Source organism: Bos indicus, chromosome 26 (assembly GCF_029378745.1).
Source record: "Bos indicus isolate NIAB-ARS_2022 breed Sahiwal x Tharparkar chromosome 26, NIAB-ARS_B.indTharparkar_mat_pri_1.0, whole genome shotgun sequence".
Taxonomy (NCBI): Eukaryota; Metazoa; Chordata; class Mammalia; order Artiodactyla; family Bovidae; genus Bos; species Bos indicus.
Genome location: NC_091785.1, coordinates 39,412,984 through 39,464,551, shown reverse-complemented (window position 1 = coordinate 39,464,551; position 51,568 = coordinate 39,412,984). Strand labels below are relative to the sequence as shown.

General features: G+C 42.0%; 1 protein-coding gene across 3 annotated transcripts; it reads left to right on the top strand.

Annotated features, from left to right (window-relative positions):
• Nucleotides 1-11,900: 11,900 nt before the first annotated feature.
• On the top strand, nucleotides 11,901-51,342 carry MCMBP (minichromosome maintenance complex binding protein). 3 transcript variants are annotated; one of them, XM_019988695.2, is made up of 16 exons: nucleotides 11,901-12,237; nucleotides 27,799-27,884; nucleotides 28,487-28,627; nucleotides 28,747-28,788; nucleotides 31,627-31,728; nucleotides 32,172-32,316; nucleotides 34,890-35,041; nucleotides 36,447-36,547; nucleotides 37,621-37,793; nucleotides 38,140-38,263; nucleotides 39,460-39,577; nucleotides 43,622-43,787; nucleotides 44,725-44,858; nucleotides 45,732-45,896; nucleotides 48,764-48,852; nucleotides 49,479-51,342. In XM_019988695.2, the coding sequence occupies exons 1-16, from the start codon at nucleotides 12,180-12,182 to the stop codon at nucleotides 49,603-49,605; spliced, it is 1,923 nt and encodes a 640-aa protein (XP_019844254.1). In that variant the 5' UTR covers nucleotides 11,901-12,179; the 3' UTR covers nucleotides 49,606-51,342. The 3 variants fall into 3 exon arrangements, with proteins under 3 accessions (XP_019844254.1, XP_070637041.1, XP_019844253.1); XM_070780940.1 differs by having other exon boundaries at nucleotides 37,621-37,799; nucleotides 49,494-51,342; XM_019988694.2 differs by having other exon boundaries at nucleotides 11,902-12,237; nucleotides 37,621-37,799.
• Nucleotides 51,343-51,568: the final 226 nt, after the last annotated feature.

Genomic DNA, 51,568 nt, shown 5'->3' with positions numbered 1-51,568 from the left:
TTATTTGCACCATAGGATCACCAAAAAGTTTAGGACCTGATAACCTCAGACACCTCTGGAAGTGGCGGTCCAGTGGAAAACAGAGGTCCTGGAATTAGGATTGGAGAAAACTTTTTAAACAGATCCCCTCCCCCTGCTCTGACCCCCCCACTCTAGACTACTGACCATCCCCCTTAAAGGAAAAAGACTGAGTTTTCCTTCTGAACAGGGTAAAACAGAAGGAAGATTAAGCAACTGTGTACATAGTAAGTAATAAAACACTTCCACAGCCTTAGACTGTAGTCTGCCAGGCTTCTCTGTCCATGGATTTCCCAGGCAAGAATATTGGAGTTGGCTGCCATTCCCTTCTCCAAGGGATCTTCCCCACCCAGGGATCAAACCTGGGTCTCCTGCATTGCAGGCAGATTCTTTACTGTCTGAGTCACCAGGGAAGCCCAAAACAGGAGGAAGATTGAGCAAATATGTACATACTGAATAATAAAACACTCTCTTCCACAATCCCAGCCCAATTTTCCACTTAGCTCCGAAAACACTAGATGCCAGGTCTTCAACCTCTTGGCAGGAGATTAGCAGACTCTTCTTGGGGTCATGTGAACAAACATCTGCTTACTGCTAACTCACTTCAGTCGTGTCTGACTCTGTGTGACCCCATAGATGGCAGCCCACCAGGCTCCGCAGTCCCTGGGATTCTCCAGGCAAGAACACTGGAGTGGGTTGCCATTTCCTTCTCCAATGCAGGAAAGTGAAAAGTGAAAGTGAAGTCGCTCAGTCGTGTCCCACCCTCAGCAACCCCATGGACTTCAGCCCACCAGGCTCCTCCATCTATGGGATTTTCCAGGCAAGAGTACTGGAGTGGGGTGCCAAACATCTAGAGATAATTAAATCAGGGTTCCCCAGTAAGACAGCCCAGGCAGCATGTGATGTGCTCAGTTGTTCAGTCGTATCTGGCTCTTTGCAATGCCATGGACTGTAGCCTGCCAGGCTCTTCTGTCCATGGAATTTTCCAGGCAAGAATACTGGAGTGGGTTGTCATTTCCTCCTCCAGAGGATCTTCCAGACACAGGGATCAAACCTGCATCTCTGGCATTGGCAGGTAGGTTCTTTACCACTGAGCTAACTGGGAAGACCAGGCAGATCACCCCATAATTTACCTCACAATCAGCTAGCCCAGAATTCCCCTGCCACTAGCCCAAATGTCTTCTTAGCCACTGATTTGGACATCTAGCCTCAACTCAGCTCAAAATGAACCCTAAGTGCTCGTGAGCCTCTGGTGGTTCCTGCACCTGCCCCCACTCTTAGTATTTGCTCCTGCAAATGCACCTCCTGCAAATCAGAGCTACTGCTCCTGCTGCCCTGTGGGCAACGCCAAGTGTGCCCAGGGGTGCATCTGCATATGGGCAGCAGAAATGGGCCGATGCTGAGCCCAGTGTTGGGAAAGCCTGATCCCAGATGTAAATAGAGAAACACCTACGAATCTCCACTTACAATTTTTTATTCTACTACCCAGACCCTCTTGCTACATTCCCATTTCCATGAAATATTCGTATAAATATTTTTATACAAATTAATGCTTTTGAACTGTGGTATTGGAGAAGACTCTTGAGAGTCCCTTGGACTGCAAGGAGATCAAACCAGTCAATCCTAAAGGAAATCAGTTCTGAATATTCGTTGGAAGGATGGATGCTGAAGCCGAAGCTCCAATACTTTGGCCACCTAAGGTGAAGAACTGACTCATTAGAAAAGACCCTGATGCTGGGAAAGAATGAAGGCAGGAGGAGAAGGGGATGACAGAGGATGAGATGATTGGGTGGCATCACCGACTCAATGGACATGAGTTTGAGCAAGCTCTGGGAGTTGGTAATGGACAGTGAAGCCTGGTATGCTGCAGTCCATGGGGTCACAAAGAGTCAGACACGATTGAGCGACTGAACTGATTCATATAAAAATAAACTCATCTAGACAAAAAATAACCACCAGACCCATTTACCTGCTCTGAGCTCCCAAACACCTTTTTAGTCCCCACACTTTTTTGTTCAGGCATTCCTTCAGCAAATTCTATTACGTGAACTTGCCCTTGTGCCAGACACGGGGGATACAAGAATGGCCAGACCAGCAGAGTCCTGACAGTTCATACCCTGGGGAGCAGCAGCCCTCTCTTCCACACTCACGTCCACCTGGCAAGGCAGGTAAACGGAGACGAGGCACAGGAGACTGGATGGAAAGTGTGCTAATTTCTGATTCAGGGAACACAGAGCAACAGGCGGACAAAGTGGAACATAAAAATGGAGATACCCAGCAATTAGATGGCTCTAAAACTGAAGAAAGAAGTCCGGGCTTAAAACGAGATGTAGGAGGCATCAGCTCACATGTGACTGATTTGGAAGTTGGGGGTAGTGGGCAGAGAGCCTCATGCTCTGTCGATATCAGAAATGGCCATTCTTTTGGAGGAGGGTTTGTGTTGCTTTCTATACAAGGTGACGTGCTGGGTGTTAATTCAGGCTGACAGGTGTGATCAGAAGAAGCACAGGTGGGAGGCCGTCCCCACACTTTAAGTTTATTTACCACATGATTGAGAAAAGTCATGAACCTGAAAGACAGTGATCCAAACATAACCCACAAAAGGAACAGGAAATGGCAATTTAGAAGAAATAACCCACACAGGAAGGCAGGGACTTTTAAAAAATCTATCAGTAATATCTTCAGAGGGATCTGCAACCAAGAAACAGGATCAGGGTGCTGTTCGAGAAAGAAAAGAAATATTTAGGGAACAAACAAGAAAGTAAGTATAAGGAAAATAAATACGAGAAATTTTCTCAAAAAGGAAAACAAAAAGACAAACAGATGGAAGCTAGGCGAGAAACCTAAGAAAATTAAGAGTACCAGGCAAGAAAAACCAGTATTTGCATTTTAAGAGCTCTGCTAAAAAAGACAGAACATGCAGGGGAGGGAATCATCAAGAAAAAAATTTATATCCAGAAATGAAGGATACCGGTTTCCAAATTAAAAGAGTTTAGTGGGACTTCCCTGGCAGTCCAGTGGTTCAGATTTCACATTTCAATGCAGGGGGTGCCGGTTTGATCTCTGGTCAGGAAGCCGAGATCCCACATGGCTCATGGCCAAAAAATCAAAACATAAAACAGAAGCCATATTGTAATAAATCTGGGAAAGACTTTAAAAATGATCCATTAAAAAATAAATCTTCGGACTTCCCTGGTGACACTGCTGTGCTCTGTTACTCAGTAGTCTCCAACTCATTGCAACCCCATGGACTGTAGCCAGCCAGGCTCCTCTGTCCAAGGGATTCTCCAGGCAAGAATAGTGGAGTGGGTTGCCATTTCCTCCTCCAGGGGATCATCTCAACCCAGGGATTGAACTCGTGTCTCTTTCGTCTCCTGCATTGGCAAGCAGATTCTTTACCACTAACACCACCTGGGACAGAGTTCAATCTCTGGTCCAGGAAGCTTCCACAAGCCGAGAAACAACTAAGTCATCACACTGCAACCGCTGAGCCCTTGTGCTGCAACGACTGAAGGCCACGCCCCTAAAGCCCCTGCGCTGCAAAGAAAAGTAGCCCCCACTCACCACAACTACAGAAAGCCTGAGCAAAGCAAGGAAGACCCAGCACAGCCAAAAAAAAAAAAAAATTTTAATCTTAAAAAAAAAGGGGGTAGGGGGTAGGGGGGTGCTTCAGTATTCAGCACAATAGCTGAAAAAACACAGCACAGGAGACAAAGATCCATACAGATTCCAGAAGTATAAAAACAGGTCAGATGCACAGAAATTCAGCTCCCAAAATATTTACCTCTCAAGCAGACTTTCTAAGAATACGATGGAGGGGCACCACCAAAAAAAAAGGAATAAGGCTAAGTCTTCCTATATGGGCTGCAAGTAACAGGATATCCAACACAGGTGTACAGGGGAATTCAAGCACATTCCCTAACAAAAAGACCCAAAACTGCAATGGTTCAAACAGATGTTCCTTTCTCACTCAAACAAGAGTACGTGTTGGTGACCAGCTTTTGTCTTCAACATAGCGCTTCTGAGGCTGCCCCCCAAGGCAATAAGAAGAGGTGAGCTCAGTTCAGAGACAAATGTCCCATGTTGTTTTTCTGGCCAAACTGTGAGGTGTGTGGGATCTTAGTTCCCCAACCAGGATACAACCCATGGCCCCTGCAGTGAAAGCACGGAGTCTTAGCCACTGGACCGCCACAGAGTCCAAATGTCCCTTAAGAGAAATGAGACAGAAGTTAACACACATCACTTTGGGTCACATTCCACTAGTGTGAACTTCGACAAAAGGCACTCCCTTTGGGTACAAGTAGAGCTGGGAAATAACACTCCACACTGGGGTAACCACAATTCTGGTGACTACAGTCCTATAACAATGGAGGAAGAAGGTTTTGGTGGGCAAATGATAATTGCCATGGCAGTCTATCCCTCTGGCCACCATTTACCAAGCCTTCTTCCCAAATGGAACATACTCGTGCCCCAAGGGTGGTAACCAGCTGCCTTCAGCTTAAAAGTCCAGGATCCTGGGCAGCTCAGCTTTTCCCAGTGATTCTGGATGTGGTTCCTCAGGAGCTATGACTACGAGACACTCAATAGATGGTTGTGGAGAAACAACAGGGTAACTGCAATGGAGACTTCCGCTAGGAATCAAAGAGGAATGGAAAGCACAGAACTCTCTGTTTTGTAGAAATGATTGAGTCCTTCTAGACAAAAACTGAAAATACCCCTGCCCTGACAGTGGAGAGTATTTGTGGTTAGTCCCGGCTGTCTTTGGTTTGGTTCTCTGTAAATAACCCCCACCCCCATCCACAGTCCTTACTGGCCCTGGCTTTGCCCTCTGGGGGGCTTCTCCTTGATGGTGGTCATCTAAGGCCGTAAGTGAAGTGGCATTGGGAAGTACATCCTCGTTAGGGGCAGTACAGCTTTGGCAGTTTACTTCCTGTTGGTATGAGTTTGCAGCCTGAAACTTGCTTTCAGGCTTGAACAGTTACAGACTCTTTCAGGCCAGCCCCTGGTTTGCTGTTTCCAGTAAAGTAACTTCCGTGTCTGACCTGAGCTCTTTTTTCTCTGAGCGTAACAGTGGTTACTGTGGCTTCCCTGATAGCTCAGTTGGTAAAGAATCTGCCTGCAATGCAGGAGACCCCAGTTCAATTCCTGGCTGGGGAAGATCCACTGGAGAAGGCATAGGCTTACCCACTCCAGAATTCTTGGGCTTCCCTTGTGGCTCAGCTAGTGAAGAATCCGCCTGCAGTGCAGGAGACCTGGGTTCGATCCCTGGGTTGGGAAGATTCTTTGGCGAAGGGAAAGGCTACCCACTCCAGTATTCTGGCCTAGAGAATTCTACAGACTGTATAGTCCATGGGTGTCAAAAAGAGTAGCTCACGACTGAGTGACTTTCAATGGTGGTTAACTTGAGGTCATTTAAAACCAAGCTACAATCCTGATCTGACCTTTGCTACAAAGCTAGATTCTTTAGTTTACCTGAGAAGCCTTAAAGGACCTATCCTTGAAAACACCTTTGAATAAATTCTCCTTGAGTTTGAATACCACGTTGTTGTTGTTGTTTTTTTTTTTTTCAATCCAGGAAAGCCCCAATTTCTCCTGTGCTTACAGATCTCCTGATTTTGTAGCTGTGCCCAGCTGTGGTTACTAAATATTAGAAATGTGGCTATTTGAATTGAGATGTGCTATCAGTATATAATACACTCCGGATTTTGATGAATTAGATTAAAAAAAGATAATAGTCTTCACATGGATTATTTGTACAGATTACAATATTTTTATATGTTGGGTTAAAGTGAAAGTAAAAGTCACTCAGTCGTGTCTGACTCTTTGTGACTCCATGGACTATACAGTCCATGGAATTCTCCAGGCCAGAATAATAGAGTGGGTTCAGTTCAGTTCAGTCAATCAGTCATGTCCAACTCTGCAACCCCATGAATCGCAGCACACCAGGCCTCCCTGTCCATCACCAACTCCTGGAGTTCACTCAAAATCATGTCCATCGAGTCAGTGATGCCATCCAGCCATCTCATCCTCTGTTGTCCCCTTCTCCTCCTGCCCCCAATCCCTCCCAGCATCAGGGTCTTTTCCAATGAGTCAACTCTTCGCATGAGGTGGCCAACGTATTGGAGTTTCAGCCTCAGCATCAGTCCTTCCAATGAACACCCAGGACTGGTCTCCTTTAGGTTGGACTGGTTAGATCTCTTTGCAGTCCAAGGGACTCTCAAGAGTCTTCTCCAACTCCACAGTTCAAAAGCATCAATTCTTCGGCACTCAGCTTTCTTCACAGTCCAACTCTCACACCCATACATGACCACTGGAAAAACTATAGCCTTGACTAGACGGACTTTGTTGACAAAGTAATATCTCTGCTTTTTAATATGCTATCTAGGTTGGTCATAACTTTCCTTCCAAGGAGTGAGCGTCTTTTAATTTCATGGCTGCAATCACCATCTGCAGTGATTCTGGAGCCCAAAAAATAAAGTCTGACACTGTTTCCACTGTTTCCCCATCTATTTCCCATGAAGTGATGGGACCAGATGCCATGATCTTAGTTTTCTGAATGTTGAGCTTTAAGCCAACTTTTCACTCATCTCTTTCACTTTCATCAAGAGGCCTTTTAGTTCCTCTTCACTTTCTGCCATAAGGGTGGTGTCATCTGCATATCTGAGGTTATTGATATTTCTCCTGGCAATCTTGATTCCATCTTGTGCTTCTTCCAGCCCAGCGTTTCTCATGATGTACTCTGCATAGAAATTAAATAAGCAGGGTGACAATATACAGCCTTGATGTACTCCTTTTCCTATTTGGAACCAGTCTGTTGTTCCATGTCCAGTTCTAGCTGTTGCTTCCTGACCTGCATATGGGTTTCTCAAGAGGCAGGTCAGGTGGTCTGGGATTCCCATCTCTTTCAGAATTTTCCACAGTTTATTGTGATCCACACAGTCAAAGGCTTTGGCATAGTTAATAAAGCAGAAATAGATGTTTTTCTGAAACTCTCTTGCTTTTTCAATGATCCAGCGGGTGTTGTCAATTTGATCTCCGGTTCCTCTGCCTTTTCTGAAACCAGCTTGAACGATGGAGTGGGTAGCCTTTCCCTTCTCCAGGGGATCTTCCCAACCTGGGGATCGAACCCAGGTCTCCCACATTGCAGGCAGATTCTTTACCAGCTGAGACACAAGGGAAATCCATATTGGGTTAAATATATTATTAAAATTAATGTTACCACTCTGTGCCAGAGCAATGTCTATTCTTTTTCTCTCCATTGAAAGGACCGCTGCTGCTGCTGCTGCTAAGTCGCTTCAGTCATGTCTGACTCTGTGCGACCCCACAGATGGCAGCCCACCAGGCTCCCCCGTCCCTGGGATTTTCCAGGCAAGAATAGTGGAGTGGGTTGCCATTTCCTTCTCCAATGCATGAAAGTGAAAAGTGAAAGTGAAGTTGCTCAGTCGTGTCCAACTCCTAGCAACCCCATGGACTGCAGCCTAACAGGCTCCTCCATCCATGGGATTTTCCAGGCAAGAGTACTGGAGTGAGGTGCCATTGCCTTCTCTGATTGAAAGGACTATTTATCCTTTTAAATGTATCCAGAAAGTCAGCTCATTTAAAAAAAAAAAAAAAAAAAGTGTTACTTGTTTCTTTTTACTTTTTAAAATTTAACTTTTAAATTACATATGTGGTTTGCACAATACATCTGGGAGACTGAACACACAAACAATGGCCAGACTGCATTTAACAATAGAACTCTGACCCATATCCTCTGACAGTAGAGCAATGGATTGGTACGTGCCAACTTTCCCATTTGTTTCCCTCACTCCCCAGAAAATAGGGATGGTTAGAAATTCCTCCTTGGAAATTCCCTGGCGGTCCAGTGGTTAGCATTTGGCGCTTTCACTGCAGGGGCCTAGGTTCAATCCCTGGTCAGGAAACTAAGATCCTGCAAGCCATACAGCATGGTCAAAAAATAAAGAAAATTACTCCTCCCTTTTGTTTTCTAAGAAAGGGCTAACTGTAAAGGAGGCTCTTGCACTTACCAAAATAAGACTGACCCCATCCTCAGTGACTCTTTTATAAAATCTCCAATTTTAACTCTTTAAAATGTTCCTGAGGGAGGTCACGGGTGGTCCAGAGGTTAAAAATCTCCCTGCCATTGCAGGGGATGTGGGTTCATCCCCGGGCCTAGAAGATTCCACATGCCTTGGGGCAAGTAAGCCTGAGCGCCACAACTATTGAGCTCACGAACCCTAGAGCCTGTGCTCTGTAACAAAAGAAGTCACCACCACAGTGAGAAGCCTGCTCAGCACAACTACAGAGTAGTCCCCACTCCCTGCAACTAGAGAAACTTCATGTACAGCAACACAGACCCAGTGCAAAAAAAAACACCTCTCCTGAATGTGTGTTCTCTCTATTGCCAACAGCCCAAATAAATGATCTTCTGCATTCCCGGGGGCATTTTGTCTTTCATCTATTGTCATCCACTATCCAAGCACTAAACTAGAGCCACGTTATGCATTTTGTCTTTGTTACGGTAGCACATCACTTCTGAAAATAATTTCTGTATTATTTACAGTAATGCTAGCAGCTGTAAAAAAAAAAAAAAAGCTATCTCAGAATGCAATGTTCATATGAAAATCTAGGCTGGCTTTAGCACAAGGTCATTCTAGACATCACCACCCCATCCATCAGGAAAGAACAAAGAACATATCCAAGGCCAAATTCTTAAGAAATTGAAGTGGAAGTTCCAGATACACTTTCCCTTGGCTGCTTTGGTAAACCTAGTCATATATCCCTGCCTAGCATCAAAGAAGCCTGGGAAATGTAGTTCCTAGCCAGGCAACAAACTTCCCCTACACTTCGTAGCTAGGAAATGCAGTTCTTCGCAGGACAAACTTTCCACAACCCTGAAAGGAGAAAACATATTTTTTTGAAGTCTCAATGAAAAGATGAACCTAAAGAAGAGAATCTTTAAGATAATGGTGGTGGGAGACCCTAAGAAGACAGTTTTGCACCAGAAGTAGAGGGCAACAAACCAGATCAGAATACGACAAAGGACTTTAGGAAAATAATGTATATAAAATACCTGATGTGACTTCCCTGGGGAAGTGGTTAAGAAGCTGCTTGCCAATGCAGGGGCACAGGTTTGAAACCTGTTCCAGGAAGATTCCATGTGCCACTGGGCAGCCACAGTCACTGACCCTGCACACGCTAGGGCCTGTGCTCTACCACAAGAGAAGCCACCACACACCTCAACTAGAGAAGGGCCCCGCCCGCCACAATGAAGACCCAGAGCAGCCAAAATTATAATTTATTAATTAATTAAAAAATGCTCAATGCGTCTATTTAGAAAGGAGATTTAGGCAATTAATGGAAAGTATGCATTATCCATTCAGCAACTATTTATTGCACATCTATGACATCAGACACTGTTCTAGGTACTTGGGAACAATACAGCATAAAAATACCAAAATCACTGCTTCAAAGATCTCATAATCCAGTGGAAATTCCAGTGCAGCTGAGGCTGAATTCATGCTAAGTACATAGAAAATAAGCAAATGTTTACAAGAAACTTTTACCCCATCCTGGAGGCAACAACATTCAATTCTTTCTGCTGATTGTTTCAGTATTTCTGTATTTTCAAATTAACATTATATTGTCACTTCTGAGTTTTCCTTTTTTCCTCCTTTGAATTATGTGTTGACTTCCCAGGTTTAAGATGAGGTTTAAATCTTATTTATCCTATCACATATATGAATCCTATACATCCTCATCCCCTTAGCTTCCTAAAGTTGAATTATAATGTTGCTTAGATAAATATTCTAATTTAACATTATTATGCTGTTAAATACTCTTGAGAGCTTTGTCATGACATAAATTGTGACTCTTAATTTTCTATTCAAGTTTTTGTTTTCCTTGCCTTAAGACTTGGAATAATTTTCCCTCACGCTTTTCACCTAGCTAACTCTTATTTATCTTTCAAGTCCTAGTGGAAAATGTCACATTTTCAGGAAATCCCTGAAGGATCCTTCCCCCAAAACCCTCCCTCTCTAGACTAGATGGTGCTATTCATTCCTTTTACAGAACTTCACTTTTTCTTTCCTGGTATCTATCATGGTTGTAAATGGATAATTATTCAGTCATAAGTCTCTCACTGAACTGTACATAACATGAAGGCAGTGGGTCTTTTTTGCAGTCCATGGGGGCTTCTCTCGTTGTGGAACACAGGCTCTAGAGTACATGGGCTCAGTAGTTGTAGCCCACCAGCTTAGCTGCCCCTCAGCGTGTGGAGTTTTAGTTTCCCCATGAAGGATCAACCTGGGTCCCCTGCACTGGGAGACAAATTCTTAACCATTGGACCATCACAGAAGTCCCTTAATGCCCTTCTTAAAAATACAGACTTGAGAGTGGGGGAAGTGTGATTGACAGCAGTGGGAAAATAAATCTTGCCATAGAGAAGTACTCTTAAGGACCTTCCCTTGGCCTTTTAAGTTTTCATAACCACTCATTAGTAGTGTCAAAACAGGAAAATTAGAGGGTGAAATTATTCACATTATAAAGTAATTACATTTCAGTAGGATCACAGTGTCTCTTAAAGTTAAATCTGAACAATTGTCTACAAATCACTGACTACAGAGGGAGAAACCAAAAGCTGAAGTGTTCTTAGCCACTGCTGAATTGGTGTCCAGCTGCAATTTCATATACAGCAAATTGAAATTATAATTTAAAAGCAGATGTCCATGACATACATTTAATTTGCATTTTACTGGCCACAAAGCTAAATAGGAGATTTCTCTATTCAATACCAGGAATCTCGAGCCCTTCTCTGCTAAATGAATGAATGAAAGAAGTAGTAATGCCAAAGATTTGAAACCATTTTCTCAGCTCACCCAAACTCACAAGAGCCAGATGTATAGTATAATATACCAATCACAGTCATTCCCTGGTATCAATTGCAGGGAATTGGTTCCAGGAACAGATATCTGTGGATGCCAGTACAGAAGGCCCTGCGTGATCAGGTCTCCATAGCTTCAGTTTCCATATCTGGGGATTCAACCAGCCTTGACCACCAGATTCAGAGGAATGTAATTAGTTCACAGTGACAGATACAAAATAAACCCTTTTGCCCTAAGGAGGGCTTGAGATCTGAGTTCAGTTCTCCAGCTCCCCACTTTTTAGGGAGTGAAGATGATCGCATTCAGATCATCCTTCTGTTAATACGCTGTATTTCAGGTTATGAGAGGGAGGTTTTTCTCCGATATATTCCAGATCTAGGGGCTGTTTCATTACAGAACTGGGATATTTTCCAAATTTCCTCATCAAAGGTTACTATTAACCAGATCTTTTCTGTGTACAGATACCACTGTTTTGATCCAGTCGAGGCAAGACTTGATCCACGGGAGGAAAATTACTACAGAGGGTTTCTAGCACGGAACCAAACAAAAGAGTTGCCATTGGCCAAACAAAACAAAACAAAAAAAACACCAAGAGGCGGGACGAGGTGGGCAGACACCAGAGGCAACGTTACCTTCTAATTTTGCCCAGAGATAACTTTGAGGTCTCTTTGCGCTTGTGCTTTTGGACTGTTGAGGTCTCCAACCTGCGCAAGGCCTCGCCACTATAAACAGACAAACCAGACTTCGGGAATTTCTCCTTCCGAGTCTGCAGAGGGACACCTAGCAAAATGCAGCCCTCAAGTAACCACGCGGCAGACTCGCGAGGCCAACCCTGCCCTTCCCCTCGCCCGTCTCCAAGATGGCGACCGCCCTGCCGCCGCGTCGCCGCCGCGGCCCCGCCCCGCCGAGCCCCGCCCCCCTCCCCGGAGCAAGGCCGCCCCGCCTCCCCGCCGCGGGGCCGCGCCGCGCGCTCCCGCTGCCCCTCCCCGCACGAGCTCCACCCAGGTCGCCGGCAGCGCGGTAGGCGGCGGCGGCGCCTATTTCCCGCCATTGTGCGAAGTGGAGGCTGGGGGCCCGCACGCGCCGCCTGCCAGTCGCCGGCAGCGCCTCACAGCCGCCGCCGCCGCCGCCGTTCCCTGAGGCGCGGGGAGGCCGGGCGGCCCGTGCCGCGAGGCTTCCCCTGCGTGGGAGGGCGCGGGCGAGGAGCGGCCGAGCCCCCGACGAGGAGCAGAGGCGCGCGGGACGCCCGGGCCGCGCCGGCTCCGGCCCGTCGGCGAGATGCCCTGTGGGGAGGATTGGCTCAGCCACCCGCTGGGCATCGTGCAGGGCTTCTTCGGTGAGTGGCGGCGCCGGGGGGCGGGCGGGGGCCGGGCGGGCCGCCGAGTTCACCGAGCCCCCGGGGCCCGGACCCTGCCGCGCGGCGCCCAGGCGGGGCCGCCTCGAGGGCTCGAGCGGCCGAGACGGTCAGCCGGGCCTGCGCCGCCGGCTCTTGGCAACCCCCTCCCGCCCGGAGACTCCGGGCCGCGGCTGCCCGGGCCCGGGCCGCAGGTGCCTCCCACCTGCCCGATTCGCGACTCGCGAGCGGCCAAGGTTACGCCGCCAGGAGCCGGCGGCCGGCCGTGATTGACGGCCTCGCTTCCCCTTTCGTGGCCCCGCGGGCGGCCCCCGAGCCCCGCGTGCGGCCGGACTCTGAGGTTGGGGGTCCTCGAAGCTTTCGGGAGGACCCGCAGAGATGGGCTGTAGCGAAAAGCACTTTGCCTATGGGAAGCCCGCAGGACATTTCAAAACTTCCGGTGTGTGGGGGGAGTGCTCTCTTGCTTGCTCGCTCGCTGCAGAAGTTGGCTGTAACTCCCGTATTACACACATCTTCTATTTTCGAGATAAGATTTAGTGTGATAACTTAGATTTTTTCCGTTAGGACACCTTTAAAACCTGTCTCGTCTCCCCATCTCCTCTTGGGCCAGAGCTTGCAAGAAATGGTGAACGAACTCAGATGCGTTCCTGCATAGAAAGAGCTTAGCATGTGGCAGGCAAGCTCAGGAAATTGCACTTGCAGTCATGGTTAATGACACTTTTCGGGTAGGGTACAGTAAGGAAAATTTAGGTCTGGTTGCCGTTCACTAGGCATTTTGGCCCCACCCCGCATGTCTTTTGCACTTAGGAGTGGTGGAGGCAAACCCAACCAGGAATCAGTGTGTAAGATCAGAACACCTGACTTGTCAGGAGGTAACTTGAACTTGTAAAGTGGCCTTCCTCACTTAAGACCTTGTGGAATATTAGTGTGAACTCTTATTAAGAAGCTAAGTAGTCCCCAGCAGCCAAAACGGATGCCAGAAAATGCATTTCTTGCAGGAAAGGCTCACTCAGCAACTCTTGATTCGTTTTCCTTGTGATTTGAACTTGTTCAGTTTTCTGGTTTCCCAGGCTGAAACTAAAGGCAGCAAATTAGGAAAAGCCCTGGGTAGTCATCCAGATTGTAGTTAGTGAACACTGACAACTTATTAAAGGAGAAATTTCAAACTACGTATATAGTGTTTAAAAAAAATTTTTTTTAATCCCTGTATATCCATCCAGGGCCCTTTTCAAAAAGGGGCGTATGTCTCTCTACTAAATCCTAGTAATTGATGCTCATAATGAATACTAGAACCCATAATTGTTTTCCAAAATAATGGCCTTAAAATGTGGAGTGAAGATTAAATTGCACAGTAGGTTTAAGAGGGTGCAGACACAGAGACGTTTTTTAGGGAAAATCATTCAAAAGTAAGTAAGTTTCGGTGCTTAATTGATGTTTAGAAAATTTATGAGAAATATCCGTGTCCTAGTCTGGCTGGATAAATGAGATGGTTTTATATTTGGTATATATTTGAATCTGTTTGTGTCAGATTTTGTCTCCTGCTTCTAGGACCCTAAGAGGCAAACAACTCATTATAGTATAATAGGTGTAATTTGGATATAAAACTCTGGCTGTACAGTATTTTGTGAAGTTTGTGTATTGTTGGTGACCTGGACCTTGTTGATGTGTTTTTCCTCTAGAATGTCTTATTCTCATACAGGTTGTGTCTTGCAGAGAAGAAACTAATCCTGTCTTATAGGCATGATATTTTTGTAGAAGCTGCTTTGATGTATAATGCATATTTTTGCTATATTTTCCTATCACTGTGAATATATGGCATTGGATAGCTTTATAATAACAACATTACAGGTGTGTTTGTGTGAGAAGTGAGGTGTTAAACTTGTAGACTCTTTGGTCTAATAGGAAATTGTTTTAAATCCATTTTTCCCCCAGAGAGAAAAATAATACTCATCTTTTGTGGTTTATGAGGCGTTTTGGCCCCGCCCCTGCCAAGCTCTGGTGTCTCAGTGGTAAAGAATTCACCTGTGATGCAGGCGACCCTGGAGACGAAGGTTCGATCCTGGGATCAGGAAGATCCCTTGGAGAAGGAAATGGCAACCCCACTCCGGTATTCTTCCTGGCAAAATCCCGTGGACCAAGAAGGCTGGCGGTCTGCAGTCCATAGGGTCGCAAAAAGTCAGACACAACTGGGCAGGCACATTGCCCAGCTCTCAGACCTCATCACTGTATTCCCCCTCACACTGAACCTTCTTCCAGTTCTCTGATCCTAAACCATGCCACTCGGCTTTCTGCATAGGCTGTTCCGTTTGTCTGGTCACGACTTCCTCTCCCACTTCTGTTTTCCTAGCTAAATCTTACTCTTCTTTGGGAACCTGAGTTAGGTAACTTCTGCTGCATGTAATTATAGGATCCTATGAAGCCTGAAAATTAACTTGTAAAGCATGTTGTTGAAATCACTTGTTTCCTGGGTTCCTTGGCTATGTTTTAATCCTGGGGGTTTTAGGATGTGTATCTGTTTTATTTGCCTAGAATATACCTGTACATCGAAAATGCTCCATCAGGGATTTTCTGGTGGTCCAGTGGTTAAAGCTCCGCAGTTGCAATGTCCAGGGCACAGGTTCGATCCCTGGTTAGGGGACCAAGATCCCACATGCTCCTCAGCCAAAAACTAAAATAAGATTTTTTTAAAAAGAGTGCTCTGTGAATGTTTGTTGAGCAGAGGCAGTGAAAAGACTGATTAATCAATCAGAAATGGTGTAAACTGGGGTGGTTACTGTCACCACAAACTTAACTAAAGACAGTCTTGGTGGACATTATATTGGTACAGAGAATATGATCATACCAGGTATGAGTTACTTGCACATGCAAATCCTAATTCTTTTTTCTTGGTTCAAATAAGAAACTTGGAAATTGTGTTAGTGACCACAATCACAACTATATGAATCATAATTCATCTTTGTGAACCAGTGCGTATTTTGAATTTATATCTGCCATATTACGATTGTTCGTATGTAAATTTTTCCCTGTAAGCTTTCATAAAATGCTTTTTCTGTTTCTATTCCAGTTTCTAAAAGATTTTATATGCAGAACATTGAGGTCCATAGACTTAAGATTTAGAAATACTTTATTGAGCTGTGTGTGTGTGTGTGTTAATTGCTCAGTCGTGTCCAACTCTGCGACTTCATGGACTGTAGCCCACCAGGCTCTTCTGTTCATGGGATTCTGGAGTGGGTTGCTGTTTCCTTCTCCAGGGCAACTTCCCAACCCAGGGATCAAACCCCAGTCTCCTGCATTGCAGGCGCATTCTTTACCGTCTGAGCCACCGGGGAAGCTCATATTGAGCTTGAGTATGTGCATAATGCTGATGGCTTGGTCCCCGCAGTGATTGTTCATTAGTAACCTGTAACAACTTGCTTCCCTTAAACAGAAGCAGGCGTTGTAAATGAGAGAGAGAAAAAAAAAAGTTTTGTATACTTTTTTCTTTCAATCTGTTTTTTATTTAAAAAAAATTTTTTTTCACTTGAATTAATAACTGCTTTAATTTCAGAATAAGTAGGAATGCTTATCAACAGATTTCTTTATGTTCAGATTGTTGGTTGGGTCAAGATCGTTAGTTTCAGTTATATTCAAGGCACTTTGGTCATATCTAACAGAACGAGAATTAGACTAGCTCTTAGAAGAAAAAGGTCACGGACGTGTGGAGGAGAGAAGGGAGTAGTACCTTATCACTAGCATTTTAGAGAATTTAAAGCAATAGTAAAATCACCTAAAAGTCTGTCTGATGTTTTGCTGTCACCGGGATTCATTCCTCTTTGTCTGTGCCCACCTTGGGCCTCCCTGCCACCTGGCCCTTGTTCAGTCGCTCAGTCGTGTCCAACTCTGCAGCCCCATGGACGGCAGCACGCCAGGCTTCCCTGTCCATCACCAACTCCCCAACCTTACTCAAACTCATGTCCATTAGTCAGTGATGCCATCCAGCCATCTCATCCTCTGTCATCCCCTTCTCCTCCCACCTTCAGTCTTTCCCAGCATCAGGGTCTTTTCAAATGAGTCAGTTCTTCACATCAGGTGGGCAAAGTATTGGAGTTTCAGCTTCAGCATCAGTCCTTCCAATGAATATTCAGGCCCCTGTTAGGCCATTGAAAAAAAAAGTAATTTATTTTAAGGCTGTAGAACCCAAAGGCAGGGCAAGTGGTTTGATAACCCAGGAGACTACTGAGTGAAATTGGAAAGCTAGCAGAAATCCAACCAAGCAGCACATCTCAGTTTTCTCCCCTAGGCTATGTTCATTTCTGCGCACAAACTTTACCTTTCTCTAGTCCAGGGCTCCCAGTTTCACTTGTCAGTTCCAACCTGCTTGACCTAGCATCTTTATTTTTTCAAAAAATATTTTTTTGGCTATGCCTGCTCTCAGTTGCAGCATGTAGGACCTTCAGTATTTGTTTCGGCATGCAAGTCTTCAGCTGAGGCATGTGGGATCTAGTTCCCTGACCAGCGTTCAAACCTGGGCACCCTGTATGGGGAGGGCAGAGTCTTAGCAGATGAACCACCAGAGAAGTTCCAGCATCTTTATCTTAATCCCAGATTTTAGGGTTAGAGGATCTGATTGGCCCAGCATGGAGTCAGTGGTTCACTCAGGGGCCAGTCAGCCACTGCCAGGGCAGTGTTATGTAATGGATGGTCATAACTATTGAGGCTCACACCTCCCCACTGGGGGAAGTTCTCAGGGAGGAATGGATTGGCGAGCCATGGCAAAAGGCATGTATATATACACACATGGAAGGAAATGGCAGCCCACTCCAGTGTTCTTGGCTGGAGAATCCCAGGGATGGCGGAGCCTGGTGGGCTGCCGTCTGTGGGGTCGCATAGAGTCGGACACCACTGAAGTGACTTAGCAGCAGCAGCAGCAGACACACACACACACATGCATATGTATAGATACATACATGTGTATGTATATGAATTTTTAAATTATTGAATAATAACTTGCATATGGTTAAAAAAACAGTGTTACAGTATAAAATGAGTAAGCGTGTGCTGCTTTTCTCCCACTGAGGGTCCCACTTCTTTAACTGTTTCTGATTATAGTTCTTTTTTTTTTTGCATTGAGATATAACATAAAATTCACCGTTTAAAAATGTACAGTTCAGTGGTTTTCAGTTTATTCATTGTGAACGTGCAGCCATCAGCACGTTACTGTTACCCCAGAAAGAAGCCCGTATGTGTTAGCAGTCGCTCCCGATTGCCCCATCCACCATCCTCTTAAAACCACTCGAGGACTTCTGTCCATGGTTTACCCAGTCTGGACATTTCATATAAATGGGATCATGCAACTTCTGGCCTCTTGTGTCTGGTTTCTTTAACTTGGCATAATGTCGTCAAGGTTCATCCGTGTTGTAGCGTGTGTCAGTACTACCTTCCTTTCCGCGACTGCGAACAGTGCTCCATAGCGTGAATGTGCCATGTGTGGTTTATCCGTTTCTCCATAGGTGGACACTTGGCTGTTGTGAGTAGTGCCGCTGTGAATACACATGGTTTTGTGTGAATACATGTTTTCAGTTCTCTTGGGCATATGCCTCTGCGTGCGATTGCTGGGCCATGTGGTAATTTCATGTTAGAACTTTCCCCAAAGTATTGGCACCATTTTATGCTGCCACCAGCAAAGTATGAGGGTTCCAGTTTCTCCAGTCCACTTCAGCGTCTTAATAATAGCCATCCTAATGGGGGTGAAGTGATATCTCATTATGATTGCAGTTTGCATTACTGTAATGTAATAGTATATTGTATCTGTTCACATGCATATAGACCTTTTGTATATCTCATTTGGAGAAACAACTTTTCAAATTCTTTGCAGATTTTTATTTTTTGACCACACCATGCAGCTTTTCCCAAATCTTAGTTCCCTGACCAGGGATTGAACCCATGCCCTTGGCAGTGAAAGCCCAGAATCCTAACCACTGCACCTCCAGGAATTCCCTTTTGCAAATTTTTAAATTGGGGTTTTGCTTGTATTGTTGCATTATAAGGGTTCTTTATATATTCTGTATATTAGACCCTTATCAGATATATGTTTTAGAAATATTTTCACCTGTTGTATCAATTGCCTTTTCGCTTTCTTGATAACATCTTCTGATGTAGATTTTTCATTTTGATGATGTCCAATTTCTTTTTCCTTTAGTTGCTTATGCTTTTGGTACCATATTTAAGAAACCATTGTCTGATGCAAGGTCACAAAGATATATATCTGTGTTCTTTCTTAGAATTTTGTAGGTTTAGCTCCTTACATTTAGGTCTTGGATCCATTTTGAAGTAATTTTTGTGGATGATGGTATGAGGTCGGGATTCAAATTCCTTCTTTTGCATGTGCGCATCTAGTTGTCACAGCACCTTGTGTATGTGTGTTTGAACACCTGCCCGTTTATTTTGAAGCATCTCATAAAGTACGCAGATGAAAGGGCAAGGTCTGGTAGGGTCGCTTGTGGGCAGCTTCTGTCTGCAGGGAACTTCGCTGTGCTGCCTTCTGAGCACGTGCTTGCCTCCACCATCCTGGAAGCTCCCCCAGCACTTTTTGTTAAAAAAGACTATTCTTTCCCCACTGATTCAGTTTGGCAGCTTTTTTTTTTTTAAACTGTGTGTGTGTCTGTGTGTGTATCAGTTGACCATTGATGTATAGCGTTATTTCTGAACTCTCAGTTCCATTCTGTTGCTCTGTATGCTTACCCTTCTGCCAGTACTGTGTTGTCCTGATTACTGCAACTTTGTAGCAAGTTTTAAAATGATGAAGCATGAGTCCTCCAACTTTGTCCTCATTCTTTTTTTTAAAGATTGTTTTGACTCTTCAGAATCCCTTGTATTTCCATATGAATTTAGAATCTGTCATTGCTGCAAAAAAGGCAGTTGGCATTATGGTGGGGATTGCATTGAATCTGTAGTGCATTTAGTTCTTTGGGTAATAGAGAATAGTAAAGATTTCAGATTCTAAAGCCAAACTGCTTCTTAGCTACAGGGCCATACCCAGGGCATTTAGCTCTAATCATTTTCTAATACTTTGTTTCTTTATACTATAGAATTATTTTCAGTAATAATCATGAAATGAAGCTATGTGCAGTGTTTAAGGTAATTACATATTTCAATCTAGACATTGCTTCTATCAACTTCTTCCTCAACCCTGCTTATTTTAGAATTTTTTTGTGGTGGTTGAGTTCTGTTATGATGACATTGTTTCATGTTGGTACAGGTACCACACTTTAGATTTGAATAATCTTGTATTAATTGTATAATTAATGAATTTTTCGTATTAAGAGTAACACGTTTCTATAGACAAAAAGCTAAACTATTTACTGAATAGTGTTTATACCTACTAAATCGTTTGAATTTTGGTCTTTTAGTTATAATTCAATATAATATTTTATATAAACAGTTTAATTATAAATGAATTTTGATAAAACTGAAACATCTACAAAAGACACAAACTAGAAATCTTTCCACTGATGTTACTGATATTTTATTGATTCATTCTTTACTATAAAACAAATAGCTGTTTAAGAAAATGTGCTATGCTTAATTGCCCAGTGATGTCTGACTCTTTGCGACCCCATGGACTGTAGCCCACTAGGCTCCTCTGTCCGTGGGGATTGTCCAAGCAAGAATACTGGAGTGGGTTGCCATGCCCTCCTCCAGGGGATCTTCCTGACCCAGGGATCGAACCCGGGTTTCCCACATTGCAGGCAGATTCTTTACGGTCTGGGCCACCAGGGTGGAGTGGGTATCCCTTCTGCAGGGTATCTTTGCAACCCAGGAATCAACCGGGGTCTCCTGCATTGCAGGTGGATTCTTTACCAGGTGAGCTACCAGGGAAGCAAGCCCTTAAGAAGGATATATTTCTATATTAAGATACGATTCAAATTCAGTAAAATGTTCACTTACGAGCAAAATTTGCACCAACTGCACCTCTCACTTCATACTGTTTCACTGCTTAAAATGTTAAACACAAAAAGTTGTTCAAGTTGTCCCATGGAAGATAGAATTGAAGTAATTCAAGTTCTCCTTCATCTTTACAGTCACTGGGTTATTGTTTGTTTATTTAAAATCTTTCGTATACCTGTAGGACTCTAGAGTACCATAGGGCTTGGGGGATGCTCACTGCTCTAACCAAGTTTGGACTATTCTGTATCACTTAGAGGGCTTCCCAGGTGGCTCAGTGGTACAGAATCCGTCTGCCAATGCAGGAGATGCAGGTTTAAGCCCTCAGTTGGGAAGGTCCCCTGGAGAAGGAAATGGCTACCCACTCCAGTATTCTTGTCTGGAAAATTTACACAGGCAGAGGAGCCTGGCAGGCTACAGTCCCTGGGGTTGCAAAGGGTCAGCCATGACTGGGCATGCACACACGTACCACTGAGAAATTTACTGTCCAGACAAATGCATGTGGCTGAGTCTGTTTTGGGAGCTAAGTATATAACAGAGGATGGGGTAGTTAGATAGCATCACCAACTCAGTGTACATGAATTTTGAGCAAATTCTGGGAGATAGTGAAGGACAGAGGAGCCCGTCCATGGGGTCACAAAATGTAACAGAGGTTCTTCAAATAAACTTCTGTGTCTAATGAGATATTTATTAAAGGGTAAACAGTAAAAATGTAGTAATTGCAGCCCTGTGGACTGTAGGCTCTCCAGGCTTCTCTGTCTGTGGAATTCTCCAGGCAAGAATACTGGAGTGGGCAGCCATTCCCTTCCCCAGGGGATCTTCCCGACCCAGGGATCGAATTTGGGTCTCCTGCGTTGTGGGCAGATTCTTTACCATCTGAGCCACTGGGGAAGTCTGTGTTAAAACTCAGCAGTAGTCAACAGTTGTTTAGGATTTATACCAGCAGAAGATTTTCAAAGGAAAAATAGTTTATCACTGACATTGTTTAGAATGGTTAATTCATAGTGATGGTAGAAGTGGAATGGATTTTAGTTGGTTTTATTATTTTTAGATTCTCTGCAGCAAAGGTACCTCCTATTGCTAGTGCTTAGGCTAGCCCACTCTTAGCACTTCTGTAGTGGGTCACTGCTTGGCCCCTCCTACTTCCTAACCTTGAGGGTGAGCATGTCAATTAACCTTTCTTTACCTGAATTTTACCATCTGTAAAATGGGAATAATAAGATAATCCTTTTTTTTTTTTTTTTGCCATGTCCTCCTCCAGAGGATCTTCCTGGCTCAGGGATTGAACCTGTGTCTCTGTGCCTCCTGCATTGGAAGGCGGGTTCTTTATCACTAGCGCCACCTGGGAAGCCCCTGTATGAAACTGCCAAACTGCGTTCCAGAGTTGCTGTACTGTTTTGAAAGAGCAGGTACCATTGGAGACATGTGAAAGGGCAATACAGACAGGGAGAGAGTGACACAAACAGCTCTAGGTATAAATTCAACAGCTTGGATGCAATAGACCAGTTCTTTAAAAAATACACTATTAATTTCCGATTTCTGCTGTAATAATTACCACAAATTTAATTGCTTAAAACAACATAAATTTATTTTTTTATTGTAATATGGTTGGTTTACAGTGTTGTGTTAATTTCTGCTGTATAGGAAAATGATTCAGTTATATACATAATATATATATTTTTAATATTCTTTTCCATTATGATTTGTCACAGGATACTGTATCTTTTTGAACTGTAGGTTTGTCCCAGTATATGCCCAGGAGTGGGATTGCTGGTTTATGTGGCAACTCTAATTTTTAGTTTTTTTTTTTAAAAACCTCCTAACTGTTTTCCATAGTGGCTACACCAACTTAACATTCCCACCAACAGTCTAAGAGGGCTCCCTTTTCTCCACACCCTCTCCAGCGTTTGTTACACAAATGTATTCTCTTACAGTTCTGGAGGCCAGAAGTCTGATGTGGGTGTCACTGGGATAAAGTCAAGTTGTCCATAGGTCTGCCCTCCTTTCTGCAGCCTCTAGGGGGTACTCTTATCTCCTTGCCTTTTTTACTGCTTCTAGAGTTGGGCTGATTTCTTGTGTTGCGGCCTCTTCGGTCTTCAAAGTCAGCAACAGCAGGTCGGTTTCTTCCTACATCTTCAGTTCAGTTCAGTTCAGTCGCTCAGTCGTGTCTGACTCTTTGCAACCCCATGAATCGTAGCATACCAGGCCTTCCTGTCCATCACAAACTCCTGGAGTTCACCCAAACTCATGTCCGTCGAGTCGGTGATGCCATCCAGCCATCTCATCCTCTGTCGTTCCCTTCTCCTCCTGCCCGCAGTCCCTCCCAGCATCAGGGTCTTTTGCATAAGGTGGCCAAAGTATTGGAGTTTCAGCTCCAGCATCAGTCCTTCCAATGAACACCCGGGACTAGTCTCCTTTAGGATGGACTGATTGGATCTCCCTGCAGTCCAAGGGACTTACATCTTAGTTCTCCTCAAATCTATATATGCAGTATATAATCAAATTGAAATTTAAACATCAAAATATAATCTGATAGAAATTTCAGCAGTCGTTTTCAAGTGTTCCTCAGAATTACTTAGAAATGTTGAGAATCTAGAATAATCAAGACAAACTTGAAAGCAAAGATGAAGAACATCACTACCTAATTTTAAGACTCGCTATCAGTCTATAGTGATTAAGACAATATGGTATTGGCATAAGGATAGACAACTCTTACCAGTTTAACAGAATACAGTAACAAAAACAGGAGTTGAGTTTGACAGTAGTACCACAGCAAAAAAATCTCATCTGTTGCTGCTGAGGGCCAGCGAGAAGACTTTCCCCACTTACAGCATCTATTTCTCATCAGTGATGGACTTGGACCCATGCAAGTTTGCTAATTCTATAGGAGGAAAGATTGACAGTGTATGAGTGAAGTTCCTCATCTTTGACCATGGTTTTGTGGCATGTTTTCTCATTGGTAATTGTGTGACAGTTAATTGTTACTCTGTTTGCCAAAGCAGTTTACCGCTAGAAAGTCTTTTAAATAAGGCTGGAACAAATAGATATCTTTCTGGAAAAAAATGAGCCTTGATGTCTATGTCACACTAGAAACAAAAACATTAATTTGGTATATGATGCGTATTGAAAAGATTGACCAGATGAAGTATTGAGGCAGAGCATTGGACCTCTCATAGGCTGTTGGTGAGAGTGTAAAAGTGTGTCTGTCTTTTGTTCCTCAGTTCCTCTGACCACTTAAACTAGGGCAAGAGAGTGCAGGGGTGCCCACGTTCAGATGGCGGGGAATTCGTGAGAAAGATGATAGTGATATATATGTGCTCAGCAGGATTCTCGGTTGCCCGTGGCCCAGGTCGATTCTGCTTAAACCGAGGAAGATGAACACATTGTTTGAGGTAACAGTTCCTGAGTGGGCTAACGTCTGGCTCAACTACAGCCAAATACTTCAGAAATCAGGCTCTCTACTCCACTTTCCCCTGGGATGGCTTTGTTTTCAGACAGACCTCTGTCATTGTGGCCACAGGCAGCTCTGGGATTTGTGGGACCCAGCTGCTGAGCCTTATACCCGGGGTTGTCCTTGACTGAGGCCCCCCTAACCTGATCATTAGAACTTCTGTGAGGCCTCCGTCAGGTCCGCCCCGGGGCTGAGAGTGAGGGTGCTGTGGTTCCTCCTCAGAAGAGGCACTGTTGCTAGAAAAAGGGGAAATGGGTGCTAGTCTTGCGAAACAGCTTATTTTTCTCAGTGTTTTGTCTATTTAATGTTTATTTCTCTGACTCTAGTAGCTGTGTCCCAGGCGCTTGCTAGAGCCTGGGAATGTAAAGGTGAATTGTTGATGAACAGAGAGTGGATCTGTAGCCTGGCATTGAAAACTCTGTGATCTGTTTGGTCTCATCTTCCTTTTGTTCGTTAGCTTTGTTCTTTTCCAGCCACTTTGTGCTCGCGTATTTGAATTTCTGGTATGTCCGTCCTTGTCTTTGGCTTACTATTACTGTTCCCTCCTCTAGAATGCCCTGTGTCTGCAATATGCCCACCCCTCATACCTCAACATGGTTCCATTCTGCCTCTCTTCCCAGGCCTGGCTCAAACACCACCTCTTTCAGAAGCCCTCTCTGAGATATTTTGACCTTCATTATTTTTTCCTATTTGCTTTTGCCTGTTTTTCTGCTCATAGCTTATCTTAGCTGTCATGTGCTTGCATGCACCTCCAGGAGATCTTCCCAACCTAGGGATCAAACCCACGTCTCCTGCATTGGCAGGAGGATTCTTTACCACTGAGCCACCTGGGAAGCCCTGTCTTAGCTCTGCTGCTTGCTGCTAAGTCACTACAGTCGTGTCTGACTCTGTGCGACCCCATAGACGGCAGCCCACCAGGCTCCCCCGTGCCTGGGATTCTCCAGGCAAGAACACGGGAGTGGGTCGCCATTTCCTTCTCCAATGCATGAAAGTGAAAAGTGAAAGTGAAGTCACTAAGTTCCTTCAATTCTAAGGATCCTGATAGCACCTGGCAGAGTGCTGGGCATAAAGTAGGCTTAATACATAATGGGTAGTTACTGTACTTCTGAGAATTTTGGAATTCTCTACTGCAGTCCTTAAATTGTTCAGCAATACCAGATGTTTTGTTTAACGTTTCATAACATGTAAGTTACTTCGAAGTAACTTGCTGCTTCCTAGTCACTCTTTGATGTAGCTTCATTGCCTCTGATGTGGTATATTCAACCTTCTTACACAGATGCAGTCAGAATAGTGGTGTTGGCGGTCATGTCTGCTTGTAGCAAACATCCATTTTGACTAGAACCAGAAATACCCAGTCTAGTCTCCCCACCCCCCATCCCCATTCAGTGATCCTTTATTGGCATGCATTTAGTCGACCACTACTTCTCAAATTTCAGTGTGCATCAGAATCCCTAGAGGGTATTTTAAAGTATGAATTGCTAGGCCTCACCTCCAGAGTTTCTCATTCAGTAGTTCTGGGATGGGCTGAAGAACTGCCTTGCTAACAACTGCTCAGGTGGCGCTAGTGCTGCTGGTCTGGGAAGCCACACTTTGAGGACCAGTTTACTAGTAGTAGATTTAACCCTTGGGGGCATTGCTGTAGCTCAGTTGGTAAAGAATCCATCTACAGTGCAAGAGACCTGGATTGAGAAGATGCCCTGGAGAAGGAAATAGCAACCCACTCTAGTATTCTTGTCTGGGAAATCCCATGGATAGAGGAGCCTGGTGGCCTACAGTCCATGGGGTTGCAAAGCAGTGGACGTGATGACTGACACACACACACAGTGATTTAACCCTCATTGCAATCAGAATCACTGAGGGCTCTTTCACCTCCACGAGTGCTTTTTAATAACTGTCTTTTGCTCAGTTAAGTGAAAGCATTAGGAATCTCTGCTACAGCAGGTGTTAGCAGGATCTTATGAGTGTTTCTAACAGAACCAGCTGCATAACAAATAAAGACAAAAGCCCTTTACACCACATTTCCATATCACTTGTGTGATGTATGTGGTACCCATGCATTGTTGGAAGTATCGACCAGCAGTGGGTCAGTTCAGTTCAGTCGCTCAGTCGTGTCCGACTCTTTGCGACCCCATGAATTGCAGCATGCCAGGCCTCCCTGTCCATCACCAACTCCTAGAGTTCACCCAGACTCACGTCCATCGAGTCAGTGCTGCCATCCAGCCATCTCATCCTGTCATCCCCTTCTCCTCCTGCCCCCAATCCCTCCCAGCATCAGGGTCTTTTCCAATAAGTCAGCTCTTCGCATGAGGTGGCCAAAGTATTGGAGTTTCAGCTTCAGCATCATTCCTTCCAAAGAACACCCAGGATTGATCTCCTTTAGAATGGACTGGTTGGATCTCCTTGCAGTCCAAGAGACTTAAGAGTCTTCTCCAACACCATAGTTCAAAAGCGTCAATTCTTCAGTCCTCAGCTTTCTTCACAGTCCAACTCTCACATCCATACATGACCACTGGAAAAACCATAACCTTGACCAAATGGACCTTTGTTGGCAAAGGTCTGGTTCAGATCAGATCAGATCAGTTGCTCAGTCTTGTCCGACTCTTTGCGACCCCATGAATCGCAGCACCCCAGGCCTCCCTGTCCATCACCAACTCCCGGAGTTCACTCAGGTAGTTCTAATTCATGAAAACATGCGTATATATATATTCCTGGGGTTTTGTTTTTGTTTTTTTTTGATGATTCACTTTTTAGTCTTGGCCAGTTCGCATAATTTTTTAAAAGCTGGTTTCTTATCTTTAATATGACATTAAAAACACCTTTCTCTTATTTTGCAATCATCATTGCAAGAGGTGTGCTGAATCTTGGGAGCAGGGCAAGTTTCATGAAAATTACTTGTTTGGTCCTGAGGTATCTCCTGTAGATTGCTTACTAGAGGAGACAGGGGGAAAGTGACTACTGTGGAGAACTTGGCTGTCACTTTTACTGGGTGGTGAAAATTAACATGCACGAAGAGAAGATGAACATCTCCTGTCTCAGCGAAGCACGTACAGCCGTTCAAGGACACCGCACGCTTATGTAGCACTCTGACTGGGAACGTGTAACTGCACTCTACGCATAAGGAGACATCAGACAGACCCAGGGAGGAACATTCTGTTTTTTATAATGGGTTTGTATTCTTCATTATCAGTGTCATAAAAGATAAAGATTGAGGAACTGTTCCGGAATAAAAAAAGATTAAAAGGAAAAAAAAAGATAGCAGAAAGCAGCATGTGATCCTAAACTGGATCTGTACTGAAGTGGAAAAAGTACAATAAACAATAGTGTCAGGTCAGGAGACAAGTTGGAATATGCGTGGTAGACTTGATAAAAAAAAGTTTGGTATTGATTTCAAACTTCCTGAGATTGATAGCAAGTACCGTGGTTATGTAAGATAATCTCCTTATTCTTAGGAAACACACTGTACTATTTAAGTGAAAGTCGCTCAGTCGTATCCGACTCTTTGCAGCCCCTTGGACTATACAGTCCATGGAATTCTCCAGGCCAGAATACTGGAGAGTTGGGTAGCCTTTCCCTTCTCCAGGGGATCTTCGCAACTCAGGGATCAAACCCAGGTCTCCTGCATTGCAGACAAATTCTTTACCAGCTGAGCCACCAGGGAAGCCCAAGTACTATTTAAAGATAAAAATAAGTGATGTGTGTGTAATGTAAGGTCAAGTGAGAAAAATGTGGGAGAGAGAGAGAGAGCAAGCAAATAATAAAGTAAATGGGGGCGAGGGTACAAGTGTTCTTTGTAATTTTCATTGTGACTTTTTGGAAGTTTGAAATTATTCCCAAATAAAAAATTTAAAAAAACAGTAGAAGAAGAACATGTTCTCTTTTCATTTCAGGGTAATTGTAAAAGTGTTTTAAATCTGTATTAAAATGTTTTCAAGCAGCAGAGTGCCTTTCAGGCGATGGTTCCTGTGCTGCTGTGTCTGGGGGCCTCATCTCTCACTGTGGAAGAGCTCTCGGGAGACTGTTAGCACCTGAGAGCCCACAGGGGCTCGGCCTCACCCCGACTGTAATATCCAGCCCCCTACCCGGCAGCTTCTGGTGTCTTGCGCAGCGCTTCCAATAAGGCACCCTAAACTAATGTACCTTCAGCTTTGAAAAGTATATTTTTCTTTCAGCTCAAAATGGAGTTAATCCTGACTGGGAGAAGAAAGTAATAGAATATTTTAAGGAAAAGCTGAAGGAGAATAATGCTCCTAAATGGGTAAGCTTATTAATGCTGTTTGCTGGAGGTGGGTGGGTGGGCGAGGGTTGGGCAGACTTCCAGTTTCTCGCAGTAGTGATCCACATATAACTTAAAAATATATAAATTAACATGTACCGCCCTCTGCCTTAAGTGCATATGTATTAAAAGATTTTGTTCTCTTGCAATTTAAATTCAAGCAAATAAGTGCTTCTGTACTGGCACCTGTAGGTGGCAGTAACTGACCGTGAAAAAAAGGGTAATTGTGCGAGCTTCGATGATTTTTTATTACCTTCATTTTAAAGAATTACTTGTACGAGTTTTAAGAGATGAGCTCAACAAAGCCAATACCTTTCTGCTAAGTGGAAAGTGTTCTGAAGGAAAAGCATCCTTTGACATTATAATCAAATGTCATCATACGAACTGAACTTGCAAGAACGCGGAAAGGACTTATGTTCAGCATTTGTGTTATTGAACGTTGAAATCATTTGGCTCCCTGATAGGGCCTGATTTTGTATATGCGGTGGGTAGGTGGGGACGGTGGTTTGTCTGGATATATATGTGTATGTGCTTAACGTCTTATACACAGACTATTTTGACTTGTTTGTTTGTTTTCCTTTAAGGTACCATCACTGAATGAAGTTCCTCTTCATTATTTGAAACCTAACAGTTTTGTGAAGTTTCGTTGCATGGTTCAGGATATGTTTGACCCTGAATTTTACATGGGAGTGTATGAAACTGTTAACCGAAACACAAAAGCACGTGTATGTATCGCCTTTTTCGTTAAACTTAGTGTTCACAATTAGTAGGATTAGCTTTGTCTATGGCAGTTTTGATTCTGATAATGTTGATATAATACTGTTATTTTTTGTTTTGGTCATAGGTTCTTCATTTTGGAAAATATAGAGATGTAGCAGAGTGTGGGGTATGTATACTTAAAATATATAAAAAACTTTTTTTTTCCAACAAAAATCACTTATTATAAAACCATAGAAAATTTCCTTAGAAGATTGAGCTTGCAGTCACTCAAAAGGGACAGAATTAAGAACAGGTGCCCCACCCCTACCCTCATCGGCATCTTTCATGGTGCTCACAGAACTGGGTGGAGCCTTAGCCTCCAGACCTCCAGATCAGCATTTGCACAAGCCGTGCGTTCCCTGTCCTCTGGATTAGGGGGCCGGGGTCGGCCCCGCCTTAACCCCAGCACCTCCAGGCCCGCATAGAATTTAGCAGCTGTCTGGTCCGACCTCTGGCTTGATTTTGGCGGATCCGAAGCTGGAAACACATTGCTACGATGAGGGACTTGGTCACATACTGGTAAAGGGGCGATCCGATGATGAAGACCAGGACTCCGCATCCTGGGACCGCGCTGACCACGAAAGAGACCCTGAACCACCCGTAGAAGGCCGCCAGCATCTCGCTGTCCTGGCCAAACAACGCGTGTAACATCCACAGCTCGACATAAACAACCTCTAGGATGTGATAGGCGCCTCTAACCCCTCTCAGCTTTTGGGCGCTACAAAGCGCCAGGTGCCGGAGGGACGCGGGGAGGAACATGGGGCTTATAAAAAACTTTTTAATGAGCATTTTTTCCTGGGCAGGGAATATTATTTTCCTTTGGTGGATCATAAATTTACTTATCTTGTATATAAGTTCTAAGAAGTCATGTGAAATGTTTTGTTTATTTGCCTTTTACTTGAGTTTCTCTGATATGATTTTTTTTTGATCTTCTAAAAATGTCTTAGAAGGTGGAATATTGTAAATGACAAGTTACTTCCTTTCTTTTCCTAATGTCTACATACTTGCTTTTAAAAATTACCTAAGTTCTTTTAAAATGAAAAGTAGAAGAAAAATGAAAGAATATTACTTTAAAGGCTTTGCATGCGCTTAATTTTTTTATACCTTTTTTTTTTTTTTTTTTCTTTTGGCCATGCTGCACAGCATGTGGGATCTTAGTTCCCTGACCAGGGAGCAAATCCACACCTAACCCCTGAACTGCCAGGGAAGCCCCTACATGTGCTTAATTAAATTTGATTAAATCCTGCCCTCTTTTCCTGGGAAGAAAAAAGTAAATTTAAGCCTTCTTTGATAAAAGGAAGTAATAGAAACTCTCCTACATATCAATAATGGGAAAGGGAAGAAGAAAGAAGACAAAATCCTGAAATAAATATTCTAGCTCAGCAGGCTGATCTGTATGGAAGAATGGCCCTAATTAGGAAAGTTTCTGTAGAGAAAGAAATATAACTTCCTACACTTACTTAGAGTAATGGACTCGTGAAAGATGAATTCGTTTAATCTTTTGATGACCTCCAGGTCTCCCAGTGTCTTTTTTTCTTTTAAGGGTGTTTCCATGACATAGTAATACATTGTTGTGCTGAGTCTAATGAATCAGCTTTATAAATGTTTCCTGCATTCCTGTTTATGGAGCCCTAAGTTATATTAGGCTGATAAATTAATACAGAAGTTTTCTTCTAGGACACAATAATGCAGTGTCTCTCTAACTCAGTAATCTCAACATCTAGAAATGGGAAAATAAAATAGATGAGGGTGTCCATCTGTAATATTCCCAAAGGCAAAGAGCTTGTGCTGTGTTTCTGAAGAGTCATAAGTAAGAACACCATACCAGGAAAAGGGGACTTTGGCCCTGGAAAGAAAGAAAGAAAGAAAAGCCACTTTGCTTACACATACCATCTCAGATTCAGTTGATGTCTCTGGAATTCTTTCTTTCTTTTCTGTTTTTCTCTTATAAGATAGAATATAGATTTTGTTTACTTGTAAGGGAATTTTTTTTGTACTATAAAAGTAATATGAAGAAAAAAAAAGAAAAAAAAGTAATATGAACAATTATGTAAAGTTTAAAAATAAAATAAAATTTAAAAAAAATAAATAATTAAATGCACACATAAAAAAAAAAGTAATATGAGTATCTTGAAATAATTTCTTTTTAATATTACATCTTGGGTCCTCTACCTATCTATACTTAAGACTTTCTAAGTAGATTTGAAACAGAGAATATGCCTTTTGTAATGAACAATACCTGATTTTTAAATCTCATCTCAGAGCAACCTCATAAGAAGTATATCATTAAATTCCTATTTGATAGGCTAATGTTGATAGCATTCCTGTGAGAGAGACAGTGGGATTACCATGAGTGTTGTCTTTGAAAAAAATTTAACAAAATAGTGTGTTTAGGGATTTAATTTTGTAACCTAGGGTATTGTGTATTTTGGATTTGAAGGAAGGTGCAGTATTAATTGGGCTTCCCTGGTGGCTCAGACAGTAAAGAATCCACTTGCAGTGCAGGAGACCTGCATTCGATCCTTAGGTTGGGAAGATCCCCTGGAGGAGAGCACGGCAACCCACTCCAGTATTCTTGCCTGGAGAATTCCCATGGACAGAGGAGCCTGGCAGGCTACGGTCCATGGGGTCGCAGAGTCGGACACACTGAGCAAGAGGTGGTGCTGTGTTGCTGAAGAGTCGTAAGAGCACCGTACCAGGAAAAGGGGACTTTGGCCCTGGAAGGAAAGAAAGAAAGAAACAAAACCCACCGTGCTTATACATACCGTCTCAGGCTGTACATGCTGTATTGATGATTGCGTCTGAAGTGATTTTAGGCAGTTTTCATTTCAAAAATGATAGTTTAGATTTAGTAGTCGCTTGTTAATTAACTCAGTATGAAGTATTTACTGTGATTTTATAAACAACCTGAAAACACAGTTGCTAATTTTTTAAAGTTTTTTAATAAATTTTGTGAACATCACAGCCTCAGCAAGAAGTTGATTTAAACTCTCCACGAACTACTACTTTGGAGAGACAGACATTCTATTGTGTTCCAGTGCCTGGAGAATCTATGTGGGTAAAAGAAATATCCTTTATCTGAACCTTCTCATGTGTTGAATGCTTCCTGATAATTTTCTTAATTGAAGAAACCACAATTCATATTGATTTTTTTTTTTAAGCTTAGTCTTTTTACATCAATGAAGTTAGCTGGAAAAAATAATTTTTTTATCCTTGTTTCTTTTTTTATTTTTTTAATATATTGAGGTGTAGTTGGTTTACAATAGTGTATTAATTTCAGGTACAACATAATGATTCAAAAATTTTGGTAGATTTTACTTCGTATTAATTTGTTGTGCTATGCAATATATCTTTGTAGCTTATTTTTTGTATACATCAGTCGTCTTTTAAAAAAAAAATCTTTATTTTAACCAAGCTACCAAAGTAGTAGTCTTTTATTAGTCATAGAGGTAGCATAATTTTAGGATATTCCCCGGTTCATGCAAATCTTTCCTTAACCCTTCATTTAACGCCTATGTTAATGCCAACCAAGCTCGAGTCAGCCCTTCAACGTCTTACACCCCCAGCCGTCACAAGAGAAGCTATGAAGATGACGAAGATATGGATCTGCAGCCCAATAAACAGAAAGACCAGCATATGGGCGCCAGACAAGCAGGTAGCGTGTGCCATCCCGCGTTCTGGAGACTTCTGCTCTCTCGCAGTGGATTCATATTCAGAATTCATAGTTCTCTAAGCAGCTGTAGATTTAGGGGCTGGCAGTGATTGGACAGCTGTGCTTTCAGGTTTACCAGAATCATAGGCAGTTCTGAGAGTTGTAACAGTCGTGCTCTGGTCAGCCTGCGCTTCGTAACTGAGCGGTTAGGCGTCACTCGGAAGGGGCTGCTCTGCTGGCAGGTGTGAAGGGTCTCAAGTTGGGAAGCTAGGAAAGGGCTTTTGTGTTTCTTCATGTTTATTTTTCATCTCGGCCTTTAAGTAATACAAAAGCATAGTACTCTACTCTAAAAATGACTTATTTATATCTGAAAACATCCTTTCTTATTTTCTTTTTGGGATAATGATGCTCTAATTTAGTAAGACTAAGCACATTGGAGGAAAAACGTGAAGTTTTGGTACGCTGGATTACTTATTCCTAAACTTTAAAGCAAGTAACCCTTAGAATAGTCACAGTTCTGTTTGTTCTATTTAAAGTAGGTTTGTAGTAGTTTATGTATTAAAATATAATTAAAACGCAAGTAATTCTGATTATACAAGGAAGCCAAAAGTTGAAATTTTCTAAGAGAATTTCAAAATTGGTATATATCATTATTGATTTGCCAATCACAGTTTTTATGAGCAGTGAATTCCTTCATATGGCAGGTAAATAAGTTTGTCTTTATTTCTCCTTTTATGTCCTGTCACTTCTTAAAGGCAGAGGAAGTAAAACAAATGAATTAATTTAATCTGAAGAGTGGGTTAAGAGAGCAAATATAGCAATCAATGGTAAACAAAGATTTATTACTGAGTTTCATTTAACCATATATTATTCTACTTTATAAGTTCATATTACTGTATTTCTTTAAGCTAAGGCATATTTTTAAAATTGGAATGTTTTACACCAAATATATGCAAATGTAATAGTATTCTTTCTTTTTCTCTACTCACCCCCAAATGTTTATTCAAATTAATGGTGCATCATAACAGTAACCTTAAATACATATTAGAATCCAGGGCACATGGTAATTCTCTTTCTTGACATTTAAGCTGTTGATGCTTCTTTCTGTTTCTTGCCCCTTTGGTTTGCATGTCATACTTCGGGGCTTTTGCATACATCTGAGTGCATTAGTTGTGTAAAGTTTTACCTTGTTTGTGTCTTCCCTTGTGTTTCAAACAGTAAAGAATCTGCCTGTAATATGGGAGACCTGGGTTCAATGCCTGGGTTGGGAAGATCCCCTGGAGAAGGGAATGGCAACCCACTCCAGTATTATTGCCAGGAGAATTCCACGGACAGAGGAGCCTTGAGGGCTATAGTTCATGGTGTCATAAAGAGTCGGACACAACTGAGCGACTAACATTTAACCTTGTTTGTTGGTTTCTAGGCAATCTATCAGACTGTGTTGTGTTTATATATGTATATATTAAGCTGTTTTGGAGATAAGTGTAGATTCACATGCACTTACCAAAAAAAAATAATACAGAGAGATCCCCATATATCCTTGATGCAGTTTCAAGTGGGTCAGCATCTTATATAATTATAACATCTTGCATAATTATAGTAGAATGTCATAACCAGGAAACGGATATTGATATGGTCCATAGACGTCACTCAAAATTCACATTTTTACATGCACTTGTTTTTGTGCATTAGTCTGTGCAGTTTGATCACATATGTAGATTCATGTGACCACGACCACAGTCAGAATACAGAACAGTTCATTTCCTGGATCTCTTCTGTTGCCCTTTTAGAATCACATCTACCTCTCCTGCCTCTCTGCCTCCCCTCTGGCAATGACTAATTTGTTCTTCATCCCTAAATTTTGTCATTTATGAATGTTACATAAATGGAATGATACAGTATATAGACCTTATAGATTAGCTTTTGTCATTTGGCATAATTTCCTTTCTGTCCAAGTTATTGTTTATATCAGTAGTTTATTCTTTTGATTGCTGAGCAGTGTAGTGTGGTATGGCAAGCTATATTTTAATTCTAACTAGTTATCAGTCCTAAATTGTAACTACTTTAGGGTTACAGGCTATCTTTAAATGATCTTTGTAGCCCCAACAATTAGTCTAATTCCTGGTACATAGTGGAAGTTAGTAGTTGTTCAGTAAATAAGTTTATTGCTATGTGTGTTTATTTTATTCTGCTTAGTAAGTAGAAAGAACTATATTCTACCAAAGTGTTTTTATTGTCTGTAGACCCATATACTCATTGGGTCAAAGATGTTAAATAACCCTATTAAATATTAACTTTTAAAGTTACATCTAGGAAATTTGATAGTGGGGAGGGGCGGGAATCTGTTGCTGTTTTATTGTAGGGGAAGGTGATCACACTTCCAGATCTATGTAATCTTTGTTCCCTTTATAGGTGGCTTCTAGTGTGTGTTACTTCCTTTAAAATAGGAACAACTTGAAGTTTGCAAGCTCAGAAATATATCATTTCAGTCAAATGCAAAAGGCTGTTTAGGAATGTTCTTTATCTCCAGGAAGCCTTTAAAATGACGATGTGCAATGCTGTCCCTTTGAATTTAGGGAATGTTGGTGGTCTTCAATGGTGTGGCGAGCCAAAACGTTTAGAAACTGAAGCTTCTTCTGGACAACAGCTGAGCTCCCTAAACCTCTCTTCTCCTTTTGATCTGAATTTTCCATTGCCAGGAGAGAAGGGTCCTGCATGTCTCGTGAAGGTAAGAAAGTCTTTGACGGGTCTGATGCTGACAAAGATGTGCTAAGTGTCTCAGAAATTAAAACAGAAAAGTCTTAGCATTTGTGTTAGCGAGTTTTCTCTTGCTGCTGTAACAAATTGCTACAAATTTAGGTGGCTTAAAATAACAAAATTTATCATCTTAGAGGCTTTAGGCCAGAAGTCCAATGTGAATCTCACTGGGGATAAAATGAAAGTGGCTGCAAGACTGGTTCCTCTCTGAAGACTCCAGGGGGCAATCTCTCTTCTAGCCTTTTCCAGCTTCCAGAGGCTTGTGACCCCTTCCTCCATCTTCCAGGGCAGCAGTAATACAGCCCTCTGACCATTTTTTCATAGTCTTATCTCCCTCTGGCCATAGGTAGGACAGGTTCTCTAATTTTAAGGACATGAGTAATTATAGATCGAGCCCACTCATGCAGTCCAGAGTAATCTCCCCATCTTAAGGTCCTTTAATTTATATAAGTCCCTTTTACATGTAAGGTAACATATTCAAGGATTCCAGTGAGATGTGGATATGTGTATGGCGGGGAGGGGGCATTTTATCTACCACAGCATTGTCTTTATTTTTTAAAAAATGAATATTTCAAATAGAGGTGAAACAGAATTTAAATTGATATCTATATTCTTCCTGTATCATTTCTAAGTTACTAATTTCTGCTTTATTTTCACCATTCTTTCTTTTCTTATCAATTAGATTTAAAATAAGGTAGAAGAAAATCTGTTAACAGTTTGTTCCCCTATTTTGCTCATTCTGGTTTTTTAATCGTGAGCAGAGAACAAGTGATACAAGTTTCAGAAACAATCAGTGAGAATTTCCATTCTTAGTTGTTATGGTTTTAAGTTAAATGGCACTTCAGCTATGTAGCACAGGAACTAGAATTAGCCCATTTTTCCTTCAGTGCTTCTCTTAGGTCTCCCCAGTAAGCAGCTGTGACAGTTTCTAATGTCCATCTTGATAGACGGCTTTGGAGGTTTGGCTCTTTATCGTGAGAAGCCTCATGGCCATTTGAAGTCTGTGTCAGTCCTCCTAATACTGCATAGCTTGTGAATAAGTCCAAAGTTAATAATACTCAGTTTCCCCCATCTCTCAATGGAGTTAATAGATTTTGAGATAACTCATGTTTCTGGTTTTAGTTCATCCTTTGGGAAAAGCTTTTCTCTGAAGTAGTGGGAAAACAGACATTGGTCAGGAGTCCTGTGTTTTAGTTGGTATTTGCTAACCAGCAAAATGGCTTCAGGTAAGAGCCTTACCTCCCTTGGTCTCCATTTATCAAATAAAGGAGATGCTGTAAGGTTCATTTTGTGATTATTATTACTTCAAGGCTAATATCTTATGCTTTTTTGATGCCATTGAGTCCTAACTGTGATTTTGTGTGGCCTCTTGTTAGGTCTATGAAGACTGGGATTGTTTTAAAGTAAATGATGTTCTTGAGTTATATGGCATACTCTCTGTGGATCCTGTGCTAAGTATACTGAATAATGATGAAAGGTGAGTCTATTTTGAAATAATTTCAAACTTTGAGAAAAGTTGGAGGATGGTTATATAAAGAACTCCCTTTTCGCTTCATTCAGATTTACAGGTTGTTAACACTTCAGCTCCGTCTGTTTTGTCATTCATTTGTGCTTATTTTTATATACATACATTTTTATACATGTGTAGTTTTTGCAAACACTTGAGAGTAAGTTGTGTATTCATATCCTAAATACTTGCTGTGTCCATATTTCATATATAATCAGAGTATAGCTACACAGTTTGGGAATTTGCGTGAATACACAGTGCAGTAACCGTAGGCCACGCCAAACTTCTCCAAGTGTCTCAGCGCTGTTCTTTCTGGCAGTCCTTTTCTCTGTCCAGGATCCATAGGATCGCTCTCTGCATTAACCTGCAGCAGTCTCCAGCTCTTAGTTGTCCTTCAAGGCCTTGATACTTCTCTTTTCTTTTTTTTTTTCCCCCTGTCCTTCAATGTATTGACACTTTCCTTGACACTGAGAAAATTCATTTCTCATAGTACGGAGGCACCAAGGTTGAGACACCAGCATTTAGTGAGGGCCCATTTCCTGGCTTGTAGATGGCTGTCTTCTTGCTGTGTCCTTACATGGCAGAGCAGACTCGCTGCACTGAAGAGTACAGACCAGTTACTCTGTAGGACGTCTGTCCGTTTGGGTTTATCTGATGTGACAGATTAGGTCACATCAGATTAGATTGTGATTAGATTCCAGCTATGCATTTGGGGCAGAAAACTACAAAGTGATATATTCTTCTCAGTGCATCACTTCTGGAGGTGCAGTGTCCTCTTACTGGTGAAGTTCTTTTTGATCACTTTGTTATATTTGGTACACACGTGTACATACGTATACCTTTATCATAATGTGACATATGTAGGTAGCCTGAAATCTTTCATGTAACAGTTTACGAAGACGAGGAGCATTTTCTGTTCTCTCAGGAGAAGTGCAGGTGGAACTGTCCTCGGCTTGAGTTCCCATCTCATTTTCAGACACAGATGTTACTTTTTCGTGTGTACAGCTGCCGCCTCTGAACCGAGCTCTGTCTTCTCTCGGCAGGGACGCCTCTTCGCTGCTGGACCCGATGGAGTGCACGGACATGGCTGAGGAACAGAGGGTGCACAGTCCTCCTGCCTCCTTAGTGCCAAGAATCCACGTGGTCCTGGCCCAGAAGCTGCAGCACATCAACCCCTTACTGCCTGCTTGCCTTAACAAAGAGGAGAGCAAGACCTGTAAGTGTAAGTGCTGACACCTCGTGGCCCAGAGACTCACCCGGCGTGCGGGAGCTGCGTTTTGTGGCACTGTCGGTCAGGTGCTCAGCTGTTAGGAAAAGTTCCTCCATCGGTCACCATCGCTTTGCCCGTTTTCCTGTGTGTTAATTCTCTTCATTAAAATGAGGCCTCTCCCAAAAGGTATACCCTTGTCTTGTTTTGACAGTTGGCATCACTCACGGGCCAGTGTTAGAAGTCCGTCCAGTTGTCTGCTGGTGTGCACTGCTTTGTTGCATAGTTACTTTTTAGCCAGAGGCACGCGAGGGCCTGGCGTGTCTGCTCAATCTGGTCGCCCTTCTCTCTCCAGTTGTTTCCGGTTTCATGTCCGAGTTGTCTCCAGTCAGAGCAGAACTGCTTGGCTTCCTCACTCATGCCCTTCTGGGAGACAGCTTGGCCGCTGAGTACCTTATATTACATCTCATCTCTACAGTGTAAGTGCTGTGTTCCTGGGAGTTGGGTATTTTGTTGAGAGGGACAAAGAAGAGGAAGGTTTCTGAGATAATTTGTTTTGTTCATTAGGCTTCATCCCCAGATGGTTTTTATTTGTTCAGTGCAACAGCTGTTACACCTAATCTCAGATATTCCTTTTTTCAGCTTTTCTCAGGGTCACGTGTAGCATTTTGATTGTATCTCCTTAAATTTAAGAGCTAAAACTAGGCATGGAACCTAGCTGATGAGTAAAATAAGCTGTCTTGTCATTTTTGCAGTCTGTAAGTCCCCTGTTTATACCTCCTGAGGCTCTGTGTCTACAGTCCGCGAGGCCGCTGGGTGGCCTCACTTGTCCATGGACGTGAGCCCCTCTTCCTCTCACCTCGCTATAGGTCTTTGTTTCCCGATTTCAAAGTAATGTGCGTGCCTTCAGTAAGCTCCAAGGGCATAAAGAAGAAAGCAGAAACTGCCTGCAATCTCACCACTTAGAGATGGTGTCGGTTAACAGACCTTGGTAGCTGATGATGTCAGCTCTTTCTGTTTGTGTGTGTATACCTCCCTACGTGGTCTCAGTTATACTCTAAATAGATCATTAGCTTGCTTTTATCATTAATAAATAGTAGACATTCTCCCATCATAATTCTCCTTGAGCCTTTTAATGGCTGTACAGTATCTTTCGTTATAGACAGTTGTACCTTTCCCCTAAATGTTAGGCTTCCCTAGTTTTTCTCTGTTTAAATAACTCTGTAGTAGACATGTTTGTGCTAATAACCCTTTGCTCAGGCAGGGTTGGGACAGTAGTACATAATGGTGGAATGGGCGGATGCGGGGACCGAATGGGCTGTGTTCAGGTCCAGCCCTACCACTTCATGGCTGTACGAGTGTCGGCGTACGATTTAAACGCCTCATATCTCTCATCTGTAAGATGAAAATAATATTACCTACCTCAGAGTGTTTGGGAATTAAGTGATAAAGTACTTAGAACAGTACCTGGCACAGGGTAGAAGAACAACACCAGCATTTAAGTATTGGCTGTTATTTTCATTATTGTTTCTGTTTTTTAAAAAAGCTGATGAGAGCAATCTGCTTTATTTGTAATGACAGTATTAAGCTAATTTTTCTTTGTTTGCCTTTTGATGGAGATCAGGAAATCACTTGAGTGTCTTATTGGTTTAAACCTTTTTTTTTTTTTTTTTAGATACACAAGAAGAGATGTTCTTCCACTAGGAAAATTTACGGTTAACTTGAGTGGTTGTCCACGGAATAGTACCTTCACGGAACACTTATATCGAATTATTCAACATCTGGTTCCAGCAGTAAGATCAATATAAACACGTGTTATAAACCTAAGCACACTTTAAAAGTCCATCTAATGGTCTTTCATTCAACCCAAATATTTAACTTTGAGATTTTAATAGATCTCATTAAGGGGAAACAAAGCCTGCCAGTTTCATAATTTAAAATGTACTTACCTTTAAACATTTCACTTTTCCTTTGTTGCCTTAGCATGAATTTCTTTGAATAACAGTTAATACAACTGTAGTAATTCCTTTAACATTGTACTCTCCTTTGATGCCAGTTCGTTTGTACTATTTGGTATCCTTTGTATGCCTTAAGATTTTAAATGTCAATTAACTCTAAATTGTAGGAGTATAATTCTTTTTAGTTGAGGAAATAACTTTATCTCTGCTGCCCAAGTGTAATTCCTGTTTGAAAGTCAAGCTACCTTTATTTGCCAGGGCATCTGGAATGAAGTGTTTGTGTGGTGGTAAGATCTTAGGGGAATAGCTTCTGATTAGTTGTGTGCCTGGCAATGCTGATCACACCTTACTTTGGAAATTTAACAGATTGAAGTAGATCATTCATTTATCCAGTGTTAACTGATCATTCATTTACCCAGTTTATTCAGTGTCTTCTGGGCCCTTAAGAAACACAGCAATAGACCAAGTAGACCAGCATTCCTCACTGTCCTTGACTTTCAGATCAGATCAGATCAGTCGCTCAGTCGTGTCCGACTCTTTGAGACCCCATGAATCGCAGCATGCCAGGCCTCCCTGTCCATCACCAACTCCCCGAGTTCACTCAGACTCATGTCCATCGAGTCAGTGATGCCATCCAGCCATCTCATCCTCTGTCGTCCCCTTCTCCTCCTGCCCCCAATCCCTCCCAGCATCAGAGTCTTTTCCAATGAGTCAACTCTTCTCATGAGGTGGCCAAAGTACTGGAGTTTCAGCTTTAGCATCATTTCTTCCAAAGAAATCCCAGGGCTGATCTCCTTCAGAATGGACTGGTTGGATCTCCTTGCAATCCAAGGGACTCTCAAGAGTCTTCTCCAACACCATAGTTCAAAAGCTTCAATTCTTCGGCACTCAGCTTTCTTCACAGTCCAACTCTCACATCCATACATGACCACTGGAAAAACCATAGCCTTGACTAGACGGACCTTTGTTGGCAAAGTAATGTCTCTGCTTTTGAATCTGCTATCTAGGTTGGTCATAACTTTCCTTCCAAGGAGTAAGCGTCTTTTAATTTCATGGCTGCAGTCACCATCTACAGTGATTTTGGAGCCCAGAAAAATAAAGTCTGACACTGTTTCCCCATCTATTTCCCATGAAGTGATGGGACCTGATGCCACGATCTTCATTTTCTGAATGTTGAGGTTTAAGCCAACTTTTTCACTCTCCACTTTCACCTTCATCAAGAGGCTTTTTAGTACCTCTTCACTTTCTGCCATAAGGGTGGTGTCATCTGCATATCTGAGGTTATTGATATTTCTCCCGGCAATCTTGATTCCAGCTTGTGCTTCTTCCAGTCCAGCGTTTCTCATGATGTACTCTGCATATAAATTAAATAAGCAGGGTGACAATACACAGCCTTGACATACTCCTTTTCCTATTTGGAACCAGTCTGTTGTTCCATGTCCAGTTCTAACTGTTGCTTCCTGACCTACATACAGATTTCTCAAGAGGCAGATCAGGTGGTCTGGTGTTCCCATCTCTTTCAGAATTTTCCACAGTTTATTGTGATCCACACAGTCAAAGGCTCTGGCATAGTCAATAAAGCAGAAATAGATGTTTTTCTGGAACTCTCTTGCTTTTTCCATGATCCAGAGGATGTTGGCAATTTGATCTCTGGTTCCTCTGCCTTTTCTAAAACCAGCTTGAACATGAGGAAATTCACGGTTCACAAATTGCTGAAGCCTGGCTTGGAGAATCTTAAGCATTACTTTACTAGCGTGTGAGATGAGTGCAATTGTGCAGTAGTTTGAGCATTCTTTGGCATTGCCTTTCTTTGGGATTGGAATGAAAACTGACCTTTTCCAGTCCTGTGGCCACTGCTGAGTTTTCCAAATGTGCTGGCATATTGAGTGCAGCACTTTCACAGCATCATCTTTCAGGATTTGAAAGAGCTCATCTGGAATTCCATCACCTCCAGCAGCTTTGTTCATAGTGATGCTTTCTAAGGCCCACTTGACTTCACATTCCAGGATGTCTGGCTCTAGGTGAGTGATCACACCATCGTGATTATCTGGGTCGTGAAGATCTTTTTTGTACAGTTCTTCTGTGTATTCTTGCCATATCTTCTTAATATCTTCTGCTTCTGTTAGGTCCATACCATTTGTGTCCTTTATCGAGCCCATCTTTGCATGAAATGTTCCTTTGGATTCTGTTGTTTTCCTCTATTTCTTTGCATTGATTGCTGAAGAAGGCTTTCTTATCTCTTCTTGCTATTCTTTGGAAGTCTGCATTCAGATGTTTGTATCTTTGCTTTTCTCCTTTGGTTTTTTGCTTCTCTTCTTTTCACAGCTATTTGTAAGTCCTCCCCAGACAGCCATTTTACTTTTTTGGCATTTCTTTTCCATGGGGATGGTCTTGATCCCTGTCTCCTGTACAGTGTCACGAACCTCAGTCCATAGTTCATCAGGCACTCTGTCTATCAAATCTAGGCCCTTAAATCTATTTCTCACTTCCACTGTATAATCATAAGGAATTTGATTTAGGTCATACCTGAATGGTCTCATGGTTTTCCCTACTTTCTTCAATTTCATTCTGAATTTGGCAATAAGGAGTTCATGGTCTGAGCCACAGTCAGCTCCTGGTCTTGTTTTTGCTGACTGTATAGAGCTTCTCCATCTTCGGCTGCAAAGAATATAATCAATCTGATTTTGGTGTTGACCATCTGGTGATGTCCTTGTATAGAGTCTTCTCTTGTGTTGTTGGAAGAGGGTGTTTGTTATGACCAATGCATTCTCTTGGCAGAACTCTTACTAGTCTTTGCCCTGCTTTATCCCGTATTCCAAGGCCAAATTTGCCTGTTACTCCAGGTGTTTCTTGACTTACTACTTTTGCATTCCAGTCACCTATAATGAAAAGGACATCTTTTTTGGGTGTTAGTTCTAAAAGGTCTTGTAGGTCTTCGTGACTGACTTTACTCTCTTAAAAAATCACTGAGGCCTCAGAGAGAAATGGTTTGTGTGGGTCGTTTGTATCCTCAATTTACCATCTTAGAAATTAAAACATACTAAGATAGTCATTGAAAACAAACCAATTATATATGAACATAAGTAAAATTGTGAAAATAGCTATTTTTCCCAAACAAAAAAAAATCAGTGATAAAAGTGACGTTTTAAATTTTTGCCAGTCTCTGTAATGTCTGGATTAATAAACAGCTGGATTGGCATATCTGTTTCTGCATTCAGTCTATCGTAACATGATGTTTTGACTGAAGTATATGAAGGAAAGCTAGCCTCACACAGATGAAAACGTAGTTGGCGAAGGAAGGACTGTGTCAACAGCCTTTTCAGATAACTGTGGATGTTCTTTGTGGATGTTCTGATACTGAACAAAAAACTGTCCATGTGGTATTTTCTTCAAAAAGAGTTGCAAGTGTGAAATCTGAGATCTCATCAGTGAGCTTTTTATGCTCTGCTGTCATAAATTCGTTGGTCTCTCTTGCACACTGAATGGATCCTTTATCCGGGATTTTGACCTCATGGGACCCCATAAACGAGTCTTAGCAAGCTTCTGGCGATATCTTTTTTTTTAAGCCTCTGTGTATTTGAGATACATATACCAATGTATATCTCAGTGGTCTATGGTTTGTTTCTGGTTCACTAGTAAAATAAAAACTATTCTCCAGGAATACGGAACAGGACAGTTGAGAATAAACCAGCTCATAGAATCAGAGAAATTCTTACTGAGGATGTAGAAATTTTTGTTTCTGAGAGCTCCAGAAACCATGAGCCTACTCCCTTAAAAATTGATAAGATCTTTCTCTCCATATAAAAGGTAGTGTTTAACTCCAAATACATATTTTCTTAAAAGAGCAAAACTTGCTAATTAGGAAATTTCTCTTTGCAGTCTTTTCGTCTACAGATGACTATAGAGAACATGAACCACTTGAAGTTCATTCCCCACAAAGACTATACAGCCAATCGCTTGGTCAGCGGGCTCCTGCAGCTGCCCAGCAACACTTCGCTTGTAATTGACGAGACTCTCCTGGAGCAGGGGCAGCTGGACACACCAGGTGTGTGCACCGACGTTTCCCCACCGTTTTTAAGTCCCAGTGAGGCCAGGCTGGGTAATGGTTTTCTAAAAATATAACCGTGAACAAGGGCAGATTCACACTTCACAGATATTTAAGATAAAGGCTTGCTCTGTGAATTTAGTTAAAGCTTATATGGTAAACAAATAAGTTGTGTACATCAGCTGTGTTTTATGATGGTATGAAAATTGTACCATGATACAGGTAAGTGATATAGCTTTTTAAAGGCTGCAAGGAAGGAGGCTTTGCCTTTAATCCTATATTATCTGAAAAGAAAACTTGTAGAAAAGACCTAATAAAACATTTTTTTTACCAACCAATGTGATTAAACTTCTTTCCCAAAGAATCAAAATATTTAGAAGATCAAATGGCTTGAACTAAAATGTTATGGAACATGTTATGAAATTATAAGAAAGCAGATTGCTTTACCTGTGCTCAAATGAGAATGCAGAAGACACTTTGCTAGTAATCAGTTCAAGAGGTAAAGGTAGAAAAAGCAGTGTTAGATGGGGTAGAATTAAGGCAAAAATGAGTATAAATTCATTAAAATTCAATAACCTCATCTCTGTATAAAAACCGTTTTGGTCCTGCCAGATTATTTTAGCCCTGTGAACACATCACATACAAAGTAATCTTATTTTTTTGGAAACTGTTTTCTGTCTAATTGCACACCATATGCTTGATAGTAAATTTTGGGTGGGTAGGTGGGGAATCTTGGCTCCAGAAATATGTTTTATCTATCTTGACAAATACTTTCTGTGAACCCTCTTAGTTAATGGTCATTTAGAAAATTGGACAGTGCCTCTCATACTTTTTTAAAGCAGTAGAAATCTCATGTCTTATTATCAGTGTCAGCAAAACTAATTTGGTTAAGTAATTAAAATCAAGCGACTGAAAAATTGTTTTCTTGCTTTTGTAGGTGTTCATAATGTGACTGCCCTGAGCAACCTAATAACTTGGCAGAAGGTGGATTATGACTTCAGCTACCACCAGATGGAATTTCCCTGCAACATTAATGTTTTTATTACTTCAGAGGGGAGATCGCTCCTGCCGGTACGAGGGGTCATTTTGAAATGGAGGGCAGTTATTGGAGAGAGATTGGGACTTCTGCTTTGTTTCTTGGCACTGCATATTATCAATAAGCTTAGCTTGTTTCAAAATTGTGGCTGCTGATTATTAATGAGGAAATTGAATATTTTGGTTCTCTGGGATGAACACCTAGTATCTAGAAAATTATAGGCAAGGAAAGAAAGCTGTTGGCAGCAGAAACCCCCACATGTGGGGAGAAGAAGCTGTCTGTAAATTACCTGATTAACATCCAGACCTTGGTTCTTGTTGCCTCTGTTCCACTGTTTTCTGCGAATCTTTCGTGAGAAATATTTGAGAGTTCCCTTTAGAATGTTTCTAATCAACCTGGTTACTTGAGTGGTTCATGGAAGAGCACCTTTACTTCTGAGTCTTTTAATGATGAGAAATATGCCCAGTTGCTTGAAAGACATCTAGTTGCTCGCATCTAATGTGCTCACCCGTGATGTTTGAGGACTGCCTGTGAATGAGAACGAGGTGGCCCAGTGGTGAGCTTCTGTGGTGAAAGTGTGATTTGCTTTATGTGGTGTCTGAAATCCAGTATATTCCATGACGAAGGAAACATCTAAAACGTTTTAATTAGCCACTTTGTAGAGATGCACTCTCTTTCTATATGCTTACTGATAACTGGGGAAACATAAGTAACCAAGAAAAGGCTAGCTTTGGTAATTATCACTGCGTATTTACAGTTCACATAAGTTAATATTAAAAAGTGACCTCCCCCTAATAATAAATCACATTTCCTATTTCCCTCAGGGATCTGATAGAGCTGAAGCATCCCCTAAAAATTTAGATTAATTTAGGAACTTGGAAAATACTGTGTACTGTTTCTCTTTTTAGGCAGACTGCCAGATCCACTTACAGCCACAGCTAATGCCACCAAACATGGAGGAGTACATGAACAGCCTTCTCTCAGCAGTGCTGCCCTCTGTGCTGAATAAATTCCGCATCTATCTGACCCTTTTGAGGTTCCTGGATTATAGCATCTCTGATGAAATAACCAAGGTGTGTTTGGGTTAAAACAAAGGATTTCTCTGTGTTGAATTGGAATAATCAATTTACATTTACTGTAATTACTGATAAGGTAATTTTGCTTTTGTTTTCTATGTCATAATGTCTTTTGTTCCTCTGTTAATGTCTTTTGTTTGAAATAGATATTACTAGTGTACAACTTTTAATTTTGTCTTCTATGACACAAATTTTTTTTTGTTAGTAGTTGCCTTGGGAGCTATATTAACATCTTAATTATGATAATCTGGGATTAATTTAGGATTAATGCCGATTTACTTATAATAGTATGCAAAAGCTTTGCTCCTTCATAATTCCATTTCTTCCTTTGTGCTTTATTATCATTCAGATTACATCTTATATTGTATGTCTGTCAACACATTTATGAGTATTGCTTTATGCAGTTGTCTTTAAAGACATTTGTACTGCCTTTTGTATTTACCTGTGTCGATACCCTTACCAGTGATCTTCCCATGGATCCAAGTTACTTTCACTTCAGCCTGGAGAACTTTCATATTTCTCAGGGTTATTCTGTAAGGGAGATCTGCTTGTGACAAATTCTGTGTTTTTGCTTATCTGGGAATGTCTTAATTTCTCCTTAATTTTTGAAAGTGAACTAATTTTGCTAGGTGTGAAATTCTTAGATCATAGGCTTGTTCTGTCAGCACTTCGAGTAAGTCCTCCAGCTGCCTTTTGGACTTTGTGATAAGAAGTGAGTTTCCAGTGAGAGGATTCTTTGTACATTAGTGAGTCATTTCTCTCTTGTCCTTTCAGGATTCTCTCTGGCTCTTGACAGTTGGGCTGTGATGTGTCTAGATGTGGATCTCTGAGTTTACCCTGCTTGCAGTTTATTGAGTTTCTTGGATATGCAGATTAATGCATACTTTGGGGAGGTTTTCAAGACATTTGGTACATCTCTGACCATTATTTAAGTTTCTTCTTGCCCCTTTCTCCCTCCTCCCTGGCATTCCCAGGTGTGTATGTGGTACACTCGATGGGTCCCACGGGTCTTTGAGGTTCTGTTCAATAATCTTGGTCAGCCTGTCTACAGATTTTCTGAATCTTCTGCCAGTTAAATTCTGCTGTTGAGCCTTTCAAGTGAATTTTTAATTTAAGCTGTATTTTTCAACTTCAGAATATGTTTTAAGTAATTTCTCTTTATTGATATTTTCTATTTGATATCATTCTCATGCTTTCAGTTAAAGAACTGTTTCCCTTTAGTTCTCTGAATATATTTAAAATACCTGAGTTAAGGTCTTTGTGTAGTAACTCCAATGTTTAGGTTTCCTCAAGGACTTCTTCTTTTCCCACAAAGCAGGCCAGGCATTCTTGTTTCTTTGTAGATCTTCCAGTTTTTGTGTTGGAAGCCTGGTGCTTTAAATAATATAATCTGGCACCTCTGCTCTGGCAGATTCTCCCCTGCCCTAGGGTTTGTTGTTTAGTGACTTTTCTGAATTGATTTCTAAAAGTCTGTATTCTTAGTTGTATGTGGGCACAGAAGCTCCCTCAGTTCAGTGGTCAGTGATTGGAGAGAAATTTAATTTCCTTAGATGCTTGCAAGTAGTCTCCCACTATAAGCCAGGGGACCCTATGTCCATGGTGGGGCCAGTCTTGGGCACTGAGCCATGCAGTTGACAGCGCTGCCCTGGCCTTTGCCTTCTGCTCGCACAGGGCCTCAGGGCTGTGAGGAGTGAGCGCATACGGCCTGCCTGCTCAGGCTCAGATCTGACAGGGTTGTGAGGAGTGAGCGCGTACGGCCTGCCTGCTCAGGCTCAGATCTCCTGACAGGGCTGTGAGGAATGAGCGCGTACGCCTGCCTGCTCAGGCTCAGATCTCCTGACAGGGCTGTGAGGAGTGAGCGCGTGCGGCCTGCCTGCTCAGGCTCAGATCTCCTGAGCACGTGCACAGCCCTGGGCCTGTGTGTGGCCGTGTAAATTCCTGGTGGTCAGGGGAATATATGGACATTTCATTCCTAGATTTTCTTTTTAATGGTTTAGATTAGCCTGCTGTTTGCCCCATCTACTGTCCAGGGTCTGGGGCAGCTGAGGTGGTCGATACTTGCTTCTGATTGTTTCTGATAAACATTCAGTGGGGGGTGGAGTGGGGGGAGACAAGCTGTTCACATTGAACAAGCTCCCAGTCAGGTAAAATAAAGATAGCAAGACAGTAAAGCAATTATTCTTCAATTAAAAAAAAAAAAAGCCAGCCTTGCGAATGTGTTCTTGGGAGGAACCACCAGGCAGTCAAGTAATGACAGTTCTCTGGGCATGGTGCTTTGACACTCCAGCCCCACCAGCCCCTCCAGTGGTTGCCTGACCGTTTTCACGGCTGCTTGGAGATGGGGAGGGAATAGGGCAAATTTAAATGCCTCAAAGCACTATGTTCTTTTGTCTTTCTTGGAGAAAGTGCTCCCCAGTTTATTTCAGGGGTCTGGTTAATTTCTAGTATTGAAGGAGCTGATTGTGATCATTTTTACCAGTGTTCTTGTTCTCTTTAATGGTGGGGGAGTTTTCAGAGGTCCTGACTTGGCCAATGTTGCTGACATCTCTCTTCCCTGTATTTAAAGGCATCGTGTTTTGCTATGCGAATTGCTGGTTTGCATCTGTCTGTCTGACCTCAAATGAGTCGAGTTTTGTTATTCTGTTTCCAGCACTCTCCTCAGTGGTATAATTTAGGTGTAAAGTTTGGTTTGGGTCCTTTTACCCATACTGTCTCATTTGTCCAAGGTGCAGGGCTGACCTCATTTTCACATTGGGCAAGGACCGTCTTACTTTAGCTTGGTGAAGAATCCTTTTCCCTACAAAATGCAAATATCATTTCCTCATAAGGAATAACTTTAAAGTTGATTTACTCTTTTGATAAAGGCAGTTGAAGACGACTTTGTGGAGATGCGCAAGAACGATCCTCAGAGCATCACTGCCGACGATCTCCACCAGTTACTCATCGTAGCTCGGTGAGTCAGTCCCCGTCCACCGTTGCCTTTTCAGCGACCTGTGGCTAACTCTCCTTATTTAGGATAACTGAGGCAGACTTATAAAATGGAAATGAACGGTTCGCTTCTGAAAACCCCCTTGTGAAATGGCTCACGGAGGGGGAATTACGTTTGGCCAGAGTCACTTCAGTGGACAAGGCATGCTCCTTGTTCTCCACTCAAAGGGAAGAAAGTGAAAGTATTAGTCACACATTTGTATCTGACTCTCTGCAACCCTGTGGACTGTAGCCTGCCAGGCTCCTCTGTCCATGGAATTCTCCAGTCAAGAATACTGGAGTGGGTAGCCATTCACTTCTCCAGAGGATCTTCCTGACCCACGGATCGAACCCCAGTCTCGTACACTGCAGGCAGATTCTTTACCACGTGAGCCACCAGGGACGCCCCACTCAGGGAATCACCCTCCAAATCTGACTCTGAAAGGATTCCTCTGTAGAAGTCTTAACTTGGCTGTTGAGCTGGGTAGCTACCAGATGGTCTTGTCTCCCACAACAACATTTTTTTAAAAACTTCTAAACCAATTTTTTTTTCCCCCCAAAGGCTTTATTCTAGGTCTAGAGTCTGTAATTTGTTTCTGTATTTCAAACCAGGTTTCTGTCTCTCAGTGCTGGTCAGACAACGCTGTCAAGAGAACGATGGCTAAGAGCCAAGCAGCTGGAGTCTTTAAGAAGAGCCAGGCTTCAACAGCAGAAATGTGTCAACGGAAATGAACTTTAAAGGTCTGACATCTATAAAGAGTAATGGGCAAATTCTAGCCACATTATTGTAAAATTCAAATATCATTTATATCACATTGTTTTGTAGATAATTTGTATCAAAGAAACTGATGACTTTTCCTGAAATCACGCCTGGTAACATCTAAAGTTTATATAATATTCAGTAAGGGCTTTTACCTTACTGATTTTATGGAGCTTTTGAATTTTGTTTTATAATTATATAAATTAGTAACAATGTACAAAAATGTATTTGATATTAAAAATTTAATATTGATAATGTTGCTGATATACCATTTCCTTAGTTTCCTTAGCTTCAGCTAAGTCATAGGCCAGACTCTGTTGAAATAAGAAATGTGAACATCATTTGAAGAAAACTGTTGCAATTCCAAAGTCAAAGGAATTGCTCACTTCAGATTTTTGTCTCTCCAATGAACAGCGGGTCTGAATGTGCATAGTGGTCCAAGTTTGGGGAATGGAGCATACTTGCCGTTAATCACATATGTAGTATCATTTCCCAGACACTGGACCACACCTTTTTTCCATTTATTTAATAGTTGTTAACAACATGAAAAGCAAGTCTTTAAATGGCAGTGGTTCCCAGACTTTTGGGTTTCATGGACCAGTAATATTTCCAAAAATTGTGGGGGATTGAGAGTTGCCAATTTATTTTGCCAAGTAATGAAAGAAGTCACTGTATTATCGTTTTTTTTTCCATAAAAGAACAGTCTCAGAACAAGAGAGTCCTTTAAATGGAATAAATGTAGCTATTTTGGAAGGAAAAAAACGCACTATATTGTCCTTATTTTTCTCATTTTACTCCAGTGCATTTGGGAACCACTGTTTATGGGACTTACTTAAAGGGAATGCTGCCTGCCCTGTGAAGTTGTTTTGCCCAAAGAGGAAGAGAACAAAATAATTTAACTTTTAAAAAAATGCCTTCTTCAGAAAAAAAATTGGTTTTTATTCTTTTCCTAATAAATGTCATTTAGTTGCTTTGATGATTACCTTGCATTTTGAACTTCTTATATGTTTATCCATTAGTTCAGCTAACATTATCTGCTAGTCCAGGAATGCCCTGATAAAACTGTATGTAGGTAGGTTATCACCAAATTACAGTTTTAACAAATTTTTAAAGGAACAAAAATATTATCCATAGCTAGAATGCAAATTGATACAGCATAGTAGTATAATTGTGGCATCCAGAATCTTTGGAAAGGTTAGAACATTACTTTGTTACACTACCACTGGTTACATATAAAAATTAGTTTCTTTAGTCAGTAATGTAGGAACATTAGAGATCAGTTAAATGATTAGTTAAATTTGGCATTCCCCTAGCCCCGGAGCCTGAACTGAGAAAACAGGGTCAGCCTTGAAAATGGAGCAATCTACTATGCCTCATGAACTGAAGTGGAAATTATTAGTTCTTTAACTTTTCCTAAACTCAAATCTATTTTTATAAACTAATGTAAATAATCTGTTTATACTTAGAATTCTAACTGGTTTTCATTTTTATAACTGGTAGACTAGACTTTCCTTAAACTTTTAGAAATAAAACAAAGGCTCAGCTGGATTTGTGAGAATAAACTTCAACAGAGTAGGTTAGTTCCTGTGCGTTTACTGTGCCAATGTGGATTGTAATTTACCAAAGAGAAGTACAGAATTTGCCTGGTCTTACAGAAAAGTTCCCTTGAAAGGAAAACCCTCTTTCAAATAAATAAAACTTACCAAATTACTAGTACTTTGGGCTGTTTTTCATGAATTATGAGACTCACCCCATGTGATCTGTGTGGAAAATTACCAGAGATGAAACTTCAGTATGAGATGATACAGCATGGTGTCCCCCTCTGAGGGCCCACTCAGGTAAGAGATTGGTACTCTGGGTTTCATAAGTCCTTTTCTCCATGGGGCAATTTGTTGATCTAATGCAACAGTAACCCGATTTGAAGCACTGGGAAAATGAACAG

What these genes read in the sequence shown, in the direction of transcription:
- MCMBP (XM_019988694.2), top strand. Translation starts at nt 12,180, where the DNA reads ATGCCCTGTGGGGAGGATTGGCTCAGCCACCCGCTGGGCATCGTGCAG. An exon ending in CATCGTGCAGGGCTTCTTCG is followed by an intron (nt 12,238 to 27,798) that starts GTGAGTGGCGGC and finishes TTTTTCTTTCAG; the next exon opens with CTCAAAATGGAGTTAATCCT. An exon ending in GAGATGTAGCAGAGTGTGGG is followed by an intron (nt 28,789 to 31,626) that starts GTATGTATACTT and finishes TGAACATCACAG; the next exon opens with CCTCAGCAAGAAGTTGATTT.